General features: G+C 35.7%; 1 protein-coding gene across 3 annotated transcripts; it reads left to right on the forward strand.

Annotated features, from left to right (window-relative positions):
* The first annotated feature begins 16,260 nt into the window (after window positions 1–16,260).
* LOC131064625 (NADH dehydrogenase [ubiquinone] flavoprotein 1, mitochondrial) lies at window positions 16,261–60,564 on the forward strand. 3 transcript variants are annotated; one of them, XM_057998813.2, is made up of 3 exons: window positions 16,261–16,536; window positions 16,906–17,024; window positions 58,802–60,564. In XM_057998813.2, exon 3 carries the CDS (start codon window positions 58,810–58,812, stop codon window positions 60,259–60,261), a length of 1,452 nt encoding a protein of 483 aa, XP_057854796.2. In that variant the 5' UTR covers window positions 16,261–16,536; window positions 16,906–17,024; window positions 58,802–58,809; the 3' UTR covers window positions 60,262–60,564. The 3 variants fall into 3 exon arrangements, with proteins under 3 accessions (XP_057854796.2, XP_057854797.2, XP_057854794.2); XM_057998814.2 differs by having other exon boundaries at window positions 16,906–16,987; XM_057998811.2 differs by lacking the exon at window positions 16,906–17,024 and having other exon boundaries at window positions 16,262–16,536.
* The last annotated feature ends 4,966 nt before the right edge of the window (window positions 60,565–65,530 follow it).

Raw genomic sequence — 65,530 nt, forward strand, 5'->3', positions numbered from 1 at the left:
TCTTAGGTCCTAGCAAGGTTAGGACAGGTCTCTGACATGGTTATCCATCCATTCATGTTCCCCCAAGTGGTTTTACTCTTCCATTTCCTTACCAATCTCACTATTTTTCTTTTTTCCTACAAAATAGGGCTACAAGGAATGTGCCCAATTAGGCCTCCAATCCGGACTTTTAGGGATCCCTCTTGCAAATGATGCACACACTTGTGAATCTTCCCAAAAGGACTACTAATCATTTGGCAAGGGCTCAAATATTTTCCTGGTTTTGGGCCTCCAAGTGTCCGTACACTGCCCTAGGTGAATTTTGGGGTTTTTGAGGGTTTTTTTCTTATAAGGGTTTTAAGGCCTGCTTGGGTCACAGTGTTGGTTTATTGTCTTGGCCACCTTATCTGGATTGGTGGAAGCTCCTCCTTCTCACCAATGGTGCTTCACACATCCCTCTACACCTCCTCCAAAGGGTGCCTCCCTCCTTGTCCTACCTTGCTCTCATGGACCTCTGCAACTTCAACCCTTCCTAGTCGGGCACAGTATAGTCTCGCCTAGGAGTGGGTCTTTGAAAGACTTTCCTGCATCTTCAAGGGCCCTGCTTGCTTTGGAATACTGTACAAGGTTTTCACTCCTATTCCCCATGGTTTCATGGTCTCTCCACAATGGGGATAGGAGTTATCATTCCATTTCACAAAACAGTCCAAAACTTGACAGTGACAGGGTACTTCACAAAAATAATTACAAACACACAAAAACCTGCACAAGAACCTACCCTAAGTGCTCAAAATGAAGGTATAAATACAATGAAAGATTCACAACACCGTTTAGTTCATAAAACAATCCATTATCAACCTGTTAATGCCTCATTTGTGCTGACGAGCAACAAAAACCCAGTCACAGTCAAGGTTTTTTCTCTTGGCCGTACAATCTGACACCCCCCCCTCATTTTAGGGTTTGCAACAGCTTATAGTGTCTCTGCCTCGGTTGGTGTGCCCTATTTAGGGTTCCTAACACCAAACTAAGGTTATCATCTATTTGGAGGAAAAGTTGCATGACAACTTTGAAAAGTTGTCATGCAACTTTTTACAACTTTTGAGCAACTTCTACAATGTTGTTTTTCTTGGCTTTTGAGCCTACCTTGGGCTATCCTATGGACACAACCATAAAGTTGTCATGCAACTTTTTACAACTTTTGAGCAACTTCTACAATGTTGCTTTTCTTGGCTTTTGAGCCTACCTTGGGCTATCCTATGGACACAACCATGTCAAAAGGACCCCAAACACATCAAAGGCACACCTACCTACTACTGCACAAGAAAACTCAACCTAGACTTATGAACTTAGGACCTAAACTAGGACCTAAACAAAACCAATGAGCTCTTAGCTCTTATTAAATTTACATGGCTTCTTAAAGAAGAAAAATTCCAACAAAGGTCACATGGGGAAAGGCCTTAGAAAGGTGCTCCTACACCAGTTGATGACTTGTTGATCATAGGGAGTCACTCATCCTGTATCAAGGCAGTCAAAATTGTCCTTCATGATCATTTCTTGATGTCTGACTTAGGCCCACTCCACTACTTCACAGGGGTTGAGATCACTTAGTCTCCTTATGGTATCTTCATTGGACAACCTAAGTACACTCTTGATACGCTCTCCCAATTTTGCATGGCTAACTGTAAGCCTACACCGATTTTGTTTCTGTCAAGAGTCAAACTTGAGGCTTCTTGTTCTTCACCCTTGGTGGATGCTACCTTGTATTACCAATTGGTTGGAAGCCTCATATATTTGACTCACAGGAGGCCTGATATTTCATATGTTGTGGGCCTGGTCTCCAGGTTCATACAGGAGCCACATGAGTTGCATTGGAAGATAGCTAAGTGGATTCTTCACTATGTACAGGGAACTCACAGTTATTGGATTCAGTATGCAACATGCGTGGATATTGACTTGGTGGGATATGCAGATTCAGATTGGGCTGATGATTCTCATAATCGTAAATCTACTTTAGGGTATTGCTTCTATTGGTTCGGGTCTAATTTCTTGGTCGAGCAAGAAGTAATCTGTTATTGCTCTTTCCTCTACTAAGGTTGAGTATCAAGGAGTAGTTAATGTTGCTACTGAGGCCATATGCCTTCAACATATCCTCACTAAGTTTGACAATCCCTTCCAAAAGCCTACAATCATCTTTTGTGACAACTAGAGTGTCGTTCATATTTCTTGCAATTCGGTCCATCATCAACAGACCAAGCACATTGAGATTCACATGCACTACATTCAGGAGTTGATTCATGAGCAGGTTCTTGATCTTCGATACTATCAGACATTGGATTAGACTGCAGACATCTTCACCAAACCCTTCGTTGAGAGCAATTTCATTCATTTGAGATATTTTCTTGGGGTGCGACAGGTGTCCTCTTTTGGGGGGACTTCTTAGTTCCTTCTTTCTTTCTCTCTTTATTATGTGGGGGGTGGGTACTCTCTTTTGTCGGGAGGGGGCTTCTTCTTTGTTGGGGGGAATAATATGTACTTGGGCACCTCATCAGGCTTCATCTGTCGAGACCCATATTTTCACCCACCTAAGCCATGCTTAAGGGGGGGTGTTAGTGTAGGTTTTTATTTTCGTAGTTGGGTTTATTTTTTTCCCTTTTCCTAGGTTTTTCCTACACTTTTATTAAGCTTGCTTAAGTTAACTAAGGTGACTTTAATTAGTGAATGGGTGATTTGAGGCGTCAACATCCTACAAGGGAGGTGGCATTTTCTATCTTGGGAAGATGCTCTTGCTATCTTTAACCCGCATAGTGGCCTCTCCCTATTGGTCCATTTTGCCACCTCTTGCCTCTCCCTGGCCTATATAAACTAATTACCTTGCTTTTATTTTCATATAGTTGGAGATAGTAATTTGGTGCTATTTTTCCTTGGAGCACTTCACATCAAGTTTTCTCTCGGTATCACTATTACGTTGTTCATTTATTTGCATTTATAGTTTATTTGATCTATCTCTTTCAATTCAATTCAAAGTTGTAATTTGTTTCTCAGATTTGAACAAGAACAACTCGTGTAAGTTGGGTTCGTAGGCCCGACTTACCCCACAAATGATATAACATTGTGGTGGTGTAGGTCAAGTATATGAACTCAACTTACATTGGGAAAGTCGTGGTGATAGTGTTGTTCGAGTCCATAGACCTGGTTTGCATAGTTAGGTGCATTTTAGGTCTATAGGTTTGATTAACACCAAAGCTAACTACACAAGTACGGAATCGGGTCTAAGACCCGATTTGATACCAGAAACCCCTATACAAGTGTAGAATCGGGTTTAGGCCCTGATTTGACACCAAAATCAATAAAGATGAAATAAAACTAACTTAAAAATGAAAGATAAAAACTTTCAAAGAAAAGACTCTAAACAAAAACGACTTAAGGACCTAGTTAAGAAAGGGGGTTGAAATTCACCTCTATTGACATACTTAGAGTATATAGGTCACAATTTGGACAAAACAATTGTAGGGGTTATTCCACAATTTGAGCAAGCCAAAATTTGAGGATAACAATTTTACAATATTTGAGTTTCAAATTCCAACATATGCATTTTGGTATGCCCGGTAGGACTCTAGTCCCTATTTTATAATATTTTAGTGATTGTAGGTTCGTAGATCTGAAATTTACGATGATTTTAGTTTTTGGCGCATCTTTAGTCTTTTCTATCACGTTTGTGGTTTTGTTTGTTTTCTAACACGTGTTTACAGGTTCCTATCACGTTTTTGGTAATGTAAGTTTTGGGCTTTTTGCAGGTTATTTTCTGGCACATTTTTGTTTCTTCTTAGTATATTTTTGTCAGATCTCAACTATTTTTGTAACTTCCTAGCGCGCCTGTGGTTAATAAGGATTTTATTATTATTCTGCAACATTAAATCTTATCGTGTTTGCAGTCTATCTTGCCGCATTTTTGTCAGATCTTATTGTGTTTGCGATCAGTCTTACTGCGTTTTTGGTTCTATTAATTTTTTGGGTTGCAAGTTTTTGGTGCATTTTTGTTAGTTTATGCTATGTCTATGGCTTGTCCTGCCACATCCCAATGTGTTTGTGGTGTGTTTTGTTGCATTTGTTTCCTATAGGTGGTTGAAGATTGAAGCATCTAAAGTCATTTGTATAAGTCCCCTTTGATTTTATTTATGAATTTATCCTTTTTGGTTGCAAGTTGAGGTATTTTGAAAACTACTAATACATTTGTGCTTATAGGGGCAATTTAAGAGAGTGCTTGTTTTTATTAATAGAGCATCTAGTTTAATGAAAGAAAATAACAAACAAAAAAATCTAAACTTAGGAATCCTAAACCTTAGCACCATCCCCAAACAACAGTTCTTAAAATGGCCAGTCTCTACTAAGTGCAATAGGTTGATGTAAACAACTCAATACATATGTTTAACAAACTAACAAATCCCAAATTAAGCAAGTTACTTTCTTAGAGAGACACATTTAATTATCACACATGGATGTATATACTTGGATGATGCTGGCACTATATGTGCAACCAAGGACGCTCTAAGCCACCTATCAGTCGTGTGAAGAGAGCTAACTAAATTTTATACTTAATCGAACAAAAGAAATTCCACAAAATAAATCTATCTGCGCCACAATTGTTGTGGGTAACTGGCAAGTAACTTAGCAGTGACTACGGGTAGTACAATGTTATGACTATATTGCAACTTTAAATCACAATCTAGACTACTAACATTATTAATAGAATATCTACATCAAACTGAAGAAGAAAAAGTATAACAACTAATTTATGAAAGTAATGAACAATTAAATTAATGCTAAATAAATGGAGCTCTAACTTTAAGATGATTACTGTGTGTGTGAAAAGTGGACCTGTATCTGTATCTGCAATACACAACACTTCAATCAAGTCATTACATGCATGGTTAGTCAAATACAATCAATGAATAATAAACCATAACAAATCGACCCATTGCCTTCTAAAAGATGCGAGTATAAGATTACTCTCAGATTATTTAGCAATACCAATGACTATACAACATCAAGACGAAGGATTTTATCTATATGAACATGATGAATGCTAGATGGATGCAATATTGATCTAACAAGATTTAAGCAATATTAAGCTAAATGATTTTATTAATATGCAATATATCAATGAGTCTAGAGTAAAAACAGTATAATAACAATATATTCTCCAGCCTCTTTTTGAATGAGAGATGAACCTGAATTTATAGAAAATTCAGAAAGAAACCAACGGTTGAGATCAAATGATGATGAGCGGTCAAGATTTTCCAAGAGGAAGCACAATCCAGGTGAATTGATGTGATTGGATGCTTTTCTCAGTTTTAAAGGAAATTGAACTAAAATTAAGATTAAATCAAGAAAAAACTGATTTAAAGGAAATTGAACTAAAATTAAGATTAAAATCAGGAAAAAACTGATTTATTCTCTATTTCATTCAATTTTATTATTTAATTGTTTTATTTGCTTTCTTTGAGATTATCTATCAATTTTTAATTTGTTTTTTCAAGATTATCTCCAATTGATTTCTTTTCTCAAATTTTAATTCTTTTTTGTCAATTAATTCCTTTTTTGATTTATTTCCATTTTTGAAGATTTGTGCTCAATTGATTTATTTAATTGAATTAATTCCTCTTTCTTGATTTGTTTCCTTTTTTGAAGATTTATGGCAATTTGATTTATTTAATTAAATATGCTAGGATATTTAATTAAAATAAACAAGATAATTGTTTAAAATGATTTACTTGGAATGATTAATTAATTAAATAAATATTTAATTAATATTAAGTTATTAATTTGCCATGTGACATTTGATGATTTTAGGAATTAACTGTGTGCTCAAGATTTATTTAATTGCCTTTGGTTAGGACTTTGGTGACGTTGTCGAGATTAGGGGCTCATGGTTTAGATGACCATTTTTAGGGTATTGCATTTGCCCCTCTTTGAATTAATGTGTGAGCAACGCGTTGGTTCAAAGAAAATTTGATGTCTAGGAGATACTAGTTCTGAACTTGATTGATCACAAACTAGATAAAAAAGTGAGGTGTTTAGTTTGATTCGAAGCGACAAAGCTGAATAAAGTCTGATTAACGTGATACCGTTCCGGAACTTGATTGAACTTGGGAACGATAGAAAATAAAAGATACCGAACTTGAACTTGATTGATCAAGAAGCGGATCTTACTGATCTAGAACTTGATGGAACTTAGATACAGTGAGTGATGATAAAGATCAATCTTGAACTTGATTGATCAAGATACGATGAAGATAAATTGTTCAACTTGATCAAGAAACGAATAAAACGTAACACCTGTTTAGATTTAGCATGATCAAAGATACTCTTTAAACCCTTGATTGAGCTTAAATGAAAAATCAGCTTGATGAAAAGCGATGGAACTGATTAACGTAAAGAGATTGATTCAGATAAAAGACAAATATCAGCTTGATATGAAGCGATGAAACTGATATGCCCCTCGAGATTGATTTGGATGAGATGATCGAGAAATCTCAACTTGATATAAAGCGATGAAGTTGAGATGCCCCTAGCGATAAGGTCTTATTTGATTTTCTTTAGTTGAAAAGATTTTTGCTCGACTTTCGATGAAGATTTAAAAAATTTCTCGACATTTGAAGATGTGAGGTCATAAGGTCATGAGTATGCCCCCTTGGGAGCGAAATCAAAAAATAGCGAGGGTACATGATGATAGGCAATTTTTAGCGATGATAAGTTGTTTGATCACAAATGATTCAAAGGAATTTTTTGAAAATTTTGCGTTGAAATTGAGCACAAAGTTGATTTGTAGAAATTAAATTGAGATTCAGTGTTGATTTGCGAGAAATTGAGCGCAATTAGAAGAGAGAATGAGCTTTTGATGAAAAGCACTAAGTGATCCAAATTTTGAAATTGACTAGCAAAATGATCTCGATTTTCAATTTCGATCCCGAAAATGGACTCAGGACAACCGATTTACAAGCTCGTGATTTGATTTCATCGTGCTTGTGTTGATTGGTTATGAGATGTTGTTCTGTATGCTTTATTCTATATGTATGCATTTCCTTTCAGTATAGATGAATGAATGTGAATGAGTATTGGTGTCTACTTTTCTTTCTTTTCATATTCAAATAAATGATAATGCAAATGAGTAATGCAATTTTTTTCATTTTTCTATGCAATAAGATGAATGCAAATGAATGATAATGAATGATGCAATGTTTTCATTTTCCTATGCAATAAGATGGATGTAAATGAATGATAATGAATGCATGAATTTATATGAAATGCTCATGTATGCAGCTAACATCTCAAAACACAAGTACTCGATCGGAGAATGATTAAAAGAGACCACTTAGTGAAGAAATGATGAAGCTCCAACTCTCATTCAGCAGACAAAGAGGAAGCATTGTTACTATACCAAAATCACTCCAAATTCACAAAATGCAGAATGAAATGCAAGATGAGATGCAAAATGAGATGCAACCTAAACCTAGTCACTGGTCTTTGAAAAGCTTAATTGTCATCATTGAGCGTTTTACAATTATAGCAGGCATAATAGAGTTCATTTCTTTTCATGTGCAATATTAATTATCATGTCCGTAATGACCCTTTTTTCGTTCATATCCTTAGACAAATTACACATGGACCCAGATTGCACAATAAAGAAATTTCCTCAAAACAGACAAAGAAATGATGGGAACCTCCTTGTAGCATTCAAATAAGCGGAGTCAAGGTATGTGAGGCGATTCCACCTTGATGTGAAGGCTCTTATCACAGACACCCAACTAAATTAGATGTTTCCAGATCATTGGGATCATTCCTACAAGCAGAAAACAAAGAAAATATTATGCCCCCAATCCTTGCTCCTCTTAGTCAAGGTAGACTTCCTCGAGTTACTCAGAGGGATAATAATCGAAAACCAATATAAAAGATAGCACACAAAGAAAAATTCCATGCATATCTCAAACAGTTTAGTGATTGTTTTCCGTTATGTTATTTTGCTTGTTTACTTAGTGATAAAACTCTTCAGTAGTTAGGAGACAGGTAACTGACTCAGAGTGGACGACCAGGTTTCACTGACGTAAGATTTGCTTGGCTAACACTGCTTAGGACATGTAAAGTGCTCTGTCGATCACCCTAAGACTATGACAATGATCGGTTTCAAGCCATGAGGGTTCCAACGAACTAGGATGTCACCAAAGTGACTCAAATATGTACAAGCGAAAGCAAAGATGCATGAAAGCGGGAATGCCAACGTTGCGTTGATAGATGGAGCGCTTGAGTACAAGAGGCACCTGTTTGCCAGGTTTTCACCTGCTTGGCAGAGATGCATATTTTTTTTTTTACCAAGGTGCCTGTTTACCAGGTTTTCACCAGGGCATTTTCTCTCTTTTTTCCTTTTTTTCTTCTGTTTTTCTTTTTCTTTTTTCTTTTCTTTTCTTCAGGTCTTTTTCTGATTTTTAGGATTTTGATGTTTGCCCCTAGTGTCTAGCAAGGCAAAAGGGATTTTGAGCGAGTGAATGGATAAGTGAATGATGGTGGACGCTTTCAAGGACTATCTCACAACGTTAATCCAAGCATAGGGACTTGATATAGCAATGTAAAGCAAGGATTTTAGTGATATAAAGCAAGGATTTCAGTGATGTAAAGCAAGGATATAGTGTAAAGAAGTCATATGTTCCAAATAAGTGGCCATGTCAAGAGGTTCGTGGAAAACATGTTGTTGCATTTTGTCCATAGTGTTGATCAAGATCAGGGATAGATTTGGATAGGAGGCATATATGATAATCAAGATCAAAGGTGGTAATGAAGGATGTAAGTGAGCAATGGATAGAAGCTAAAGGGTTTGGATCAAGTACAATATATAGGACATACAAAACCTATAAAGATCGTTAACCTTGTCAAGATCAAAGGTGGAAAACGGATATGAATGTAGATAGAGCAAATGAGGGATAATGGAGGATGAAGGATAATGGAGGAAAATGGATAATAGATGGATGGAACTTGCCCCCAGTGTAAAGTTCAAAAGGATAATGGATTATGCATGACACCTGTTTGCCAGGTTTTCGTCATGGTACTTGCCTAAGGCGCTACAAGAAGTGGTTTTCACACAAGGACGAATTCATTTCTCTTTACTTCTTTTTTTCACTTTTTTTCATCATTTTTTTCTTTTGGAAGACAATGGAGGCATGAGAGGAGATGGAAGAAGGACCCCAATATCTCGCTGCTTTGGATGGTACCTTTAGAATATGAGTTGCAATAGACCATGGCTATGAAGGTATGCTCAAAGATGTTGGTAGGATAATGAAATGAAACTAGGGCAAGGACTTATGCAAAGGATTGGATAAGAGGGATGGAAGGGTGAAAAAGAGGTGTTGGATAATGGGTGGGATGTTGGAAGAATTATGTATCGATAGATGGAAATGCTGGAAAGATCAACATTGGCACACGCCTTGAGGGATGGTGGACATATGGAGGAGAAGTGAATCGCAAATTTTGAGATTTGGATGGAGGAAAGGTTACATATTTTGGGGCATAAGAACCCAAAATGGATGAAGGAGGTGATGGAGGAATAGACTCGGAAGGTTTGGATGGAGGAATAACAATTTTGGATGCCAATTTTGATTTTTCTTTAGACTGTTGTGCTTCAAGCAGCCGCTTAGGGATCCACATGGTTTTTGATTTTTCATTCTTTTGTAGTTCCTTAGAGCGCATTGCTTGTACAAGTGCCTTAGGAGCCCATATAACTTTCGACTTTTCTTCTTTCTTTGTTGGCCTTTGTGGCATTTTGTATTTTTCTTTTTCTTTTTGGATCATATTTTTCTTTGTTTTGACATGTCGATTAGATGGGACATGTTGATCCTTGAATACACGTGGATTACTTGACTTATGACTTTTATGCTTGGCATCCAAATTGCTTGGAGGGAGATGCGCGGATAGATAGGAATGATATGGAGGTCTTTTAGATGGATGGAAGGTACTCGAAGATGTGTGCCTTTGTTGATCCTGCATAAGGGACGGAGGAATATAGGGACCCAGAAAGGATGGAAGTGGCGAAGGAGAAGGCATGTATTTGGATTTAACTGGAGAAATGTAGGATTTATGAGAGATACCAACATCTTGAGAAATTTCCTTGAGGCCATGACCTTTAACATTTTCTTTAATAGCAGGGGGTTCTAATATACCTCGTTCATGAATGTCTAACCCTTTTCTTTGATAAAGCATGCCTTGAAAGATCTTTTTAACAAAGGGTTTCTTCTTACTTTGGATGCTAGAGGCAAGTTCATTTTGAGGTGGAGGTGGAATGCAAGGAATGATAGGATCACGAAGTGAACATGTAGGATTATGACAAGGAGATGAAGGGATACTTTGATCTTGACATGGAATAGGATCATTGGATAGAGTAGGAAGGGTGTTTGACTCTTCATTTTGAATAGGATCATTTGTAAAGGTGGAAGAGGCATCATGATCTTGCTTAGGAAGTGGATTAGGAATGGGATTTTGAAGGATGGTTTTCTCTTGAGATGGAAGGGGGTCATCTTGGAAGAAATGGAAAGGTATAAGGGGATCATCATGGGATTCTAGTGAAATGGGATCTTTTTCAATCATTAGATGGGATTGAGGAGTTTTTGTGTCTTGATCTTGATTTATGGTAGGACTTATTTATTTATTTTCTAGATTATCCTATTGACATGGAGTCACTTCTAAGGAAGGGATAAGCTTTTTCATAGGCATAGGGGATTCTTGGAAGGTCTCCATATTTTGACATGATGGGGAAGCATTTTGGAAATGGCCTTCTGGAGTGGGTACGTTTGGAATTGAAGTGTATGATGGCATAGGATCTGGGATTTTTAAATCTTTAGAGGAACTTGTATCAATATTGGCATTAACTTGGATTCCCATAGGAGATAGCCCTTGAAGGTAAACATGGGAAATTTCACTGTTTGAAGGAGATGGTATGGATTGTTGTTGAGACATTTTAGGAGATGAAGGCATCATGGAAGGGATGGAGGCCACATATGGAGCCTTGCTAGAAATAGGTTCACGATTTTGATTATGCTTAGAAGTAGTTTCTTCTTTTTCTTTAGGTGAGTCATTAGGATCTTCAATTTCAATGACACCATTATCAATGAGATCTTGAATCTTATGTTTTAATTCCATGCAATGCGAAGTCTTATGTTCATTTTGTCTATGGTATGCACAATACTTACTCATAAATTCCCATCTCCATGTGGTCTTTTTAGGCAATATGATAAGATTGTTCTTAATAAGCTCTTCCAAAGCGGACTCAATAGATTGCCCCAAAGGTGTAAACTGTCTATCTAGGGAATAGATGTCTTTTTGTCTTGGTGAAGGTGTCTTGTGAGCTTGTTTGAGATTTAGCTTTTGATTGTCAATCATTTGTTGGTATTTGCTTGACAAATCACATAATCGTTTTAGCACTTCTTGAAGTTTCTCACACTTGATATCATACATTTGTTTTTCAAATGGAGTCATTGATCTATTTTGTTGGATTTCCATGTCATATATTTTTTTCTTTATATCTTGAAGCATTTGAGCATAGGCAACCATGGGAATTGGAGCTAAGGTATCCAGGAGATTCTTACTTTTGTCAAAAAAATTAGAAGAGCTTTTAGTTTGAATAGGCATTTTTAACTGACAAGACCGAGAGCGAGATGTGTTGCAGAAGTCAAGATCAAATCGTAGCTAGTAGTTCGTTTAACGTACTAATTGAGAGAAGTAACTAAAGATCTGGTCTGGTTTCAGGAATGATCTATCATGTGTAAGATGTTATCTAAGTTAACTTAGGTTTGATAAGATGTTGTTTGAACTAGCTGAGAGATGATCGTCAAATTCGTGCAATGCAATGGCAGGGGTACACTATCAAGGTTGTTTATGCTCAAGAGGATGGTAACCAATTTTAGGCTCGTTGTAGATTGTTTTAGACAATTTTGACAATTTTGACTGATAAGATCAGGAATTCGTATGACAGAGGATTGGACAGAGATGAGATTCTGACAGACAAAGTTTCAATGACTGACGACTAACATTTTTTGATGAGGATTGATGTTTCAATGACTGACAGAGACCAGTTTGGACACAGACAAAGTTTATCACTGATTTTGCTTGTTGTTTTCTCTAGTTTTGGTATTCCAGTTTTAGTTTTGGGGATGAAAACATAGAAAACACACAAGATATATAATAATTCAATCACAACACGCTAAACCTATGAAAGTTGGCTTAGAGAAGAAAACCTTTGCTTGCTGACTTAGGCACACACCCAATAGCTAATCAAAATACGGCTGTTGAGTCTCACGCAATGGATTCTCAACATCGTATTAGCCAACTCCAAACGCTAATGGGGGCACGATATGGTAAGTGTCTTAGGAGAGTTACTATCTCTCTTGCACAAAGATTATCAACCTTTCGGAGGTGAATCAAGTAGCTTCTATCTTATAGTTCTTATTCAGAAATTTTGTTTGAAATTACCCCTTGAAGTCACGCAAGCATGATTGAGGCCTATAGCCCAACAAGGTACCGAAACAAGATGTAGTCACGTAAACATGATTGAGACCGCGAGGCCCTACAAAATGCTTGATATGAGAGATCTCAAAGAGAAAACTCAAATAATCCCATCCTTTGAGACTTTAATCACCAGAGGCCTATTTATTATAGTGAGTTGGAATGCTCAGGTCCAGCTGTACTCACTTGGGTCGTTCTCACAGGGTGATTACTTTTTCCCATTGTGACAGGCCCGCTAAAGGTACACAAATCTCAAAACTTAGAAAAAAGCTTTGAGGGTCTAGAGTTTTGATTGTCTATAAAAGACAAGAGCATACTCTCCTACCTCTTAGATTTTTCTGAAAACACGAAATACATATTTTTTCTTTAACCAGATAGCAATTTAAGTGCCTAAGAAAATACTAAATGAATACACAATGTTTAGTCGATTCTCCTTAGGCAACCTGCAAAGCCAATATGCCAGTAGTCATTTTCTTCTTGATTCTTTGGCAAGCGTATGTTTGATTGATAGATTCTTTGACAAGCGTCCTGCAAACATTAAAAGCCCAAAATTAGTTGCCAAAATAACATAAAAAAAATCATCAAAATAAAATTCTATCATGTAAACTGTAAATTAAACTAATCTAACAAGAATTTCCATTTTATGACTATCCTAGTTATGACAATTTTTGATAGTACTGCACTCTGTCATTTATAACTTTTTAATCAGAAATAATTTGGAAAATCTCTTCGGTAGAAATGTGGAAAAATTAGTTTTACAAAACATATTAAAATTTGGGTTAGATCCAACGGTTCAATAAAAAGTTATGCCCTTCGAACCGAGACCATTTTTGACTGTCACAGAAGAATAGGTAAAATGACAGTCCTGCACTCTGTCAATCATAACTTTCAAACCCAAAATATTTAGGAAAATCTGTTCGGTGAACCTGTATAAAACTTGGGTTTCAACAACATATCAAAAATTGGTTGAGATCCAACGGTTAAATAAAAGGTTATGCTCTCCAAACCAAGACCCTTTTTTGACTATCATAGAAGAACAAACAAAAATAAAGATTTTTATCTGCAAATTTAACACATGTTTATTAGCTATAAAAACCAAACATTAAATTTGTTCAAGAAACATTAGAAATCTTGTCGTTGTGAGTTTGAGTCCCATGGTGGGCACCAGAAATGTGTGTGTGAAAAGTGGACCTGTATCTGTATCTGCAATACACAACACTTCAATCAAGTCATTACATGCATGGTTAGTCAGATATAATCAATGAATAATAAACCATAACAAATTGACCCATTGCCTTCTAAAAGATGCGAGTATAAGATTGCTCTCAGATTATTTAGCAATACTAGTGACTAGACAACATCAAGACGAAGGATTTTATCTATATGAACATGATGAATGCTAGATGGATGCAATATTGATCTAACAAGATTTAAGCAATATTAAGCTAAATGATTTAATTAATATGCAATATATCAATGAGTCTAGAGCAAAAACAGTATAATAACAATATATTCTCCAGCCTATTTTTGAATGAGATGAACCTGAATTTATAGAAAATTCAGAAAGAAACGAACGGTTGAGATCAAATGATGATGAGCGGTCAAGATTTTCCAAGAGGAAGCACAATCCAGGTGAATTGATGTGATTGGATGCTTTTCTTAGTTTTAAAGGAAATTGAACTAAAATTAAGATTAAATTAAGAAAAAACTGATTTAAAGGAAATTGAACTAAAATTAAGATTAAAACCAGGAAAAAATTGATTTATTCTCTATTTCATTCAATTTTAATATTTAATTGTTTTAGTTGCTTTCTTTGAGATTATCTATCACTTTTTAATTTGTTTTTTTCAAGATTATCTCCAATTGATTTCTTTTCTCAAATTTAATTCTTTTTTGTCAATTAATTCCTTTTTTGATTTATTTCCATTTTTGAAGATTTGTGCTCATAATTTCCAATTCCTCTTTCTTGATTTGTTTCCTTTTTTTGAAGATTTGATGGCAAATTGATTTATTTAATTAAATTAATTCCTCTTTTTGATGATTTAATGACAAATTGATTTATTTATTTAAATATGCTAGGATATTTAATAAAATAAATAAGATAATTGTTTAAAATGATTTACTTGGAATGATTTAATCAATTAAATAAATATTTAATTACTATTGAGTGATTGATTTTGCCATGTGACATTGATGATTTTAGGAATTAATTGTGTGCTCAAGATTGATTTAATTGCCTTTGGTTAGGACCTTGGTGATGTTGTCGAGATTAGGGGCTCATGGTTTAGATGACCATTTTTAGGGTATTACAATTGCCCCTCTTTGAATTAATGTGCGAGCAATTTAAGTGCCTAAGAAAACACTAAATCAAGTGGCCCTTGCTTTAGGGGTTGTAACCTTTGATCACAAAGTAATCTCAACTCAACACACCATTAATCATTCACTTTATTCATCTTCAATAGTACATAATAGATAGTAGTAAATTCTTTGATTAATTAGAAATCTAGGCAGAATCTAGTTTGTACCATATATGCGAAATACCTATCAAACTTTGACAAAATTGAACTTTATACATAATCTGAGAGAGTGGGCTAATTACATCTTGGAAATTGTTGAACACTTGTCGATCCTCCCTAGCACTAATGATGACTTATTCCACTATGAAACTAAACAACAACTAACTTATAAGGAGTCTCAATCTAAATTGAACTCTTATTCATAACAATTGCATCTTAGTCGACATCCTCTGACTTCTTCCACACAAGTTGCAGGGGCAAGTTCTGCTTTGGCTGCATGACAACCATCAATCCTTAAGCTGCAAGTTAGTATCCCAAGACAAGCATCCATTTAGATTAGCACCATTTATAATACAGTGACATTATATCAACCATGCAAATTCACATAACATATTCATTCATCACATGTCATATATATCATCTATTAAGTTAAAAAATGGTCCGGGATGTAGTTTTAAAACATGTCCAAGTCTTGTGAAAGCATGAATACAATAGATAAACCAATTGATAAGTAGGAGATATTTTCCACAAGAAGTCAAATTATGATATTGCCATAAGGATTCAATAGAGTTGAATCTTGATAGCAATATCATAAAATAAAACAATGCTAATTGCAAGACCTATCATTCATTATATCAATGGATAGACCATCCTAAATCAAGATCTCATCTCATATTCTTATCACCCAATTATTAAGGAGCACTTACCAAAACAAATGCATTGATTCATCATTTAGTACATCCATTGAATGCTGTTTATTATCTTTGATCAATTACAAAATTAACATGGCATCCTTATAGAGTTTGACACAAGGGAGGAATCATCTCTATCACATGCATATTTTCAAGCACATCAAGTTGTATTTTATGATAAAGTAAACTAAGATATTTAAAACAAGTTGAATGTGAACACCCAAATATTTACAAAGATAAGATCTACACTTTTTCAACCATGTACAATTATAAAAGTGACCCACATTGACATATAATAAACTAGTCCCAAATATTTATTAAAACATCACAAAATATTTTACAATTAAAACACATATACATAATTTTTTAAAACTAAATGCTATTATTAATTAATTTAATTTTTTAAGATTTTTATTTTAGTACTTTTACCATTTCTCTCTCTTTTATTTCAAATAAATTTATAATATATATATTATTTACTTAAATTTATATTAACTTTTTTCATTCTCCCTTTTAATTGGCGATATGTGTATTGTTGTGTGAGTATCGTCCACCGGAATTCATTATTTGTCACGCCTTTAAAATTTTTCTGAGCAGGTGGAACTTTCCTCGCCTCACGCTTGAAAACAAATTTCGCCGTCAGATCTCTGAATCAAATTGGATTGAATAGAATGAAGCAGTAACTGTAGGGAGATTTGTTTTGGTTCGTTTCAGTTAAAAATAATTATGGCGTGGTAGGGTTTCGTAAATCTTCCCTCCAAACTCTGGCCATTTTTTCTCATCGGCATCGTTGACGGAATCTTGAGGTAAGTCACTTGCCATGGTTTCAGTGAGTTTTATCTTTCGGAATCTGTACACGGCTGGATGATTTTTTTTGTTGTGTTTTATTTCATCCTAAAACAATTCTTCTATTTAATTTTTCATTCCCCACTTGACAATATACGTCTTAATGTTTGTTGCTTTGATCCATCGTTGGCCATTTCTGTGAGCATTGAATTTTGTGTTGTTAATAATTCTGGAGTAATCTACAATTTTCCATCATTTCAATTGTAGGTTGTCATTTCGTCACTCTTATGGGAAATTTTCTGTGACTTGTATGGGACTAAACATGACATCTGTTTTTTTAACCCCTTTCATCTGGGTAACGATAAATTTGTTTTGAAATGTGAGAGCAGGGGGTATGTTTGAAGTAAGTACAGGGTTTGATAAAGTGGGTATTGGATTGGAGACTTTGTTAGATGCTCTGATGTGAAACGGGTAGGATTCTATGTCATTTCATTGGCCAAATTTGCTGGTAAGATTGGTATTGAAACAAGGATTTGTTTTTGGGCACGTCCGTTTGGATAGTCCAAAATTTTTAGTAATGGTACAAGGATTGTTTTGTTTCACCTATTATTGGCTAGGCTATGTTTGCATTGAAATCAGAATGCAGCAGGTAGGAGGTAGTTCTGAATAGTGTAAATGTTTTTGCAAACTATTTGTTGTGTTTGAGGCCTCGATTGATAAGTGGATGCGAAAAAAGTGGGATTTGTTATAATGGGTGGTGGATTAGTGAGCCTGAAAGATCTTAAACCTCAATGTTTTTTGATCTGCTTTTTGTTTCTTGTTGAAGCAGAAGCTGTAGAGAGATTGATTTTGGTTCATCTCATTTTTATAAAATTTCTGCTTTGGTAGGGTTTCATAGTATTCTTGCAAATTCTGCATATGGCAATTTCTGCAGAACCTTAAGGCAATTCTCTTGCCATGGTTTTGGTGGGCTTTTTTATTGGGAATCTGTATGTGGTCAGTTCATTTTTTACTGTGTTATCTGTTAATTGAAGGCATTGGTTCTGTGATTTTATTTCAATTCAATTTCGCCTCCCATAGCATTAATCCCTGTATCAATTGAAAACACAGTCTGCTTGCTATTTATTGTATAGTGGATACAAGCCTATTCCTCCATATGTGAATGGCCGTGGTTGCCCACTTGCAATTTCCCTCTAAGTCAGCATTCACAATGCTAAGTTCCTATTATTTATTAATAATCAAATTTCCATCAGAATATTTTCTGCCATGACCGCTCCAAATGTCCTCCTAAACAGCAGATTGCCATCTAATCAGAGTCAATCTCTTGCCAAGTTAATCCTGTCACCAAATATTTGAGCCCTATTGGTAGAGAAGCACTTCTCTATTGCTAAGAAATTAATCAATTATCCAGAGGAGAATAATTCTTTAGGGAATATTTGGGTCTTGTGCATTTCTCTGGCATTAATATTTTCTGTGGAAACAATTAATATAGATGATGCCAATGCCTTTGCGGTAGCCTCACCTAGAAAAATGGCGACTAATGAATTAAGTACAGTTAATCTCTTGAAAGGTAGTACTCCATTAGTTGTTTATATTGTGAATCTTGCAGTCAGGCGTGCTTCCTTCCTTATAGCTTAGGTCACCCACTTCTTTTTCTTTGAGTTAGAGACGGAAAAATTATCTCCCATCAACACCAACACAGAGGTTAATAATGAAATCAATGTTAACATCTTTCCACTTATTTAGTGAAGACCAATTTCTGTAACAGATCTTGATTTCTTATAACAAACAGGCAGAATGCCATCCTTTAGCTTTAATGAATTTTCTCTTTACTTTCCCATCATGGTTGTAAATTTGAATGATACATAGGATATTATTATTTTATTTTATTATCATAAAAATCATATCAAAATTTGGTTCAGTATGTTCAGAGCAGTTCAATTGACTTAATTTGCGTTCAGACTGTATGCCCATTTCGGCATCCAAATTGGATCTGGCACATCACAAATTACTTCAATTTGTTTGAACTTTGAATCATCCCCTGTTATATTGTTCTCATCAGCACATGTCAATCAAAATCCATAAGAACGACCTTTTTTTGCATCCAAAATTAGTGCATTTCCTTAGACAATATACTAGTTTGCAACTCTATCAACCATCTCTATGAAAAAAAATCCTACTCAAAAGAGGAACTCAAGTTATACCCTTTGGGTGTCTTTCAAAGTATCAGAGTTTGGCCTTAAAGTAAATAGGTATGTGGAAATCTGCCTCAGAGTTATGATGGTAAAATAAATTATAAAGCTATTTTAGTATGGTAAAATGGTGTTTGATCTGGTCACCATTGTTTCTGCAGAATTAATGCATAGATTTCAGTTTCAAAAGCCATCAGCTATGTCTTTTTTTGTTTGTTGCACAATGCTGTTCTTTATTTAGCCTTAAACTGGGATGCAATGCAGATACACGACAATGAAAAATCTAACCCAAGTTACCGAATTGCTCGAAAATTAGGCTGATTCTGGGTACAAAACGTCCCAAAACAATGAAAATTTACAATCAAATGGACAAAAAGATATAGAGTTGCTCAATAATAATGAAACACCAGAGTAGTTAATCACCATCCCTAGCAGAAAAGCTAAAGAAAATTTGATGCAGATAGCATAACAACTGGAGCATGAAGAAAAATTGAGTTGGGAAGGCGAGGGCTTGGAAGTAGGAGTGCTCAACTAGAGAGTAGAAGTAGGGGTGCTCACTAGATGATTTTCTAACTTGAGACTTAAGTTATACTCTGGATCTGTCCAGACTGAAGGTTGATATTAATGAAGGGTTCAAATGGTTGATAATCCCAATTTCTAAACTAAAACTTTTGAATTTTAGTGCAGAATACCTAGATGATGTGTTAAGTAGGAGTGTAAGCCTACAAAAGGATGAAATGTTGAAAACTCTTGAATTGTAGCAAAGAAAGAAAAGTAGATGAAACCAAGATATGAAGGAAATACTTTGTGATAAGGAATTAACCATCGATAAAATAGAAGCATTCCAAAAAAAAATGACAGCTCCACCCTATTGAATTAGATTTCACTAATTAATGATGAGATATCAGAAGTTTTATCTCCTAAAATGAAAAGATATTTGGAAAGGTGACCTTCTCAAACCAAGAGTCACTCCTCACGTTGCTTAAAACGAGAAAAGTTTCTATAAAAGATGTATTTAATGGATCCTTTTGGATGGAGGAAGAGGCAAGGAGAAGAGGGTTTGTGATTTTGTGTGAAGAGATTTTAGGCAAATATTCCTTTGATAATGAGTTGCCTAGGGATAAAGGCAAAGTGAGGAAGTTAGTAAAACAACAGGATGCTGTTAAGTGCGGCAAGAGTGCCAATTGTTTTTAAGAAAAGGAGCCTAAGATACCATTGGCAAATAAGGAAGCTAGAAAAATGAGTGAAGGAGAAACCTCATCAAACATTGACAAATCAGAGTCACCTGCCATTACAACTATGAAGTAGAACCATACTAAGCTGCCCATCTTTGGCAAAGGTACCAAGGAAGTTACTGAGCATGTATTTATCCTTGAGTTTGTGGAGGAGTGGAGTTACAAATTGCCAGACAAAGCTTTATGACTTCGTTGGCACTATGAGAGATGAAGCACTCAAGTTGTACATGAAAGTATGTTCCTAGTGTAACAAAGAATGGGCTGAGTTAAAAGAGGATTTTTTAAATTACTTGCAATCTCTAAAGGTTGGTTTTTGCCTTTGACATAAGTGCTTTATCTAGGCCACCCAACAAGTAGTGATATGATTAGCTTTTCAACATTTAAAGTATCTAAATCTTTGCACTCTGAAAAGTAATAAAATATGCATGCACTTGGGTGTAAGAGATCTCAAGATCTTCACAACTACATCATCTTTCCATGTCGATTGTAATGTCCCTTTTTATTAAGTGCCCTAGTTTTGCCCTAAAATTTAATTCCCAAGGAAGTAGGATATCGAATAGGGTTACATACCAAATTAGATAACCCAAATTGAGGTCTGTAATGTCCCCTTTTGGGATCACCTTATACTTTGCCCTAAATTCACAAATCCAAAATGAAACAAGGGCAAAACATAGTAAGAGATATAATCTTTAGTATCCTCTACCCTAGGCCTAACAACATGACCTTATTCTTTGTGGCCTCATGTGGTCCTTAACCGATGGTCCTTAACCATCATCATGAGGTGGTGTACCTAGTGATGGCTTTACACCATTCCCCTCCATCATGTCAACCTCTCACCTCTTATGATTGATTCACTTCAACAATTGATCAATGTGGAGATAGTAGGGGATCTGCAATAGGATGCCTGTGACCCCTCAACCCTAGGCTCAAGGTCAAGATCTTATCCTTCTTAGCTTCATGTGGTCCTTAACCGATGGTTCTTAATCATTGTCATGAGGTGGCCTCGTGGTCCTTAACTGTCTTTACAAGGTACCACACCTAGTGAGGAATCTTTTACCATTCCCCCCTCGTTGCACTCCCTTCCTTCCACATGATTGATAAGTTCATGGATATTTAGATTCAAGCATATTTCTAAAGTAATCTAATAGATTATAACAGATTGCCTTGTTTCATATATGATTGCATTTGCTGATGTGGATGTAATTCTGGTTTGATTACTGCCATAATCCTTAAATTCTGCTCACAAGTCTGCTATATATCTGCTCATAAGTCTGCTATAATGATCTTCAAATCTGCACATAAATCTCCTTCAGAAATCTGCTATAATTTACTCTCGAATCTTGTCTTAACAAAAGTCTACGATCTTTCCTTTATACTTTATTGTTGAAAGAGTCACCACCTTTCATAGGGATTGAGTCAGCACTTTTCAATGCTGCCTTTGAGAGTAATATATTATTCTCCAAACTGATCTCCCTTGGATCCATTCCTTAAACGAACCTTTTTCTCTTTATATCTCCCAATGTGAGGGAGAGGTCGCACCACTTCATCATGTATGCCTTTTGGCAAGAGACACAACCTTTCACATTTAGCACCCTTTTGAAAGAGTGCAGCCGCTTCCTTATCTACTTCCCATTCCTTTTCTTCTTCCATTAATCTATCCTTGATTTAAATGCTCCCCTCCTCCTTCCTTTTTCTCTCCTCTATCTGTCAAATGAGGTTCTCTTCTCCCTTTTATATTTCATGTTTGAGTGAGTCACAACTTTTCATTTCATGTCTTTTGACCATTCATTAATTTAATTAAGTTTTAATTACATTTAATTATATTCTTTTATATTTTAAAGTAAATTTTATTTTTATTCTTTTGTATTTTAATTTTATTATCATTATTTATTATTATATTATATTGCATTACGGATATGAACTTTGTCAAGTTGATCCATGCTTCTTTTGCTGGCTCGCAATGTACAATTTTTGGATAAATTCTTGGATCTACTGTGCTTAGAATATAGAAAAATGCTTGAGCATCCTTTTTCTTCTTTTCTTATTTTTCAAAGTTATCTTTTTGTACTCAATGCATTCCAATTTTGAGGTTCAGCATACCCACTTGCTACAATGTTCCATAGTCCTTTCCACATTAATACGCTTTCAATTGATCTCTCCAATAATCAAAATTCTCACCTTCAAACTACGGAATTGATACTATACCATTTTTTGCTGCCATTATAGCAAACTAAACAAAGCTGAGTTTTTTTTTTCAAACTATTGGAATCTTGAACTTTGATGAAGTAGATTCAGATCTGAACCTCTCCAGTTGTCACCTACTTTGAGAACCATTTGTGCTAATAAACCTTGGTCTGATAGACTGCTAGAAAATTATTTATGGAACAGGCTTTGCTTTGGAAACATATTCATTTCTTCCCAATTGATTTGTTTTGAATAACATCTGAATTTCATTCTTGAATAGGGGAGATTTAATATAGAGTTTGAGACCCTACAAATAAAAAGCTAAAAAATTGAGCAATACTATATTCCAAAAAACTATATTAATATCATATGATCCATGGGTTTTTTTCAGACACATTCGAAAAAGTTATTGAATACTATAGATATGTTAATATTAACGTTATTACATACTATAGATATTAAAAATTTAATTTTATTAATAGCTCTTAAATTATTAATAGATATTTGCTAACAACTAGCAGATTTTTGCTACTAACTAATAAATATGGAAAGCGATATTAATATTATTTAAAAATTAATATCGATAGTTTTCTATGAACAGATTCAGATGTGGACCATATCACAAGTTCAAGGTTCATGTTTGATTTCCCAAAAGGAAAAAGTGGAACAAGTTTGTCAACTAATAAAATTCAGAATAAAAATTGTAATTAAATTTGAATAAATGTAAATATAAATACAAATATTTATTTTTATTTAAATATATAATATCTTATTAAAATTGAAAATATTATCCCGCCAAAGGGCCATCTGAAACTGAACTTCGACGGTGTCTCCAAGGGGAACCCTGGCCCGTCTAGAGCAGTTTTCATTGTGAGAAGCAATATTGGTGATTTCATATGGGGAGGATCAATTAAGCTTCTTGATTGCTCTAATAATGATGCTGGATATGTGGAGCTTCTTGGCGGCTTAAGAATGTGTAAGGATCAAAATCTCCGCAGTATTGATATTGAGGGCGATTCCTTGAATGTAATCCAAATTGTAGCTTTTGGAGACACTCCTAGTTGGAAATCCAGAATGTGGGTTAATGGCATATGGGAAATGCTAGAAGGAATGGACTTCTCATTAAAACACATCTTCCGTGAGGCTATTAAGGATGCAGACTTTCTCTCTAATTATGCCATTGATCAGGATATTGAGGCAATCATCTCAGATGATGTAATGACTTAGACTGGCCTTAGTCTCCAGTGACGACCTCCTTTTGACAGTGTCTGTATGATGACGATACACCATCGGGATATGCAGTGTAGAGGTGAATCGAGCAGAGATTTCCGTGGGCTTCTTTCGGATCCCTGTGCTTATCTTATTGGGATTATCAGATAGATATGACTCCCCAAATAGCAAGTGCATTTCCGTGGGCCATCAGAAGGATGGTTGCTCCCCACCTCTAGGGCCCAACTGCGAATGTCCTTAAGACGCTCAAGTATGTAGCCTTCAAGGGTCTGGTGGTTGACGCTTTTGTTATAGAGGAGATTTTGGAGAACAAGGATGTGCGTGATACTATAATGTTGCTGAGAGATGGCTTGAGCAGGAATAATTGGAGACATATGAGTATATGATGAGTGTTAATGGGGACATGTTCCCTTCTGAGCAATTGAGTAGGGCTCAAGAGGTGATAGAGGCCATCAGGATTCTATTTGCTTTTTGTTGAATGTACTCTTTTTTCTGTGATCAATGAAATGGGTGCTACCCCTTGGTAGCAATTTGCCAAAAACAAAATATAAATTGAAAATATTATTATTTAGATCTAACCTAAATGTATTAAAAATAGTTTATAAAATTATATTTATTGGTAAATGTGTTTAATAAAAAAGTAAAGCTGAAAACTAATATATAAATTTTTATAGACCAAAAATAAACTCACTTTTCCTAAGATGACTAATTTGATAAATTATTGCTAACCATTTTTTTGATGAACCAAAAATAAACTGCCTACCATATGGGAATTGGTGGAAGATTCTACCTTAAATCACCTATAACTGTTGGATTATTGTCATTGATGTCAAAGTGCATTTTGTGGTGCTTTCGATGGTGTATTTGGTGCATTATTATTGAGATGGCATTATTAGAGCAGATCTAGAGCAGGCCTTAGAGCAGATCTAAGGTGCATGTATGGGCAAATTTTAAGGTGAATTATTACAGACTTATGAGCAGAAAATTTTGAAGATTATGAGCAGATTTTAAGGTGAATTATTGCAGATCCATGAGCAGACAATATTGAAGATTATTAAGCAGATTTAAAAATCTTTTTACAGCATATTTCTGGAGGAGAGTTAGGCCTGATTTAAGAAGAAGATCAAGTACTCATCACATCATTCTATTGGAGGTTGGTGCCTTGTATTCAAGGAGACTGAAATGTGTTGCTGAGTTGGTGCTCAGTTGTGGGGATTGGTGTTTCCGGTGGGTTGGTGCCTATGAATCGTCTAAAGGGGATTGGAGTCTTCTGTGGGTTGGTGCCTATGAAGTTTGTAAAAAGTTTCTAATACAAGCAATATTTTGCCGTGGTTTTCTCTTGCAAGAGTTTCCACGTAAATCGTGTGTTCATGTTTTCTTGATTGCTAGGTCTTGCATTTGTGTTACTACTGTGGATGGTTAAGTTTTGAAGTATGGTTATTGTGATTAACCAAGTTTTGAAAAGTTAAAGTTTGTTATTATATCGATTCATCCCCTCCCCTCTCTCAATATAATTGAGTGCTCTTCAATTGGCATCAAAGCAGGTTCCTTTGGATATAGCCTAACCAGTTGAAGGGAGATCTAAAAGAGCACTTATGACCGAGCAAGAAGGATATGGATTCTCATTAGACAAGGCACCATTTTTTGATGGGACAAATTATGCCTTTTGGAGCATAAGCATGGAGACCTATTTGAATGCCCTAGGGTTTGATATTTGACAATTGGTGGTAAATGGTTATACAATCTCATCAACTCCCCCAATGGATCAGGCTGGGAAGAAAGAAAGTGAGAACAATGCGAAAGCCAAGCATGTGATTTGGTGTGGATTATTTGAATCAGAGTTTGTGAAGGTTATGCATTGCAAATCAGCTAAGAACATGTGGAATAAGTTGAGGAATATCTATGAAGGAGATGGTAAAGTGAAGAAGGGTAAAGCTTCAAACCCATCAAAGACAATTTGAAAGCTTCAAGATGAAAGAAGGGAACATAGCCTCCTATTTGCTTTGTGTTGATGAGATCATAAATACTATAAGAGGTCTTGTTGAAGAAGTTGATGAAGCTGTGATTGTTCTAAAGGTACTAAGGTCCCTCCCTTTAAGATTTGATTCCAAGGTTTCGACAATTGAAGAAATGAAAGATCTAGACAAATTGACAAAGGATGAGTTGCATGGAATTCTTACTACCTATGAAATGAGGATTGAAGACCAGCCATCAAAAAGGGAGGCAACCTTTAAAGCATCAAGGAAGGGAAAGAATAAAGTTTGTGAACCAAGTGAGAATTCAAGTAGTGAAACGGATGAGGAAGAAGCTCACTTCATGAGAATGCTAAAGAAAGGATTTGAGAAATGATTTGATGATAAAAATTGGCCTACACAATTGAATCCAGAAGCAATTACTGAATAGAAATATCAAGTTACCATTCAAATGCTTTAGTTGTGGTAGTATAGGACATTTTGCTTCTAAATGTTCGCATGATAAGAATCAAAGCAACGAGGATGAAGAGGATCACTATATAAAGAAATTAAGAAAGCATCATCAAAAGACGAGTCACAAGCATGTCAATATGAAAAATGTAGGAGTAGATAATGTAGAACACAATGGGTCACTGAGAGGGGGGGTGAATCAGTGATTTCAAACAATTTCCAACTATGTGTGTGCAACCGGTAAAGTAATGAAAACGCTAGTAATCAAACACACAAAGAATGCATCACACAACACCGGATGTACGAGGAAAACCCAATGTGGGAAAAACCTCAGTGAGAAATGTTGTTGGAGTCTACTGCTCCAATCCAGCCTCACAATGAAACAACAAAATTACAAAGATTTAGGGCACCAACCCAAGGAGCACCAACCCCTAACAGTTTATGGGCAACAACCCCTACACCGAGCTCCAACTCAGTGATATACAATGAAATAAAAACATATTACAATGAAATAACCTTGTTACAAATGGATTTTGTAACAACTCCAATGAATACACTCCATCGGTTATTCTGTCTCACTGCTTCTTTTGCTACTGGTTCATATTCACTCACTCTGACCCCTTATCGGTTAGCCTCTGCCTTTCTTGATTTCCTCTGATCCTCACTCTGCACTCACTCACTCTCTGATGCCTTAGTTCAACCACTGTTGGTTTACTTGACTGTCAACTCTGTGACAGATCACCAGTTAAACCCCTCTTATCGGTTCTACCTCTCCTGCCGGTTTTGATTCAAATACTTAGTCGCTTGAATCTTTTTGATCTCACTCAATCTGTTCACCTCTCTGATCGCTCAAACACACTCTTCTCCTACTACTGGCATCACCATTACCAATCTTCTGTCTCCAAATTTATATTCAAGTTTTCCCACCAAACTATGAATTCAAACTTGGCGTGCTAGGGTTTCTTCTACCAACCACGAACTGTATTAGATCACATCAGATCTCCTCTCCAAGATCTGACAACCTGTAACAAATCAGGCCTCACCGCCATTTTCATTCCTTCCAGAACACGTTTGCTATACTTAGCAACCTACGACTTGTCTGTCGACTTTGCTTCTTGATCAATCACCATAAATGAATTCGTGGTCCCCTTCACCAAATCTGATCTGCACCTCGATAACCTGCAACGATCGTTGCATCATAGATCTTTGCCATTCGGTCTGCTTCGAGCCGCAAACCCCTGCACTCTACCCGTGATTCTTGCAGTCATCATTAAATGTCTAACCAATCACCAACTACCTCACCGACAATGCATGGTTCATTTGCAACTTCACCAAAAACATCCTACCAGTATCTACCTTATACTACTAGTCTTCTTGCATTATTAGTTATACATTAATCGGTTATCCTTCAAGCCATGCTCTACTTTGTTCGGCCGGTTAGGTCATGATACCTTTTCTCTGCACATGACATGATGCCTAGTTCCTTCTAGGCTCAGCTTGTCCCTAGCATGCTTACCGGTGTACTTACTGGTTGATACAACATCTACCTGCATACTGGATCAGTATTCAATCTTCTTCACAGAGTTCTTATCAGTCAATTTTAACTGAGCTCTCCGGTTCACCAAACTTGATGCAGTTTCAATCATATACACATGCCAATGTTAAGAGCATATATTCCGAACCGCAAACCTTGGATCCTCTCCAATCGTCCGTACCGGTTGCTTGATCACTGCTCTGTTCCTGTTTACTGGTTGACAATACTCTTGCCTGCATACTGGTAACACCCATGAGAACACCATGCCAACAACAACTCCAGTAGTAGTTGACATCAATGACATTACAATGCCAACAGATAGGTGACTCCTCAACACCCCCAAGATCCTTGCAAGAACAAAATAGCTCCCACAAGAGAGAATAGCAAGATAACTTGCATACCAATGCATAGATAGATAATGGTTGAATATGAATATAAATGTACAACCTTGCTTATATAGGCAAGGTGATGAGATAGGATGACAACTACCCTTGATACAAATATTAACTGCATGATGCAAATGGTAAATGCCTATATGTCTAAAATTAAATAATGAGACATGGTCCCATTATAAGAAAATTTCTAGAACGCCACCTAGGACATAAGGACAACTAACTTAGGATGATGCAACCTTACCTAAAATGCAAGCTGGGACCTAAGTAAACATGTGACTAGGTTCCTACTAATAACTAGATAAGTAATAAACTCACTCAAACTAACAAAAAGAAGAGGGATTCTGCAAATAGAAAAAAAGGCTTTATTCAAGGAAAGATGATAGCTCTTTGAAGGGAAGCAACAAAAAAGTCTTTATTCAAGGAAAGATGATAGCTCTTCGAAGGGAAGCAAAAAAAAAAGTTCAAGCAGTGATGGAGAGGAAATACTTTTCATGGCAATAGAATTAAAGAATGATAGTGACAGAGAAAAAGAATTAAAGGAGGTGTGCAATGAAGATGAAGTTGATCTTGAAGAAGAACTCCATTATGCTTACAAAGACAATGAGAAGATTAATTGAAGAATTTCAAAACAAAAGATATGGATTCAAGAGGATAGTGAAGCCCAAGAAAAAATCAAAATAGTCTTGGAAAATTGGATAAAATGATTATAGATTTGTAAATACAACTAGAAGAGGCAAAATGGATTGAGGAGGTTACAAGAGATCAGCATAAGGCAAAGGAATCTGATTCTGAAAAAATGGAGCTATAAATTGTTTCTTTAATAAAGGAGTAGGAGAAATCTAATGAGCAGTTGAATCAAAGCATGAGTTTAACAAATGCACTAAAATACTGGATGATATCATTAATTCGTAAAGTTCACCGTTTATCAAATTGGTCTTGGTTTTGTTAAAAATGAAAAGAAGACAAAGGAGGTTACAAGTTCCAATGATATGGATCTACCACAAAAGACAAGTGAAGAAAAACCGAAAAGCTAAATTAAGGTTCTCAAGAGTTCCACCAAAAGAGAAGGCAACAAGGAGGAGGTGAATAAAGTCCCATGAAAGAACAATTCACCACCGAAGGCAAACAAGGACAACTCCAGAAAGCCCTTTTGTCAAAGACAACCATGTATAACCATGTTCCATTATTCCTTTCATGGCTATTGTTTTTTATGCAATAATTTTGGTCATAAGTAGTAGATTGTAAAATTCGTTCAAAGCACTATAACTCATTTGTACAATTCATACAATATTGATTTCTCCAAAAGGAACTTTAATTCATTTCTCCTCTAATGGATTATAACATTATATGCTACAAGTGCAACAATTTTGGGCACACAACATGTTCTTGCAGAACTACTTTTGCCAAGCCTTCAAGACAAAACAAGAATGTTCATGACAAAAAGAAGGATGAATCAACTAAGGTTTTGGAAGAAGAAAAAGTAGGAACAAGAAAACAAATAAGAATCCATGTTTGTTCAAACAACTCTACTTGCAAGGAACGAAGGAGACAAATGGTATGGTCAAGGCACTTGACAGGGATAAGAGTAAATTTTTTACTTTTGAATAGGTGAGTGAAGGAACAATGAAATTCTGAGACAATAGTAAGGCAAATATAAAAGGAAAAGGCACTCGTAGTCTAGACAATGGAAAAACAAGAATTGAGAATGTCCTATATGTTAAAGGGTTAAAGCAAGCTCTCCTAAGTGTGAGTCAAATGTGTGACCAAGGGCACACTCACATTTCATCTTGGAGGATGTGAAATCAAGAAGGATGGGATATCAATAGCAGATGCATATAGAACAACAAATAATCTATACATTCTCAATGAAATCAAAAGCAAAAAATGTTATATGGGCTAAGAAGACAATAGCTGGTTATGGTACAGCAGGATGGGGCACCTTATCTTTGACAATCTTGTCAAGATTAGCCATAAGGAGGCTGTGAGAGATGCCAAGGATTTCAAAGCCTGCAAACGTCACTTGTAAGCAATATTAACTTAGGAAGTAGACTAGAGTGAGTTTTAAATCAAAGGAACACTCTGCATCGAAACCATTGGAGCTTATACATACAAATCTCTATGGTAACCAGAACAAGCATGCAAGGAGAAAGGTATTTTATGTTATTAATTGATGATTACTTTAGAATGACTGGGGTCACTTTTTTGAAAGAAAAATCTGAAGCTCTTAAAAATTTAAGGCATTCAAAGCCTTAGTAGAGAATGAATCAGGTTTGGAGATCAAATGTCTTAGATCAGATAGAGGAGGTGAATTCACCTCCAATGAATTTGAAAACTTTTGTGAAAAGCATGGGATAAAAAAACGATTGTCTGCTGTAAGACCTCACAACAAAATGGGGTTGTGGAAAGAAAGAATAGAAAAGTCCAAGAAATAGCTAGAGCCATGTTAAATGAATCAAATTTATCCAACACTTTTGGAGAGATGCGGTTCAAATGGCACTTTACATTTTGAATTGTGCACAAATCAAAGTAAACGATAGCAAAATGCCATATGAGTTGTGGAAAGGAAGGTCTACAATAGTGAATTATTTCAAAGTGTTTGGAAGCACGTGTTACATAAGGAGAGGTGAAGGTCTAGGAAAGTTTGATTCTAGAGTTGATGAAGGAATATTCCTAGGCTATTCCACAAGAAGTAAAGCATATAAATGTTATAATAAGAGGCTGTACAAGGTTATTAAATGTGCTAATGTGAAATTAGATGAAGGAAGATACTATGAAGAAGTACAAGAAGATGTTCTTTAAAATGAGGAAGTTTACAAAGAAGAGGAAACAAAGGAAGAAATTGAGAAAGAGAGTTGAGTGAGGGAACTCAAAGACAACATCAAGAGAACCACTCTCAATCTATCCAAATTTGTACAAAAGAATCATCTAGAAGACTTGATTATTGGGGACAAAGATACAAAGATTCAAATGAGGGAATTTACTAGCATGTTTGAACATGCAAATTTGTGATTGTCTCCAAGATAGAACCAAAGGAATTTATAGAAGCAAGTGAGGACAAGCATTGGATAAAGGCAGTGGAAGAGGAACTAGATCGAATTGAGAATATTGAAACTTGGGAACTTGTCCCTAGACTCGAGGATAAGAATGTGATTGGCACCAAGTGGGTATTTAGGAACAAGCTAAATGGGGATGGACAAATTGTGAGGTATAAGGCAAAAATAGTTTGCATGGGGTATGAGTTGAAGGAATTGATTTCGAAGAAACCTTTGCCCCTGTTGCTCGTATGGAGGCGATAAGGATGATTTTAGCTCTTACTAGATTGAAGAATTTTAAAGTCTATATATTAGCCTTGTTTTTAAACTTGGAAAATTTTAAATTTTTGGCTTTTAAAATCTCGAGTTGGTTAGTAATTTGTTTGAAAGGCCTCCAATCATCTTCAATTGTTAAGTCTCTTTCCATCTTGAAGCAAAATCTCCATTGTTTGAATCAAGACCCTTGAAAGTCGTAATGCATCTTGTCGAGAATTGCAAAAACTATTAAATATAAAAATTGGAACAAGATGGTGCAAAATCCTTTCACGAGGACCTCCCTAGTTATTTAAAATGTCAACAATTGATCATCTCTCTCAATTTGAGGAACATTCATAAACTCATCGGTAGTTATGCACAAGTTATAATTGTGCAAGTCAATATGAAGAGCACACGGTTATACTGAGAGGGGGGTGGTGTGAATCATTATAACAACTAATTTTACCAAATTAAATTTTATCAATCATGATAGCATTATACACTAACTTTCAACAATCATGCACATAAGAACACAATAACACAATGATTTACGTGGAAACCCAAATGGGAGAAAACCATGGCAAATTAATGCTTTTATATATTTCTTCTTTTACAATGTTTGTAGGCACCAACCTACTAGAGGCACCAACCCCTAAATTTGTTTGTGAGCACCAACCCATTGGAAGCACCAACTCCCACAACTGAGCACCAGTTCAACAAGAGACACCAATCTCTTCTAAATTGGAAGGCACCAACCTCTTCAATATCTGCTCCAAAACTTCTCTTGGTTCTTCTCCAATTCTGCCTTAAATCTCTGCTCAAGTTTACTTTATATCTCTGCTGTGAATCTGTATTATATCGCTGCTAAGGTCTGCAATATCGTCTGCTTAAAAATGCTTTTAGATCTGCTCCAAATGTACTTATAAATCTGTTTTATAATGCTTTGCAAAATCTGCTTCAAACCATGTGATATCTTGTTATATTATTCCCTTTTATCCTCCACTGTAAGTTCCTTTTATATCTTATTTATATCTTTATTTATCGTCTTCTTTTCTTTGAACATTCTCTATAAAGATTCTTTTGACTTGATCGTTCAAGTTCTACACACTCCAGATCTGCTCTCTACATATTCCTTAACCTTAACAAAGATTAGTTTCCCAATCTGCCCTTCTTAATCTTCTTTTTAAATCTGCATACTTTATTTATTCATAACTTCTCATTTATCTAGCATTTTTTCTTCTGTTACAAATCTGCCTGTAGATATGTCTTAGTATTTCATACACACCTCCTTGCCTCCATCTTCTCTATCAAATCAATTCCCTTTATGTATTTCGTATCTCTAAGAGACGTAGCTTTTAGAATAGATATCTTTTTCTAAAAGAGATATATCTTTTCAATTACTAATCTTTATTTAACAAACAAATATACCTCTTGTTAATCACTCCTTTTAATTAACAAATATTCCTCTTTAGTGAGTCAAATGTTTGTCTTATTATTTTGATGTAAAACGCACCATTCAGATAAACCACTTGGTGTTTAATGACAACCTCTGTCTAAAACTCGCTTTCTGATAAACAAATCACATTGACTTGTATCCTTTAAATTGGCTTTGACTAAGAGTATGCTTCAGATCGGTCTGTTAGGAGAAATTGCACCTACTTGAAGATAGACTGCACCCTTTCATGAGAACTGGAAACTTTATCTCTCTTTCATAAATCACAATTCTTTAATTATACTGCTGCAAAGTCAAATCGCAGCTTTATTGTTGTTCTTTAGTCTTGTAATTGCTGCTTCTCTCAATTATAATTAACTCTTGTTCTATCATCAAAAGCCTTAATTTACTTCATCCTTACTTGGTCGATTTAATATTAATGTTTGTTTGCTGTTGCACTTATAAACAGTGATAATTATTTCTCTAAACATATTATATTATTCTCTCATAGAATTGGTCAAAGCTTTTTATAGCAGTCAGCACTATCATATTATATGCATTGCCTTCAAAGTTGATTGTATTAAGACATAAAGATATATCTTTTTCATATCACCTTTTTCCTGTTTGGTCGCTCCACTTCTAATCATTTTCTGTCCATAATAATGATTGCTGCCTTGATGGGAATTGACTAATATCTTGAACGTTGTCCTTACTATTCTTCATAATCACTGCTATCTTTATTAATCAAATTGCTGTCATTAATTCATATCATCTTTCTTAATCGCTATATTATCAATTACATTCGCTGCCTTCATACTGTTTTTGCTTATTTACATAGGTCGCTGTACTTATACACTTTAGTCGCTATCCTTTTATATGTAATTGTTGCATAGTTATTGGTGCATATGATCGTTGCATTTGGATATTAATTACTTCTCCATTCAGATGCTTCGCTGTTGGGGTCAGAATCAGATTCTTTCCCTTCAATGCTGATCAATCATCAAATCATATCATCTTTCTTAATTGCTATATTATCAATTACATTCGCTGCCTTCAAACTGTTTTTGCTTATTTACATAGGTCACTGTACTTATACACTTTAGTCGCTATCCTTTTATATGTAATTGTTGCATAGTTATTGGTGCATATGATCGCTGCATTTGGATATTAATTACTTCTCCATTCAGATGCTTCGCTGTCGGTGTCAGAATCAGAATCTTTCCCTTCAATGCCGATCAAATCTAATCGCTGCCAGTTGTTTCTCATAACCAGTCATATGTTTTGTTATTCATGTTCTTTCAAGGTTATTACTTCCATCATTAACTATAACATAGTTCTCTCACAATTATTTAATCACTCCACTAATACCATCTGCAAGATGATATATCTAATGCTTCTCCTTCTTGATTCATGTTCTATTGCCCAGTCATCTTGAGGTCTATGTCCTTTGATATAAATGATGGCTTCCATATATATACTATTGACATCAATGACAACATTTAAAACACAATATTCATCGGCAATTTCCATGAGTTTCACGACTCTTCCAAAACACCAATGCAAAATTGGTAACCAACTCCAAATTCACCATGTGGAAGATTATTGAATCTCTCAGCAATGTGATTATGATCGGTAAGTTGGTACATGTTGTAAAGTTGCTGATCTGGTCAAACCTGTGGAATAAAGAGTTGTTGGTAGTTTCGATTTTAATCGGAATTCAAATATTATTGGTGACTTTTAGAATCATCCTAAAGCACTGATGGAGAAGTTAATGAAAGCTCTCCAAAGGCCGATAGGGAAAAGTAGATTGGCAAAATAAAGCTGACTAGTAAGCTGATGTGCTTTGTCAAAATGCCAAAACTAAAGCAAATGAAATGAGAATTGGTATTTTATGAAGCTTAACAAAGTTGCTGATGAAGTTAGAGATAATAATGTTAAAGGTTATTTAAGTCTTTAGCAACAAAGTTGTTATCTGTAAGTTGATGGGCTTTCTCAAAGCACCGAACAAAAGAAAATTTCATAAGGTAGTTATTATAACTACCTGAGGTACAAACTAGATGTCGTGATTCCAATACACATGATATTTATTTGTTGAACAGGCTTTGGAAACCCTCGAGTAAACAAGATTGATGAGCTCTACAGGCAAAATATGGAAGCATAAGCATGTTTGTTGTTTGACATAAAACTAACAAATATGTGCTCTTATAGCACGTTTCATTTATAGCTTGTGCACAAAATCAATTTATTGAAGGGTCATTAGACACTCGCAAGCAAATGTAATTGCCAGTGGCAAAGCTAAATTCACCACCTTTACCAACATCCTCGCTGTTTGTGCAGGAATGGCGGCTTTGGAATAGGGAATGGACATCCATCAAAACATAATTGTTTGGGGATTTTTGTCAGGTGGTGCAATTATAGTTGCATTGGTGGATGCGCAAGCAAAAAAAATAAAAACGAAAGTGCAGATAGAGCACTTCAACTACAATAAAGAAATGCCATTTTAGGAAATACAACAAAGTGGTTGAAGAATCTTTCAAAAGACTCTTGAAACCGCAAAGTCAAAGATTTGCAACATGGTATGGGCATGCATCAAAGCATCAACAATGCACACGAATTTTTGAAAGATTTGCTCAATAGCTCAAGCCATAGCCCATAAGAGATTAGCAAGGCATGTGAAACGTTTGACAGGATGTCTCAAAGCGATGTCACTTCATGCAGCACAATGATTGCAGGAAATGCACAAATCAATTTGTTGAAAATCTTTAGAAACCCCGTAGCGAATGCAATTGGCACACTTATATCCAAATTCAACAATCTCTGTCATCATCTCCTTGCGGCTATATACATGCATGTAAAATGGGGAATCATAGACAACAACTTGAATTGTTTGATGGATTTATTGAAAAAGCTTTAGAAACATTTGAGCATTTATATTTGGTAGGCTTGCGCATAGAATCTGGAATCAAAGAGAAGGCGTGTGAAATTTTTGACAAGAATATGTTGAAGTATTGTGTTCCCATGAAATAAAATGATCATATAATGTACACACAACCCAAAGTTGTTGAAAAGGCTTTAGAAATATTCAAGCAAATGCATTATCTTTGGTTTTGCCAACTTTGGGAACTTTGGAACAAGTCACAAACATGCATCAAACTGTATTGCTACGGAGGTTTTTCTAACTTATAGTTGGAAATGCTCTTGTTGACATGCATGCGAAATGTGGAATTTTAAGACAATGCACCTGAATTGTTTGACAAGAGTGCCTCAAGGAGATGTCATCTCGAGGAACAAAATGACATGATTGTGGCATATGCACAAAAATCAGGTTATTGAAAACGTTTTACAAATTTTCAAGCAAATGTAAATGCAAGATTTGCAAAGAATAGATTTGTTGATAAGAATTTAGAAACATTAGAAACAAATGTAGTGGTCGGTGTAAAGCCAAATTCTTCCCACCTGTGCAAAAATTTGGAACAGGCTATGGACATCCAACAATGCACATGACTTGTTTGGCATAATACCTCAAAAAAATGTCATCTCAAGGAATGAAACGAAAGGATTATAGAATGTGCACAAAAGGATTTTGCAAGGAAGCTCCCACAAGCTTTGAATTAATGAATTACTTTGGATTATATCCTAACATTGTAAGCTTTGTTTATGTTCTATGTGCATGCAGCTATGCAGGTTTAGAAAATAAGGCAGTGAGCTGATGCAAAATGAAATAGTCTGAAAAGTAGATTTGCACTATAATGGTGCACACATATAAGATTCCCGAAAATAATAAAGGGGCGTCCATCAAAGCATAATAGAAAGAAATATTTGTTAGGTGTTTTAGTTATGAATGCTCTGCTAGAAAATCATGTAGAATGTGGAACAACAGACAAAACATGTGAGTTGTTTTGTTTAAGGATGTAATTTATGAGAGCATGAACAAAGCGTCTGATTTGTTTGACATAATGTTTCAAGTTGTAGATATCACTGTTTTATGGCCATGGTGGAATGATGACTCTATGTAAAAGTTTGACACTTGCCCAAGCTCTATGTCAATTTTTGGTAATTGGACACCTTCGTCTCAAAATGACAACACGAGAAGGCATGAGAACAATAAAAGAAGCATAGATGTTGTTAAGAGCATTGCAATTGAAGAAGCTGTGAATTACCAATTGCACAAGCAAGAGTTGGTAAAAACTTGAAGCACAAGTTTAAAAGGAAACCCGTCAAGCGTATAAAGAGGAGATTATTGGTGAAATGCATGACTTCTCAGAGAAATAATTTGTATTAATTTTTTTTATCGCATACGATCCTTCATATCAGATGATTGATAAAGATTGTGGAGAAAGAGAATTGGTTGCCAAAAGGTCTTTTCACTGTTAGATCACATTAGATACATCAGTCCCAGATAAGGTCATTGATGATGTCCTAAGAAATATTCTTGAGAAGAAACAAGAAGAATAATCCTATCATCTTTATTGACGAGATTGATTCCATAACTCCAAAAAGCAAGAAAATAGATCAAGTGAAATAGAGAGAGATGTGGTCAAAGATCAGGTTTTGTTATCAATTATCACGTTGTGTACTTTGTTGCAAAGGACATACATATTAATAATAGCCTCTATTGAGGTATAAATATGAGATGAGGACTTTGATAGAATACTTTTTAGCAAAGTGGAATGCGTGGACTTGAAAAGAGGTTTCAATGCACCATCTTTCGAGAATGCTATGGAATTTCACAAAGATGTGGTTGGAGTAGATTTGCTCAAAGACCAAGTTCATGATCAGAAGAAGACACATTTCTCACTTTGACAAAATTGACAATTTTCTCTTTTCTTCCAAAGTTATAAAGTTTCAAGTTGTTCTTTTGTAAAGGTGACTATGTCAATCATGTAACCACAAGTTAGAATTTGAACTTCATTTTTTTTGAAGTTAGGTAAATCGTAACTTGCCTCCAAAAAGGTAGTTATCTGAAATAATCACTTAGGTAGTTATTCTAAGTAGTTATGCTAAGTTGTTACCATAGGTAGTTACACTAAGTGGTTACAAGGTGGTTGATTTTTAAAAGCCTATAAATACAAGGCTATTTGTAATGTAAAGGGAGACTCTTACAGAGGGGAAACTATGGAGAAATTCTTAGAGAATTAGTTTGATGACTTTTGTGTTTACACTTTGTAGGGAAGAGTTCTTGAGAGTGTATAATTTCATGGAAATAATAAAGGATGCATTTAGCTCGTATGTTCTAGGTGTGCTTCTTGAGTTATTATTACTGATTTTTCGTATGTTAAATTAGTGATATCTTTTGTCTATGTGCAAATTATTTGTCATCTATTGGATTGCTTATAATTCTTGAAATTTGTGCTAGAGTTACCCATCTTTTCGTATGTTGAGATCTGTTACCCTTCTTTCATCATCATTGAAGTCAAAATTTATGTTATGCTAAAACCCCCTATAATTTGTTATCAATCATGAAGTCCTGTTTGGTATTCGTATGTCTGCCAGTAGGGTTTTTGTTATCTTTTATCATTTAGTTTTGTTTGTCTCCTTTTTGTACTTTCATGTGAAAAGTACACAAAAATATCAAATACCTCCATCATATGAGGGAGCTGCCCCTCTCAAACGCAAAGGAAGATTGTAGTTTCATAGCAATCTCTCTAATTGTTGGCATGGTTGGCATTGTTCTTCAGGTGAAAAAGAGTTTGTTTTGGAGGTGAAATCACAGTGACAAATCTGTTTACCAACACTACAAAATGGATGTGAAGTCGGCTTTCCTTAATGACAATCTTGAGGAAGAAGTTTACATGGAACAGCCGAAATGTTTCTTGTTTTCTAAAAACATGGACTATGTTTGAAAGTTAAAGAAAGTGCTCTATGGATTGAAATAAGCTCCCAGAGCATGGTATGCAAGATTGGATAAATACCTACAACTACAAGGATTCAAGAAAGGAGATGGGGATAGCAATCTGTATGTCAAAATGTTGGTGAAGATCACTTGATAGTTGTAGTGTATGTGGATGATATTATATTTGGGGGAAGTAATGATAATGTGTCAAGACTTTGCTAAGGAGATGCAAAAAGATTTCGAGCTGTCTTGGTGAGTTATCTTTTTTCCTTGGGCTACAACTTTCTAAATCAAATAAAGGGATTTTAATTTCACAAACCAAGTATATTAAGGAAATGTTGAAGAAGTTCAAAATGGAGTCTGCAATCCTGTTAGCACACCCTTGGTAACAGGATGTAAATTAAGGAAACTTGTTGCACTCAAGTTTTGTGGATGAAGCAAACATTGAATGATATTAAAGTAGAGTATGATCATCCTATCTCTATATTTTGTGACAATACAAGTGCAAACGACATCTCAAAGAATCCAGCCATGCACTCTAGAACAAACCATATTCCCATTAAGTATCACATCTTAAGGGAACATGTTGCTGATCAGCAAATAAAGGTGGAACATATTGCTACAAAGGAACAAATTGCGGATATCTTCACAAAGCCTCTTCCAAAAGAGACTTTTGAGTATCCAAGGGAGAAATTGGGAGTGATATCACTCTAATCCAGTCACTAAGTTTTTTAGAAGGAGCATGTGTTCAAGGGGAGCTATTCATTGTCTTACCTTTTGACCTTGAAAAGCCTTTGCCATTGATGTCAAAGGGGGATGAGTAGAGTCAAGGGGATCATTCAGTTAAGGGGAGAAGTTTGTATTCCAGGATTATTTCTTTACAAGGTTGCCAGCAATGACAAAGGGGGAGATTGTTGGATTATTGTCATTGATGTCAAAGTGCATTTCGTGATGTATTTGATGTAGGCTAGCTTGTAACAAATTTATGCCACTATTATCATGCCATCAAGCAAGGAGGAGACAAATTGCATATCTATTGTCGAGTTCAAAATTGCAAAATATCTGTTGTGGTTGACCTCCTCTTGGGTGGACACATTTATGGGAACCAAAAATGCATTTAAATATTATTTTAATAATGGATGACCCCTTGAGAGGTGCACTCAACTTGTGTCACGATAAAATCAAATAATTTTTTTTTTGCTTGTGGTTGACCCCTCTTAGTTGGAGTGGCCACTTTGGGCAAGCAAACAAAAATAAATAAAATATTTAAATATGCTCCTTGGCTAACTAGCATAGAGGGCTGCATCCATTGGGTGTGTTGGTTCCAACAACTGATTACCTAAATCCTTCTAAATATTTGCCAACTCTCATATTTAAATTTTTTAGGGAAATAGCCAACAAACAAGAAACAATATAAATATTGAATTCCTCTGCACTTTTGGTTCTGCAAGACCATGGGGGGTGATCCCACACAATACCTAAAGCATATTTCACTTTAACAAATAAGCTATTGTATTAACACAAAGCTTTGATTTCTACACCTCCAGGTTTTATAGTTTACTAAAAAATTATGGTTCAATCCTTGGATTGGCTCATAGCTGGTCTTGAGAGCTTAAAACCTACCTAAAACAAAAAGGAAATACATAAATTGGATTTTTGATTTTAAATTGGGATTTTGCTTTGATTTAAGTCCTCAATATCTAACCGGTGCCTATCTAGGGTTACAAAGTCAATATTTGAGAGCATACAACATACATATGACAAATGAATGCTTATCCTAGAGTTTATCAAACACACTGAATAAGTGATTCACCTATAGTTTTACTTTGAGATCCATGACATTCCACCCAAACCCTTATAGCAGAAAGTAAAACATACACCATGAAAATACACAGAGATGAAACCAATAGAACTTGTTTATTACTTTCAAAAGCTTTGGGACCTTGGGTACAATAAACATGGAGACAATTGAGATGAACGCTCCAAAATTTTGTATTCATTTTGACAAAATGTTTGCCATGTAATACATGATTTAATAGTCATATATTTTCGGCTATAACTCCTAAGACAAAGACTTATACAAAACTATTCTTGATTTCCTAAAACTCAGATCTTGAACCCTTTTAAAATGGCCTGGAATTCCCTTTTCAATAATAAGGGAGCAACAAGCTTAAGGCAATGTACATGTGTCATATTAGTAGGTAACGCCTGAAGACACAATATGACAAAAAAGCATATTAAAAATGTACTAAAGACAAAAATGATATTTTCCTTTGCTGCAGATGGTAGTTGAGGCATTATTGTTGTTGATGACCCTCCTGTCGTGATTGCACATCGATCCAAAATGAATTTGATCTCCTTTGGTGAACCTGCAATTCATTAATCCTTTGTCTAATGATGTGGCACCCAAAGTTCTCTTTGATGACAGATTGAAATCCAAATCAATTCCCTTCATTAACTTCATTCCAAAATTCGAAACTAGGGTAGCTCTGGAGACGATTGATTGAAATGCAAATCAAATTTTACATTTACTTCCTCTGATTTCAATCTTTAAACATGCTCTTGGAGGCTAACAATTTGACAGGTGGCTTGCAGTATTTTTCCTGCCACTTGAGGCACAACATTCTCCCCCATTACCTCAGTATCTTCTTCTCCCGCAACCATTGAGTACTCAATCAATGGTGCTTGCTCTGTTCTTTGACTCTTTGATGGTTGCTGCTGTGTTGGACTTGGAGGGGGGGGCTTGTACTGATTGTGTATTAGGCTCAATAATTACTACACCTGTTGGCCTTGGTTCTTTTGTAGTTAGAGGAGGTTGGCAGGTAGGCATACTTTCTACCCTAGGAGCCTTGCCATATAACTTCTCAAAATTAGTCAAAATTTTGTTGGTCCTCTCCATAGGATCAGTTATATCTGCATACACCCTGTTGAGACATGGACCAGCTAGGACTCGAACCTAGGACCTTCCATACGCTGCTGGAGTGCTCTACCACTGAGCTATTGGGACTAGTCCATCGTCAGTCTGGGTGTGGCTTATTTCCAACACCAACACCCCCTCTTAAGCTACACCTCTCGTGTGCTTGGGGCTCCTAGCTTGGACCTGGCTCTGATACCATGTTGAGACATGGACCAGCTAGGACTCGAACCGAGGACCTTCCATATGCTGCTGGAGTGCTGTACCACTGAGCTACTAGCCCCTCTTGGACCAGTCCATCGTCGGTCCAAGAGGGGCCAGTAGCTCAGTGGTAGAGCACTCCAGTAGTGATAATTTATCGTTTTCTTCTTTTAGTGTATACTTCTTCAAGGACTTGATATGATGACATCCTCTGCATATAATTATTGAGTTTTGAAAGTGGCTATCCTTATTTGCACCCTCACCTTTTGGACGAATCTCTTAGGATCAAAATTCTTGACTATTGTAGATTCCAACGTATATCCCTCAAGGATAGAGTATATATGGTCTAGACCTTGCCTTCTTGGAGAGAAGTCAACTAAAAACATAGTAGATTGTAGAAATGTCCTTTTCTTTTGTCCTTTCATTTGCCACATGTACTCCAAAAATCCTATCCTCCAGGTACAAACTTTGGCAAAATGTGCAGAGGAACAAGTCACCTATATGACCTGAAAACAATGTGATCTCTATGTATGTACCAATTACGTCAATTGTGATTGATACCCTATAGAGGAGGGGATTCAGTACCCTCAAGATAACAAGATCTCAAGGAGTAAATAACCCTACGCATATAGAAGAAATGAACTCAACAATGCTAACTATGTTTATATATAGAAGAAATGAACTCAACAATGCTAACTATGTTTATAAGTAGAAAATGTCAAACAACTGGCAAATATAGAATGATAAAAATATAATGACTACAAAAACATACGTCTCAAGATGTATACTTTTTACCATAAGATTGGTGAAGCCTCAACCTCAAATGCCAGTGTGCTGCGAGGACATCTGTGTGCTGCTCTGTAGTCCATATAGACAAAGAACCAAAAACACCAGAAACTGCACTAGTGAGGTCTTTATGCTATGCACACTTTTTCGCCACCTACACAAATTGTTGAGGTTGTATAGGGGTTTGTGTAGTCAACCAAATAGATAAATTGGATAAAAACAATAGATTGTGTAATAGAAACAAACCTCGCTTAATGGAGGAAAACCCCTTTTACTAGAGATTAAATGATTAAATGCAAATATATAATAAATGCATTTAGAGATTAATAAGCAAGATCATGTGACAAAATACAAGATATAAGATAAGAGAGTGTTACACAGCGAAGACCCTCTTAAGATGATGGACGTGATTGTTAACAAGAGGAGGCTTAGCTGTTGTGAGATCGTAGATACATTTTGGCAGAACTTTTCTATGAAAGAAGTGTGTGTGAGAGAGAGAGAGAGAGAGAGAGAGAGAGAGAGAGATTCAATAACTAGAATAATGAAAAATGAGGTAAAAGAATGGGTTTTGTTGCTTGATATAGGTGGGAATAGTCGTTTCGAATGTGCCCTCATGAATGGACATGCTTCGAAAGAAGCCAGATGCAAAATATACCCGTTTAAATTTGGTATCTTTTTGAGATGTTTGTGCGCTGTGCTCTTGTATGACCAACTTAATCTAGCTGCTAATGCTTCATCTTTGAAATCCATGATGTTAGAATGATAAATTCTTGATCATGAATTTTGTTATAAATGCATTGGGATCAATGCAAAAGTGTCATAAATGCATTGGGTGCAATTTGCAACACTACATACCCAATAATGGGTTCCTCTCATGCAACCTTAGCATTGTCACAATCTCTAGGGGAAGCTTGCTTATATGTGTTCCCTAAGTCACAAGGTTCGAATCCAAATTAGGCAACAATAAAATTTGAATGAAATTCAACAAGGAAAAAAAATTAAAAAAAAATTCGAATTAAATTCGCCTTATATAAATTTAATTTTTTAAATATAAATAATAAATATGTAAAATAATAAATTAAAAAAAAAAATTATATTAAAATTTGAATATATTGTATATTATAATAAATTTTAAAATATTATAATATAAATAAGTTTAAAATTTTAGTTTAAATATTATTACTATATAAATCATAAATATATCAAATATGCAACTTTGATATATATATTTGAATAACTATATTAGATATACGTAGGAGGACGACATCTTTTTTTACGACCTCTAATACAATTTTAATCTTGACCTCTAATTTGTGATTTACATATCTTAAGTAGGAAGAAATATCTTAATTTACGATTTTATTCAAATATATCAAAAGACATCTAATTTGGCAACATAGGAAAACTCTTAATACGATTTTAATTTGCAACATAGGAAAACTCTCAATATGATTTTAATTTACCTCAAACATTTACGATATATTAGGGATGCCAAATCAGAATTTTGCAAACTACGGTTCAATGCACAAAAGTTTAATTCATGCGGCTCCACCTATGCGTAGACTTGGGCATTGCCTGAGTATGACGACTTGCAATAATTTGTTAATCTTGACCCCCCATCCCTGCCAGAGGGATTTCTAATGTCCGTGCCTGGAACTTCCCAAACGGGGAAAACATTGAATCGAAGTGTTATAAAACCATGTTATTTAATACATTTTATTGAAAAAAAATTATGCCCTAAACCTGTTTGAATATGAGATGAATTTTAACGAATTTTAAGTCATGTTTTGAAGTTCGCCGAATTTCAAAATTTTGTGACTCAGTGTGTTCCTATGAGGCCCATAATCCTTATGACAAAATGATTGTGAAATGCAACAAAACAACGTTCTTGTAATGCTTATCCCATATATAGGTCCAACATTGTACATGCACCCTCTTATTTTTGTCATCTGTTATTGTTTACCTTAAGACTCTTGTCTCATCCACCTCTCCCTTCATATTACAAAAAGTGACACAATGGGGAGTAGAATCTGAAATTAATAACTTTGTCATTCATTTGGATGGCCATCAAACCTTCATGCATCTTATCTGAGAGATAAGTGGCAAAATTAAACTCCACATTTACCATTGGATTTTGAATGTCGATGCCCAAAAACATGAGTTCAACTAGCATTTTGTTCTCTTGATCTTTCCCTAGGACTTGGCAGAAGGCATAGTAAGTTCTGACAAAATATTCCTCAGATGCAGTAATCAGAAAAGGCTCACCCTCATTCCTAGGGATAGGGACTACTTTTTTGTTATAATTTTTGAGCCTATACTTAGGGCTCTCTACAAATGTGAGGATACTCTACTATGTGTGATACTTTTCCTTGAATTTATTAAAATTTATAGTCTTTCCCCTCTTTGTTTATTTATCATTTTGATATTACCATCATATGTTTGTGCCAAAATTTATAGTCTTGACCCTCTTTCTATGCCTGTGCATAAACTAGTCCCAACGGTGTTGGGGATGTTTGCATAAACAAGTCCCAACAGTGTTGGGGATGTTTGCATCTTGACATTGTGCACAATTATTGTCCTATTGGAGTGGGCATTTAGTAGTGCAAGGAACAACTTGAATTGACTAACTCATTTTGTGGCCTTAGGGTTTAGTACTTGAGGATTCTACGCTTCTTTCAAACACCACAATGCCCTAATTCTCACTTAAATAGACTGACAACACTGAAAAATGAAATTCAGACTGAGAACAAAGCTTTTATGCATTTGTTTGCACTTTTGAAAACCCATGATTGTTGCAAAAAAATGCCTTTTTTGCTATATAATGCTCTAACTCTTTGATCAATGCACAAGTGAAGGACCAACCCTCTGAAAATGGCATTTATTGGCAAACTTGGGTGGATGCATTAGTCTTTTCTGCTATTACTCCTTGCTTGCACGATACTTTACTTCGACAAATAGCCATTTTCTTCAAGTTCAAATATTGACCATTGATCTTGTTTATCATCATACCACAACTTATTTGACATTTGCGGACCAAATTTGAAATAACGTCAAACGAGTAAAAAAAGACCATATCACTTTTTACTTTCCATGGAGACATCCACATCACCAACATGGAGCCATCCCACAATCATGCGGAACACTTTTGATTCCACCATCTCTCCTCCAGGATGCGGGGAGCCATTGATCTCATGTTCTCATGATCTTGACCGTTGATCTTCTTTAAAGGTTCTTCGTTCAAGTCTTGGGCCCTACTAACATGTGGTGTTATCTTGCTATCTTGCAAGGTTGAAAAGTCTATATGTATCAGTGCCATGGTGTCGGTGAGTGGGAGTCGTCGATCTCCTTTGGCAACTTCCCGCAGTCTTGCAAAGGCAACCTAGGTCCATCTTTGTTCCTCCATAGGGATGTGGGGAACCATTGGATCATAAAGTGTCTGATCTCAACAGTTCAAAGATGAAGCATATACAATAGTCTTTTAATGGTTACATATTAGCCTTTTCTGCAAGCTCGCAGTGGTTAAGAGACGAGCAAGATAGCAACTGTGAGGCTGTGAGGAGCACTATAGGTAAAAGAAAATGGCCAAGCCATAGTTAGGTAAGGGCTTCCACATTATCCTGTAGGGCTTAAAATATAAAGGCTTATCTCCTTGTAGGGATGTAGGGAGCTTGAACATAAGGTAAAAAGCTTAGCTTATAAAACACAGGTGGGCTTCCCCACTCGTCCGTGGGGGCTAAATTACAAAGGCTAAGCTCTTTCCGGTGGCTGTGGGGAAGGGTAAGACTTAAAAGTGTTTTAAACTGCGCATGCATAATTCACCACTTAAAATATGAAGTGCTAGACTTGGGGATGTATTAGAATTATTTTGTCGGTCTAATGGATAATGTCTTTGGCAAAAGGGGCCAGTTATTTCATGATGATGGTAGACCTAGGTGATAACATAGAAGCGGAAACCTGCAATCAGAGGTCAACAATGAAATATAACATCTTAACAAGCTGCAAGGCTGAAAGGGTTTAGGGTTTATGAAACATAGCACAATATTTTACCCTAATTAACATGGAAAGTTAGGAATTTTATAGGGTATCAACAAGGTGAAGGAGTGCATTTGCATATATAAAAGAAAGATCGTTTGAAGCTTATTTCATCAAGCATTCATTGATGATTATGAGCAGATTTTAAGGTGAATTATTGCAAACCTATGAGTAGAAAATATTGAAGATTATTAGCAGATTTCAAAAGCTTTTTAGAGCAGATTTGTGGAGGACAGTTAGTTCTGATTCTGTTTTGGTAAAATATTGAATGAATTAATAAAATGATCAAACGATCATTTAAAGAATTACAAAGATGATGTTTTTATAAAGAAACAATTGTAAACTAAAGAAAAATAGAAACTAACTAAAATGTACATTATGTTACATTATTGACCAGAAATCTTCGTAAAAAACCCACAAAGAAATTGTAGGTTAAAAATTATCCCGATTGAAAAATGTGAGGATTTTATAAAAACGCTAGCCGACATAACCCTAGGTCATAATGCAGAGCCGATTGTTGTAGAAGATCGCAAGAAATAGGAACTTTGCAACTAAAATCCGAAAAACCCTTGGAAGAGAAACGAATGTCCAGAAAATTTGCCAAAACACAGAAAAAGCTAAAAAATTCATCTCAAAAAGGGTCGTGAAAGCTTCACGCGAAGAGTAGGGGTAAACCCATGCGAACCCAGATCATGAAAAAAAAACACGAACTCAAAACAGAAGATCGCGTGCAGGTCGTGTGAGAAGAATTGCATGAGAAAAAGAAAACTTGGACGCAGGCAAGCTCGGGCCGACGGAAAACCTAAGGCGACAAGGCTGAAGACAAATCACACAGGCTAGGAGAACCAAAGTCGCATGGGCAAGAGACGACACGACCAAAAAAATGAACATAAATTGTGTCGTATTCACAGAGATAGCCGCCAACAAATGTAGGCACGGGCTGAAGCAGAGTCGTCGAAGCCAGTAAAATGAGCTACCAACACACACGAGGGCACAAATCTTTCACAAAGGTCATGCGCGATTCACGAAATTACAGACCCTCGATTTTAAAAAATAAAATAAAATAAACAGGTCCAAAAATCTCAAAAAACTATGAAAAAAATTCCAAATTTTTTATTTTAAGTCTGATACCATGTTTTAGTAAAATATTGAATGAATTAATGAAATGATCAAACAATCATTTAAAGAATTACAAAGACGATTTTTCTATAAAGAAACAATCGTAAACTAAAGAAAAATTGAAACTAACTAAAATGTACATTATTGACCATTAATAATTAATAATAAAGATATTATTCTAATAGATTCGAGAAGAAGATCAAGCACTCATCACATCATTCTTTTGGATGTTGGTCCTTCATATCCAAGGAGATTGATGTCTCTTGTTGAGTTGGTGTTCAATTGTGGTGATTGGTGTCTCTAGTGGGTTGGTGCATGCAGATCATTTGTAATGTCCCCTTTTGTGATATACCCATAGTTGAACTACTCGCCATTAGCAAAAACTCGCCAAGACCTGAAAAAAAACGTGGGAAAAACTCGGCCAGTACTCGGCAAAAAACTTGGCAACTTAAAAACAAGCTTAAATTTAATTAAAAATGCATTTTTTTTGCAAAATTCAATGAGAAGATGCATCCAATGAGTCAATAAATGAGAACACAAAAGAAACAAGCTGAGTCTAGATATATTTAAATGCAAAGTGGGTACAAAATCGCATCCTCATGAGGAATGCTGATGGCTGGAAGCATAATAGTAAATAGTTTTTGTAAAACTAAAAGTAAATACATCATTAAAATTACATCTTCCTCTTCCCAACTCTAGTATAAATTGGGGGAGAGGTAGAACTAGAGGGTCTAGTCCTAGAAGTCTGCTGTGGTTGTGGGCGTAGCGTGACTCGTGAGTGTGACTGTGCCTCCTCGCTCAGTATGTCTGGCTCAGGTTGTGGCTCGTCCTCCATCCTGGATGAAGCTATGCCTCTACCTACTCCTGGCACTGACAATGACTCCTCATCCTCTTCAATGTCATCCAGGGTGAAACCAAATCCAGCCCCCTCCTCCTCCATAGCCTGCCTCCCCAAATCGGTGATGTCTAAGGATATATATCATCCAAGTCAATTGGACCACTTGCTGCTTCCTCTACCTTCCTTATGTCCAATCGAAGATTATATTACACAAAGACAAGGTCATTGAGGTGTTTCTGCGCTAACTTGCTCCTCTTCTTCGTGTGGATGGCTTCAAACAAGTTCCAATTGCGCTCACAATTGGATGAACTACAAAGCTGACAGAAGCTTTTGAGGGCAAATTTTTTGAGATTTGGGGTATTTCCACCCCAACTTTGCCACCAAGCATTTGCAAAATAAAAAAAATTGAAAAGTTAGAAAGCAAAGAGAAAAGCGAAAACATAATTTATCAATTTATCAATCACTCTAGATCCCAAAATCCAAATGGCAAATGTTATACTTGGGGTTTGAGTGGTTCTTCCTCTTATGGCCAGCTCTGAAGAGAATAGCTCACCCCTTGCTTCCTCATAATTTAGGAGTTCGACCATAGTGAGGTCTTTCACCTCAACCTCGGGTACCATCCTCTGATTGCATGTAGTGAGGCCCTCCATGACCTCTCCATTAAGATTTGAGTAAGAACCCTTGAACTTAAAAACAAGGGTTGAGGAAGTACCCTGCTGCATGAATGGGTTGGTGGAGCTGATTGTTCCACCTCTAATCAATAATTTCCCAAATGGGATCAAATTTGAATCTATCCCCATTGTAGTAATTTTTGATAGACTCCTTGGCCCTATCCATGGCCTCATAAATATACACCATTGGGGTTTTATCCCCATCTAGCAAGCGGAGAACTCTAACCAAGGGCTCTGACACCTACAATTGAAAAATACAAATTACAAAAAGATTAATTAATGAATTTACAAATTAGTAATGAGAGACTTGAATCAAGAATAATTAAAAATTCAAGTTTTGAAGTTACCTTCACAATCTCTGCAGCCTTTTGTGCAAAATGGTTGTCGAAGACTCTGCATGCGACACCCTCTCCTTCAGCCTTCTTTGAATAAGGTGAGTCTAGCCATGCTTGACTCACAAACATTTGTTTCAAAGAAATCAATGCAATAAGAATGCTTTGCAACTTCAAGAAAATCGTGCAAACCTTGTGACACCAACTCTCACCAAATCTCTCCCTTGGGTGTGCTCTCTCATCAAATGTAGAACCCAAGAGATTGTAAATATATTTCGTGATCCTCCTTGCATCTTCCACAACTGGAGTCACCCAATCAAGTTTTCCTATGTCCTCCAAAAGAAGGTCAAAGACATCTGCTGCACAAAGTGTCCAAAAAAGAGTGGGGTGCCTATCTTGGAGGATTCTACCTGCAAAAGAAGAAGTTATTCTTAAGAAAGATACAACCAAGAAAAACAAAGCCACAACAAATGAAAATATTGCTAAAGATGATAATTCAAAAGTATTCTACCTGCTGCCACATATGTTATTACATTAACTGTGATGATTTGCACCACACTCTCTACTCCCACCTCCATTACAATGTGCTCCAACATTCCAACCAATGTTTCTGCATTTTTCACCTTACTGGAGGCATCGACCGATTTCAAGAACACAATATTGTCCTTGCAAGCAAACAAAAAATTAATGATGGTGTGGTTTTGCCATCTGTCCACCCATCGGAAAGAATGGTGCAGCCATATTTTCTCCATTCATTTCTTTGGTCCTCCACCACTTTTTTTGCCCTATCAACTTCATTTGTGAGCAACCTACAAGAACAAAGTGAAATTAGGTCTTAGTACACAATTTTGATTTAATAAACAAGAAATCTAAAAAGCAATTAAAAATGAAATCAAGTGGACTATTTACTAACCTCCCACTCAAATCTTTGCAAGAAGGGCTTGTACCCCTTTCCCGAAACTGTCATTGCGGTCACCAAATTTAGCCAATAAGGATTGTCTGCCACATTGAATGGAATGTTGTTGAAGTACCAAAAATCAGCACATGCAATGTTTGTTTTCTCATGTGCCTCCCTATTCCATCTAGTGGCCTCTAATGATGGTTGTGCTCTAGGTGTGTTCCTGGGCACAAAATAACTACCTATGGATTGTGTCCCTCATGGTGATGCAGCAATGCTAGGTACAAAACTAGAGGGAGCAGAAGCGTTGGGCGAGGTGGTGCTGGGTTTGCTGATAGGTGGGCCACGACAAGAGCCCAATATGCCCTGAAGTGCTTCTTCTTCTTCAATGTCAATAGAAGCACCTCGAGAATCAGCTATGGCTGATCTCATGGCTAGTTTTGCCCTCTCCCTTTGCAATTTCTTCTCTTCCCCAGCTGAAAGTAGGGCATTCGTTTCTCTTTTTATTTCGTCATTGGTCCCAATGCATTCTCTAGCATCATGTTTGTCTATGCCTGCAAGGTGGTATTTGAGGCAGTTTATACCTCCATGAAGTATCTCTAGCACCTTTAGGACGGGTGCCTACTGCTGAATTGATGTATATGCATTATGTATATTTTATTCTATCATCAATTACATTAGAGAGGAAGATTTGTTCTTCCTTTATACCTATCGGTGGTGCCCCTTTACCAAGGGTCACCACTCTTCCAAGTTGGCCCCCCAATAATAATATAATTATTATATTATCACAATTATATTATATTATCACAATAATATAATTATTAATATAATTATATCATTACACTACCTTTATGTCGGCCTGAAGGAATCTGACCATAGCTACAATAACATTAACACTCCCTCTTAGCTAGGGAGGAATCCTTCTCAATCTCTACAAGTCACATCACCTCATCATGATGACTAACACAATGACTACACTCGTGTATGAAAGAGTCTTATCACCTCATCGTGATGTTTGATCGCAATGGCTACTCCCATATGTGGAAAGGAAAGATAAATTTGCTGATTCCCGATTTAAAAAAAAATTTTGGCCAAAAGATTTATTGCCAATTAAGAGTTTTTCATCTTTGGATGGATGAATGAAGGATTTTTTTTATGGATTCATGAGTGATGATTGAATAGTGATCCCTGAATGCCTGGAATTATTTGTCCCCTTTATACTTTATTGGTGAAAGGGTCACCACCTTTAATAAGAATTAAGTCACCACCCTCCATTGCTGCCTTTTGATATTACTGACTTATTTTTCGTATTGATCTCCCTTGCATGGCGTCCTCAAATGAAACCTTCTTCCTTTTATATCTTCCACTGTGTGGGAGAAGTTGCACCTCTTCATCATGTCTGCTCTTTGCAAGAGTCACAACCTTTCACAATTACCACCCCTTGAAAGAGTACAACTTCTCATAATTTATGCCCTTTGAAATAGTCACTTATTTTATACCCATTCCTTTCTATTAATCCTTCCTTAGTTCATATGCTCCATTCTTTCTTCAATGACTATTGCTGGATGAATGACCTTTGGATGTCCTCAAATGAAATGATCTCCCTTTTATATTTCATGTTTGAGGGAGTCACAACTCTTCATTTCATACCCTTTGACCATTCGTTAAACTTAATTGATTTTTAATTATATCATAATATATATATATATTTATATAATATTTTATATTTTAAGTTATTATTTTTTTTATTATTAAATTCCATTTCAAAAAGGGGACATTACATCATCTAAAGGGGATTGGTGTCTCTTGTGCCTATGAAATTTGTAAAGGGTTTCTAACGCAAGCAATATTTTGCCATTTTTTTCTCCCACAATCTTGCATTTGTGTTACTGCTGTGGATGGTTAAGTTTTGAATTATGGTTATTGTGATTAACTTTGTTTTGAAAAGTAAAAGTTTGTTGTTATACTGATTCATCCCCCACTTCCAGTATAACCGAGTGCTCCTTACAAACTATGTTAATAATCAGCTATTTAAATCGCCTACTAAAAATAAATCACATAGAAACAACTAAAATCAGTGTGTTATTACATTTAGGGTTTTCCATGATAAATAAGTCGACAAATTTGTTGAAATCAACACTGATGCCTGGAATTTTGACATAATCTTTCTGGAATCATCATATCACCATTGGATTCATGCAGGTTTGGCTTTTGTTTGACAGAAATGTCTCGACCGCAAAAATGGCGACACTGGTCAAATCCCCATAAGAATCTAGTCCAAATTGGATTCTGGGATGTTTCATACTCGAAATTGGCTGATTTCTTGCCTATTTGGCAGCATAGGTAAAAAGACCCATAAAGTGGATTCTTCCCTCCTCTAGTCAAGAGGATTAGAGCAACATATCTTTCTTTTCTAAAAGAGCAACTCATAGCTCACGAAAAGAAGTCCATACATTTGAGAGAAGTAATCATGGCATACCTCTGCTGCAATTAATGTTGAGCCTGTGAAAGATTAAATGAATGCAAGTAATAAGAATTTGTCACCCTAACTATGTGCCAGCTCACAACATATAGTTGACATTACAAGGCAATATTTTAAGTTATGTATTGAAGATAAAGCATCCCAGTAGGGGAAGACACTTAAATTTATCTGACATCATATTATAAAAGATAACTTATAAAAAAAGCTCAGCTAATATTCGTGGAAGTGCATGTTTGTAAAGAGAAATAAAAATGGTGAATGAGGTTGTAGAAGAATTCCCCTTCAGAATTGAAGAAAATAATCTTTCACTTCCATTAGTTATTTTTTAGGCTTTTCCACGTATATTTTAACCTTGTGAGATAGTAGATGAATTGTCTCAAGTTAGTGTGAGGTAAATTATAAAAGTTTTGTGTGGTCATCCTCTGTAATGAGCTTGGTCTTGAACTTGGGAGGTATTGAGAATAGTGGCGCATACAAAACTAACAAACTGAAATGAGATTACATCATTATTATCGATAGTAGAAACAAATGCAATATCATATTGATTGCGTTGGGATTCTCATATATTGATTTACATTACATTGCATTGGCTTATAAAAGCCTTGCTTTTCCCATACAAAACTACCTAAACTCTGTTACAGGAAAGTAACTTCCAAAACCAGCTTTCATTCTATTTAATTATTTACCATCAACAAAACTAACACCTATTTATTTATTTATCTAATCTATACTATAGATGTAATAATAATTCCAACACTGCTGCCCCTTCTATATCACTTCGCCTATCCTTACTACATCAATCTGAACAAATGATGGAACACTACATGGATTGAATACAACAGCTCATCTAGAAATTGAATGAATCACCTCCACCAAATCTCCTTGCTCACACAAGACACACTAAACTGATTGAATCGATGAATGTCTTGATTCTCAACCCTGCAAATTCTCTGCATGACATGACAGAACATATCTCAACCTCTATGCACAATGAGAGAACAACTCTTCTCAGAGAGTTTACCCTCTTTTGAGTGTAAAAAATTTATCCCCAAGTACAATGAGAGAACAACTATTCTCCTTTGAGAGTGTAATAACCCAGGGTTTCAAATTAGTAAACTCAATCAACAAAATCTCAGACAACTGTTAATTCTTGCAAACAATGACAGGTACAGATCTGAAAAGAAATGATTAAATTTTATGCAATCTTATTTAGTAAAACAAATGTCTGAAAGCAGTACAGCAGCACAAAATTTTTCCACTGCTCCAAAGGACTGCTTGGTTACCCTCATTAAACATTATCTGCAGACCCCCTACAACATTTAGATTGCTTGTGAGATTATCAACTACCCAGCGAAAGGGTAAGTTGAATCTCAGATCAGAGGTATGATATAGTCATCTGGTAACCAAGGCATGGAACCCTCAATTTCTCGCCCAGACCATAATTCAGTTGGCCTGGAAGTTGTCATAGATGCTCAGACTGCAGATTAGGCGTTGCTGTAGCTCACCTACTGTTCTTTTTCCTTGACGCTGCTTGATATGTTGGTGGATTTGAGCATGGGGAGGATTAAACTCTTCAAGTCTGATCAGTTTGAGGTCTGGATGGTTGTACTGGATCCCTCAAACCCTAGGTCAACCTCTTTAACTCTTGCAACAGTTAACTCTTTATGTATGTGGTTTCTGATAGGCAATGTGGGGTAACCTGCTGCTGATGACCTGCAGTTTGTAATACCTGGGCTGAGCGATGGTGTCACAATCTTGCACGGGTGCTTGTTGTAGGATAAAATCAGTATTTTCAGGTATTAAACTTTGAATCTTGTGAACAGAAAGTACTTTAAGAGATCAGATCAGATTTACATTGAGCTAGGGGTTTTGTCCGGACCTTACCTGACTCAATTGCAGAGGTTTTCATTGCCGTTGAGCTGATTGCAACATGCAATGACCAAATCTCTAGATGCCTTTGCCCAGCCAGCTGAAACAAAAATATGCCTGTTTAATTTAAAGTTGGCGCCCAAAGGAAGGTCAAGGTCAGCCCAAAAATATTATTTTTAATTTAATATTAATTTATTTAAAGTTGGCACCCAAAAATCAGAATTAGGTCGGCCACCAGAAGAAGTATTTAATTAATTAATATTATTATTACTATAGATATTATTAGTAGTGTTTAAAAAGCACTGTTATTATTAAAAGTAAATATTATTATAGTGGTGGTGTGTAGGGGACATGACACAGTCCAATTCTCTCCAAAAATTTCTATCCCTTCTCTCCAGTACTATGAGAGCCAAATCCATCGTCTAGCATACAGCAGGAAAAAACCTGATGTAGATACACTAACACCACCTATTTCAGAGGTTACACTATCGACAATATTCTACCCACAAATATGCCAAGAACTGCCAAGGCCCCCTTGCTCCGTGAAGGGACACAAATGTGCCGGTGCTTCTCAAACAATCTACTATCTTAGAGCGAGAAGCCTTGAGATATGGAAATCCATTGACTTCCTTTGTCCTCCAGCTGCCACTTTGACCTACTTACACTCTAACTGCCAAATGGTGTATTTGAATCTCCAAAAAATCCGGAAGCCCTATCAGTGGTAGCATAGATGGCTCTGAGAGTGATGCATACTTAGTCATCATTAATAACAAAAAGGATAGGGTGTTAGAATTGACTGATATTGCACCCAATTACAATGTCCTAATTTCTTTGTAGAAAATTAAAAATCCACTCAGTATTTGTTTTTTAAAATAAAAAATAATTCAAGAACCTGACCACATTAATAATTATCTCCAATAATTTGTTTGGCTTAAACCTATTAAGTTTTCAGACTTATCTCCAAGTGCATAAAAGATTAAAGGGGACTCTTCTGAAATGAGCATTCCTTCACATTAATATGTTCACCAAGCCAACTATTGTCTTGACCTTTCAAACATATTAATTGAAGTTTTACTTTCAACTCCCTACACATCATTGACAATGTACATACCACCAATCATATACCACCAAGTCTTAAATAAAGTAGCATTTCAAACAACCCAAAAACAAACCACAATTTGCAAATGAAGAGAAAATTACTAACCAATTTGCAGTCTATGGGCCCAGGAAAAGCAACCATGGTTCTGGTTTCATCTCGATCTGTTCTACCACTTAAGGTTGTTTCCCATTTGATCAATAGTGGAATAAATAGAACTTCAGCATAAAACTATTCACATTTTTATGTTAATCTGTAATGTCCCCTTATGTTACAACTTAGAAAATAGGGACAATAACTTATAGAGGTCAATTACAATGGACTTCTTCCTACAAATTCTCTAATAATACGTAAAATAACCATAAATAATGCTAATCAATGTGAGAGTGACAGATTTGATATGCTGTTGGTGTTATAAATTTATAATATATAAGTATTAATATCATTGACGTCCCTGATTCAACACTTAAATGTACGTGAGGGAATCTTGACCTGTACTAGGCTGCCTTAGTAATCAGATATACGCATAACCTCTCGTAATCATCCCCTGAAGTTTGATCTAGCCTGATCCAAACAGTTGACAGTATTATTTCCTTGGTTCTGCAATCAGGCTTTAAGCAGTGAATTCTTGGATCTACTAATGAATGACTCCTTGATATGTATTAATCAGAAAACTTCTTGAAGACCCGATGATGAATGACCGCTCCTCCAAGGGCAAATCCGAACTGGATATGGAAAGATATATATACTAGATCCATGCCCTATTGAAATGAGTTGGGTTGTCTTATTATATGATCAGGAAGGGTGTCTAAAGAGACACGACTCTTGCCTCTTTGAAATTGTTTTCCTTAATTTATCTTTAATCGCAACCTTTCACATATTAACAAATTTGTTATGTGTCCACTTAAATATAAACATAACCGTATCTTATATTAGGTTAATGACTGTAGAGTAATCCCTGTCATCTTTAAGTGTCCATCTCTCTCAAACTGAATCGATACTTCCAATTACGACAAAGTAATGTATTTATCCACAAGGTTGCTCTTTTTGTCTTAATATATTCACAACCTTCATTAATCAAGTCGCTACCTATCAAAAGGCACTATTAGAGTCATCCACTATATTTTACATTTCTTTTTGTTTTATATTATTATTTGATAAATATGAAAATAATATTAATAAATATAAGTTATATATTTATATTTTAATTGTATTATTATTTATTATTAAATTCTTTTTCAAAGTGGGGACATTACATAATCTATATGCTTCGTTGCTGTTTGCGTGGAGTGGAAACTAAACTTTTTTAATATGCTGCATAGCTCAGCAAGTGATGTTCAACATATTTAGTAGTTCAACCCCGAGGATGCAGATTCAGTTTCCAACACCAAGGGTCCACAATTGGAATAGCCTTGTCTTGTGTTTATAACACCAACTATCAATGATTTTCAACACTTGACATTCAGATATTATGCGGATTTCAATGCCATTCTGTTATGAGAAACACAACTTTGTTGTGCAGCATCCAACACCAGTCTTTCCCACGCCTGGTGTGCAGCCAGCAAGACCTTCAATATCGAGTAATTAATCTTCTGTTTCAGTCTTCATTTTATGGCATGAACGAACCCATCAATATGCATTGATTAAATCTAAAGAAAGTGAAATGGAATTCCAATGCCAACCAATATCATTCCAATGCCTCGCATGTTCATTGGAAACTGCAGCATCAGGGAATAAAACCAAACTTCAATGCACTTGTAAGAAATACCTCCATGCTCCAGCAAAATAATCGATGAAATTTTAGCACATTTTTTTAGATAATTTTAGCAGGTTTTCACCCAGCACACCACTTCAATGCTTGCCTTCCTACTTTGGACTGCAGATTTCAATTCTTTTCTTTGGCTTCATTTCAGTGCAGAGATTGCAATTGAGGCTGATGCAAAAGGAAATTTAATCCAATCAAAGTTGTGACATTTTTAATTGTCTTTTGGCACCTCTTATTGAAACTCCAGTTATTAAAAACATACAAAAACAATACTGTTATATTCTTTGTTGGCTTCAATATTTTCCTCTATTGGATCAAGGTAAGGATGGCTGCACCAGTCACAGGCACAGGAAGATTAAATGCTCTGGTATCATATTGAAAATGGGGGAGCATACAAAACTGAAATGAGATCACACCATTATTATTGATAGTAGAAAGAAAATGTAATATGATATTTGATTTCTCTGGGATTCTCACATACTGACTTTACATTACATTGTGTTGGCTTATAAAACCGTGCTTTTCCCATACAAATTTATGTAAAATATGTCATGGGAAAGTAACTCTAAAGCTAACATTTTATGCATCTACTTCTATTAAAAAAACTAACACCTATTTATTTATCTAATCTATATATGCAATTGTAAATATTAATTATAACAGGATGCTCATGTGCTTTTCTGTCACAGTTATATTATAGCTCGTTGATATTGTTTGCTCTTGCGCTCTTTTTTTGCCACTATTGTAGCCCATTGCTATATTTTTCCAAATTGTCTTGGACTTACAGCATTTGCCAAGCCAACATTTTATTCAATTACTAAATATCAAAAAAGCTAACACCTATGTATTTATCTAATCTATATTTGTAAATATTAATTATAACAGAAAGCTTATGTGCTCTTTTGTTGCTGTTATTATAGTTCATTGCTATATTTTTTGTTTTCTCGTTCTCTTTTGTTGCCATTATCATAGCCCAGTGCTATATTTTTCCACATGGCATGCACTTAAGCATTTGCTAACTCCTGAAGCCAACATTTTATTCATTTACTAACTATTAAAAAAAACAGAACTATATTTATTTATCTAATCTATATATGTAAATATTAATTATAACAAAAGGCTTATGTGCTCTTTTGTTGCTATATTTTTTGTTTGCTTGTTAACTTTTTTGTTGCCATTATTATAGCCCATTGCTATATTTTTCCACATGGCATGCACTTAAAGCATTTACCCTACGTAATAGTGCTCTCAAGACATAATTGTGGCCCATGGTTGTTATAACTAATATTCTTTGTAGTGGAGAACAGGAAAATGAACATCATATGATGACATTTTAACTATATAGTAGCTATGGTTTCACTTGGCCTACTTACATATGTATGTAGCTCATAATTTAGAATGAGCAGAGTGTAAAGGTTTGACAAGATGAAAAATTGTTACAGTATTATTCAGCTTATGCTCTTGTTTTGTTTTTGCTTTTTCGTTACCTTATAACAGAAAATATACATATATTGATAGTGTCTTTATGTTCATGTAGATTTAGAAATGAGGAACCTTGTTCAGTCATCCAGGAGGGTTCTGGCACAACATTACTTAAGGAGATGGGATTCAGTTAATAGGTCTCTCAGCACACAGTCTGCAAGTACCTCTACTACACCACAACCACCTCCACCACCTCCACCCCCTGAGAGAACACATTTTGGAGGACTTAAAGATGAGGATCGCATTTTTACAAATCTATATGGTTTGCATGATCCACTTTTGAAAGGAGCCATGAAACGCGGGGATTGGTACAGGACTAAGGATCTTGTGCAGAAGGGTTCTGATTGGATTGTGAATGAGATGAAGAAATCAGGTCTGCGTGGACGAGGAGGTGCAGGATTTCCTTCAGGTCTGAAATGGTCATTCATGCCAAAAGTTTCTGATGGGCGTCCTTCCTATCTTGTTGTAAATGCTGATGAGAGTGAACCGGGCACCTGCAAAGATAGAGAGATTATGAGACATGATCCCCACAAGCTTCTTGAGGGTTGCCTAATAGCAGGTGTTGGCATGCGTGCTAGTGCTGCATACATTTACATCAGAGGTGAATATGTGAATGAGAGGAAAGCCCTCGAGAGTGCCCTAAAGGAGGCATATGCAGCTGGGTATTTAGGCAAAAATGCTTGCAACTCGGGTTATGATTTTGATGTTCATATTCACTTTGGAGCTGGTGCTTACATTTGTGGAGAAGAGACAGCATTACTAGAGAGCTTGGAGGGTAAACAAGGCAAGCCTCGATTGAAGCCTCCCTTTCCTGCAAATTCAGGTCTGTATGGCTGTCCAACAACTGTTACCAATGTGGAGACAGTTGCTGTTTCTCCAACCATACTCCGCAGGGGTCCTGAGTGGTTTGCTAGCTTTGGTCGTAAGAACAATGCAGGGACAAAGCTTTTCTGTATTTCAGGACATGTCAACAAACCTTGCACTGTTGAAGAGGAGATGAGCATCTCCCTAAAGGAACTGATTGAGAGACATGCAGGGGGTGTAAGAGGTGGGTGGGATAATTTGCTTGCAATTATTCCTGGAGGTTCTTCTGTTCCTCTTCTTCCCAAGAATATCTGTGATGATGTCTTGATGGATTTTGATGCATTGAAGGCTGTGCAGTCAGGGCTTGGAACAGCTGCTGTTATTGTCATGGATAAGTCAACTGATGTAGTGAATGCAATAGCTCGCCTTTCATATTTCTACAAACACGAGAGTTGTGGTCAGTGTACCCCATGCAGGGAGGGAACAGGATGGCTCTGGATGATCATGGAGAGAATGAAGGTTGGGAATGCTAAACTTGAAGAGATAGACATGCTCCAAGAAGTGACAAAGCAGATTGAAGGTCATACAATTTGTGCTTTAGGTGATGCTGCTGCTTGGCCTGTTCAAGGTCTTATTCGTCATTTCAGGCCTGAGCTGGAAAGAAGAATTCATGAGCGTGCAAGACAGGAACTCATGGAAGCTGTTGCGTAGACATGGTTCTTCTAATCTTGCAAGTTGGAATATGTTTTATTGACATTTTATGTTTCTCGATTTATGAATTTCATATTTTTCCCATTAGCTAAGGAGACAAATATCAGAGCTTCCTAAAATAAATTGAAAAAAACATGAAGTACTTGTTGATGGAGATCATTAGAGATCTCAGCATATAACTTCAAACTCGAGACCCTTGTGTTTGAAATGGTGAATGCAGCAACCATGTGCAGCATTAACTTTGTTTTTTGTTGATTCTGCTAATTATTTTATGTGCACTGACACAACCACTTGCCATTTTCATTCAATTTCTGAAAATTAATACCTAGCTGCTTCAGTTGGTGCCTTGTTTAAACTAAAAGTGGTTTGTTTTTGTGCATGGTTGTAAAAGGTAACAAGCAATGATATCCTTGGTAAAGTCAACAGCTTTAAATCTCGAGGGGCTGGCGCTATACATCTCGTATATAAGGTAAATGGAAAAACATTCCCCTTTGGAATCCTTGCTTATGGGGCGTATAAGACATCAAATTGGCATGCTTTGTGGTAGCTGAAGCTATATTTAACCTATAGCTTTCAAGTAGGTCTGAGTGAATGGAAGTTTGGAACTTTGGAGCTATTCCCCATTGCCAGTCATGGCTTCGTATCTTCAAAGTGTTTAGTGAAAGTTGACATTATAAATACTATTCATTAGGCCTTCGTTTGGTGCCCCAAAACATTATGATTGTTATCATCACCTTTTTCTTGTCTTCAAACTCAATTGTTGTCATGCTTTTTTTTAAGTGTTGGATTGCCAAATTTTTCTTCTCTGCTGGCAACATAGCAATTTATGTTCTTTAAGAATTTCATTAGGTATTTGCATTTATCTTGGATTTGTCCAAAGTTGACTTTTTTTTGTTTCGTCAAAGTTTTAAAATTTGAATTTTAAAAACCATTAACAAATTCTATTTGTGTAGATTCAATTTTGCAATGTGACTGCCTAAATAATATCTCTGGTTCATGGCACCAGGGGTTAAATTTGTTGCTTGCATGACTATGTTTAAGCTTTTCAACTATGAAGACTCTCATAATTGCGAAATTTCTTAAGGATTATAATATACATTTTATGAAGAATGGCAAATTTTTGGTTGGACCATAAAAAATAATAAAGGATTATAATAAAGTTATATATATTTATCGTTTTCACGTATCTTACTCTAACCATCCCAACATATTTAGGGCGATTTAATATATGACTCAAAAAAATGAGTGAATAAATGACTCAAAATAATTAGCGAACGGGTGGGGTTCAATTTCATCCCCTGCTTTGTACTGTTAGACAGCGAATAAGCATGAGGGGAATAAGAAAACATTGGAAATTAAATCTTTTATATTAATTTCAAATTAGTATAGAAAACAAAAATATGGTCAGTACCCGCATCACTCCAGTCCTGGGCTCCTTTATTGTACAGTTCTCAATTGTTTAATGAAAAGGAAAAATGCTATTAGAAGGCAGAATGCACAGAAATCCAATTACATGGATATTTTGTTGTCTGTTAAGAGACATCTTCTCAAGCTTTAAATGAGAAATGTAATGAAAATTTAAATGCATACATTTCATTTTTATAGTCAATTGTTTTATATGGATACAGGTGACGGTCTTTTGAAATGTAGAATTGTAAATGTCATTCAAATGGCTTGTAAAATTTAAGTTTAATTGGATGGAATATGAAAAATTGGAGCTTTTATTGGAATTATTTTTGGGATCTCTCTACCCTTGAAATTCAATGAAAACAAAATGATTGGGTTGTACTTGATCTAGTTCAATATTTGTGAGTTTTATGAGGAAGGGTGGGATATAAGGTATTATATAATCCAGAAACTGTCAATGGTGAAACAGACTATACATGGTGAAATAAAAGAAAATGGATTAAATTCATTGTTAAATAAATAATGAGGCCGTATTAAGGCGAGTCAAAACTTCCTTCCTTTTTACAAATATGGAGGTAATCTCAAGATGATTCAAAATATACATTTGATTTGAACCTCGGTTATATCATGGTAAGTACTACAACTTACCATTTGCACAAGTCTGGATTGACCAAGGACGACATGAGTTAGAAGTAATGTATCCAACATGTAACGTGTCTTCAAATGCTTAGTAGATTTGTGTGGATGTTTCTATTGCATTTCTTTTTAAATGTATGTGGGGAAATTGTGAGAGCGTTTCTCCTTTAGTAGGTATGAGAACTACGAGTTTGTTTTTTAACAACTTTTTATATTTATCTATTAGAAAAACTAAAGTAGTCAGATTCCATCTTATTCTCATAGTGTTGTCATCCCCTGCTTAAGAGTGGCGACATCAACAATCCTTCAAACTATCATACTATAATGATCAAATCCTCTTTTTGTTTAACTTTTTGGGAGCATGATGGAAAGACGAATCAATATTTGGGCTCAAAAAGAGAGAAAGAGGGCGAAAAGATAGGTGGGTTTTAGGGCGAAACATTCTACCATTGGCCATTGCATTACACTCGGACACTTGATTGAAAAGGTTTGGGACAAACAAGGAGGGGAGGTCTTTTGCTGCTTTGTTGATTTCAAGAAAGATTTTGACACGGTTGCTAGAAGTAAACCATGGAGTAGAATGGAAGAATTGGAAATTCCAGAACATTATAGGGTTACCGTTCATAGGTTGTATGACCAAGTTTGGGCCAAAATCTGAACCAAACAAGGATTTTTTGGAAGTGACATTGGGGTCAAGCAGGGCTGCTCACTTTCTCCTACCTTATTTGGGTTATACATTTACAAACTAGAGGAATGGATAGTCATGTTTGGAGGGGGAGTTCCTTTGACCAATTGTGTAATAAAATTGCTCTTATATGTTGATGATCTTATTTTAATGGCAAAATCAACACCAAATTTGAAGAAACACTTGAAGGTTTTAGAATTTTTTTGTCATGAGGCAAGGATGCAAGTGAACACTAGCAAAACTAAGGTCATGATCTTTACCTTGAAGAGAAAGAAGGTTCATAGAGAATTTGTTTTTGAGGGCAGCCCATTACAAATAGTCAATGAATATAAATACCTTGGCCTTGACTTCCATAATAAACTCAACTGGGAAACATGTAGAACGAAAAGGATTCAAGGAGGATGGAAAGCCTTATACTCATTGTAAAATAGATATAGAAGAGCTGAGCTATGTGACTGGAAAACTAAGAAGACTCTTTTTGTCCTCCTTGCGGTTCTAGTGGTTTTATATGGTTGTGAGGTTTGGGGTAGCAACACTTCAAAGAGTAAATGGAGGCAAATAGAGAGATTACAAAAGCATTTAATCACAAATAGCCTCAAGATTAAATCATCTATTCCATATGAGATTGTTCTAGTGGAAGCGGGGGATTTTCCTATTGAGGCAGCGGCTATGGTTCGGTTACTAAGTTATTTAAAAAGAGTAGAAAACATGGAGATACATCGTTGGCCAAAAATAGTAGCAAAAGAGAAGCTAGAGAGAAGGAAGAATACATGGATGAAGCAAAGCATTAAATGGATGAATAAATGGGATATTAGCCTAAGAGACTACCCAAATAACAAAAAGGAAATAAAAAAGTACATGCAAGGAAAGTTTAGATAAAACATGTGGACAAGACAACTTGGGAAAAAAAATGAATATTATATTAAACATTTCAATCACACACATGACCATACATAAAAGAATTACATAGGAATGAATATAAAATGGAAAGCAAAAATGTTAATTGCTTAGATTAGAACCAACTCACATCAACTTAAATGTGAAACTGGAAGATGGATGATACCTAAAGAGGAGTGGGTAGAGAGAAAATGTAGATATTGCACCCAGGGGGTAGTGGAGACAAAATGGCACTACATCATGGAATGCCTGGCTTACAAGGATATTTGGATCCACTACATTGACACGCTAAATGTAAACACATTGAGCAATTTGTTTGAAGAAGAAAGATAAAGAGAGCCGCAAATTTCTTGATCAAGTTACATAGTTTAAGATCCAAGATGTAGAAGAAAAAGAAAAAGAAAAAGAGGTTTAGCAGACAATTCTTTGGTCTTTGCATACTCTTTTTTGCTGGCTACCCATGGGTCCCATAGGCTGTTTGGCCTCGTGGACGTTATTAAAAGCATTCATTCATTTAACTTGAATACAACCTGACTTCATGCCAATCACCTCTTTTAGAAAACAATTGGACTTCTAGTGGAGAGGTCAAACATTGATGGATTGACAAATCAACCTTAGCATTTGCCACAATGTCACTCCATACAAGCAACATGTTACCGCTTTGCCAATTCATTGTATCATATGATTGTACAACTACCAAAAGTGACATCCCAGTTAGCTTGCCTTGTCACAGTTTGCAATGCCACACAACATGTGCTATTCATCCTGACATATTACTCATTCAAGTTGTCATGACATCATGTAAATGTCATCACATACTTAATATTTCTAGGTTGGGTCCAAGTTTTCAATTTAACGAACTTTTAAAGGCTTGTAAGTCATCCAAATTCTAATTGGGGCTACATAGTGGTGATAGTGGGTTTTGGTATTTCTGTCCCCTTTTAAATGTAAAGGTTTATTGGATTCTTATCAAGCAATTCTCTTTTTTGAACTATAAAGGTTTGTTAGGGCCCATGCATACTCTCTTTTAGTTCTATTTTTTTTTAAATATAATTTTTTTCATCCTTCATGTTGGCAATATTTGTTTATTTATGTTTTGACTTTAGCACAGTAATTCGATCCTTGTTACTTCTTTTGTAACTTATATGACATCTAATAAGTTGCACACTAATATTAAATGGGCGTGTACTATTAAATTAAAGCAAACCTTTAACCTTATTTTTTTGGTCCTTGCAACAATAAATAGAAGATCATTGCACTATGGATTCCCTTCTTTCATATCTCATTGGTTTCATTCCTAAGCCAAGTGATATTCAATAAAAGAATGAATGGTTTAAGAACAATGACAGTTTGTGGACTTTAGTGTCTTGTCATTATAGAGATTTTTTTACACACATAGGCACTTGATGGCCCTTTTATTGCTTGGTCTATTCTTTAGTAGTTGTGTGGGGATCCATTGTAACATCTATTTACTCGTGATGATTCCTTGATTGACTTGTCTAGAGATCTACTAGAACCTCCATCTACTTGTGATGACTCATTGATTGAGATGTTTTCTCTTGAAGTTGCAAAAACTACTACAAAGATTCCCCCCTTGCTAATTCTTTAGAGATCACGATTTCTCCAAATTCTTCTAATGATATT

This window comes from Cryptomeria japonica, chromosome 9 (genome assembly GCF_030272615.1).
Source record: "Cryptomeria japonica chromosome 9, Sugi_1.0, whole genome shotgun sequence".
In the NCBI taxonomy this organism is placed as follows: Eukaryota; Viridiplantae; Streptophyta; class Pinopsida; order Cupressales; family Cupressaceae; genus Cryptomeria; species Cryptomeria japonica.

Excerpts from the sequence above, each read along its gene's own strand:
- LOC131064625 (XM_057998813.2), top strand. The coding sequence starts at position 58,810 with ATGAGGAACCTTGTTCAGTCATCCAGGAGGGTTCTGGCACAACATTAC.